Source organism: Adiantum capillus-veneris, chromosome 18 (assembly GCF_014529385.1).
Source record: "Adiantum capillus-veneris isolate H3 chromosome 18, ASM1452938v2, whole genome shotgun sequence".
Taxonomy (NCBI): domain Eukaryota; kingdom Viridiplantae; phylum Streptophyta; class Polypodiopsida; order Polypodiales; family Pteridaceae; genus Adiantum; species Adiantum capillus-veneris.
Window position 1 is genome coordinate 1,903,326 of NC_140948.1, and position 72,089 is coordinate 1,975,414.

The following is a 72,089-nucleotide window of genomic DNA, read 5'->3' on the forward strand; positions in this document are numbered from 1 at the left end:
GGTTTACGGTTCTTTTGGCTTTTTCGCGATTTTTTTGGTGTGCGATACACTACTTCCCGGCTTTGATTTTTGCTTTTCTGACGCTTTCTGGCTCGTTTTGGTATTTTCTATCTTTTTTTGGCACTTCCGGTGACTTTCTTTTTAAGTTTCTAAAATATTTGTGAAATTTTGAATTTTCTAAATTTGTTTAGAATTTTTAATGTTTTTCTGAAATTTTTTTGATTTTTTATAATTTTTGAGTGAATCTGTGAATTTTTTGTGAATTTTTCAATTCTTTTCGTGAATTTTAGAATCTTTTGTGATCTATTATGTTTTTTTTGGTGAATTTATGAATTTTTCGTGACCTTTTTTTAGTTTTTTACTATTTTTGTGATTTTTTTCTGTGAGTTTTGATTTTTTGGTAGAATTTTCTAAGAAGTTATTAAATTTTTATGAGGTTTTTAATTTTTTTGTGAATTTTCTTATGTTTTTCTATTTTTTGGTGAATCTTTTGATATATTTATTTTTTTATTTTTTTGTGATTTTTTAAACTCTTTTTTTAAATTTTTTTATATTGAATTTTGAATTTTTAAATTGTTTTTATATTTTTATTTCTATTTGATTTTTCTTTTTTGTGATTTTCTTTTGTAATTTTGCTTTGTTTACTTTGTTTTGTTTATTAAAAAAAACCACTTTCCTGCAGGCTGCCTGTTGACCAACACGTTTGAAGGCGGGGGGGCGGGGTTCGTCAGCGCACCGTACGGGCGTGGCAGCGTCAGCAGAATCAGCGCGTAGCAGAGAGATGAGAAAGACCTGCGATTGAGGGCGGGGTCTGCGGGCAGCAATGCGCACTGCGCGCATGTGGTTAAGAGGTTGGTCGCATGGCGCAATATCCTGCTCGTTAGCCGGTTGCCAGCGGTAAAAGTAGAGAGAGAGAAGGCGACGTTTTCCCTTTTTTTTGCTGGCTCGTGGCAGAGAGTATGAGTGTGTGTGTGGGTGTGGGGTAATAAGACAAAGGAGAGTAGGGGGGGGTTCGCACGCGAGGGCAGGGCGAGAGAGAGAGAGAGAATAGAGAGAGTAAGAAACTTAGAGATAGAGGGGGAGAGAGTGAGTGAGACAGGGTTTAGAGAGGAGAGAGAGTGAAAATTAGAGAGAGAGGAATAGAAACATACATTTTACATTTTTATTTTTATTTTTTTAAGGGCAAACTTAAAATTGTACCGGTTTTTAGGTCAAATTTGAAGCTTTTGCCGGTAAGTGCACTAAAACTTGTGCAAATTTCTCAGTTTTCTTCACGACAAGCTCAAAATCTAACTGGAATTTTATGATTTTGGCCGGTTAAAATACACTGGACCTCGATTTTTTTTTCTACATTGGTCATACACTGCAACGAGAGAGAGGGGAAGTGTGATGGGAAGAGAGAGAGAGAGTATGGGTGTGGGGTTGGTTCACACGGAGCGGGAAGAAGAAGAAGAGAAGTATTTTATGCGTCGCAAGGCACGATACCGAAGCTTGAAACCCCCGCATTTTATCTTTTTTGTTTTTTATTTTCAAATATCCAAAAAATGCCAAAACTAGGCCGAAAATTAGCTGAAAACTCCAAAAATCACCAAAAAAATCCCAAAATTTGTAAGAAAAATCCAAAAATTATCTGGAAAATTCCAAAAATCTTAGAAAATCATCGTTATTCACGTCGAACATTTCCAACACACAAAAACACACTGAAAATAGCAGATTTTATCTAAAATGCGATTAGCGACACAATCGTAAACTCGACCCCCCAGAAATAGCAAAACGCTCAAAACTCGACCAGGGAGGGCATGAATGAGAACAAAATGATTTCGTAAAAACGCACACACAAAATAGCTTGTAAAGATTGCAAAATCAATTATTTATGAAATTATCAAAAAAATAATGCAAAAATTATCCGAAAAATACCCAAATTTTTTTACAAATTCTCCACACATTGCGGATTAGTTAGCCAATTAAAATTGCACAAATCACATCAATTCAATTGCCAACAATTTTATCAAAAAAATCAAGACTAGGCAATTAAACCGGCAAAATTACTGACAAAATTAGGTAAAAAATTGACGCAATTAGAGTGTGTAAATCCCTGTTTTGAGCACAAAAATGAAGCATTTAATCATTACACACAGCATTTATGCAATCAAAACATTGAATTAACCATGCAAATTAAACACTTTTTTAGGCAGACACACACTAAAAAATTGGCAGCTTTTACCAATCTTTAGGTGCGCACACAAAAGGGTTAAACTTGTCGGATTTGCAATGTGACTTCACAAATCAATAGATAGGCATGAGCACAACACAAATCAACCATCACACTTGAAAAATAATAACGCGCACATTGATTTCTAGGTGCTCAAATACGGGCAAAATAGTGCACACACCTAAAATTAGGCATACACACACTCAATTACAATGCACACACACTTGATTTTAGTGCACACATGCTTGAAAATGACCATACAAACATGTAATTAACTCAATTAGGAACCCAATAAGCAACCTACAATCATCAATTAGCAATTGAAACTTGTCAAATCATATGCCACAAAATCTTAAAAACTTCGACATTACGACGGCGTGAAAACAAAAAATCGCAAAATTTTCAATCCACAACATCAACATAGCATTGCATCAACATAGCATATCATTACATTGCATCATGGTGTAATTTCTACACAATTCTACACATCCGTAGATTCCAGGGAGGTTGACAATACCACCTTCATTACCTTTACATTGAAGATCAATTGAATGGTCGAATGCTCCAATCCTTCATAGCACATTAGTAAGTTAGCAAAAGTCAATTAAATCAGCAAGGGGTTAGTGTGAAATTAGAGTGTGTAAACACACAATTGGCAAGATGATACGGTCACACATTAGGGAATTATGAACACAATGCTTCATGCACACACATCCAAAATCCACAAAAACATAAACACACGAGTGGATTTAGTAGTGAAATTAGTGAGGGAATGCATTCAATTATGCCACAATTACACTAGTGTAAGCCATCGTCCCCAACAACAGCGCCAAATGTTGGGGGTCCCATTGTTGCAATAGCTCCAATGACCAACAAAAAATTATCAATCCGGAGGGATGAGCTACCCGGCTAGGGCATGGAAACACTCACACAGTTAGTGAGCTAATCGTGGCAACACAAATGGTTAACTCAATGAGGTGAGCTTCTTGGCCTATGGAGGAGCTAAGCCGCAATGAAGGGCAATCTCCATATCCACTTCTCTTCACCTCCAATCAACCCAATCACACACACTATGATTGCAAGACGCACACAACACTAATCCTATCATGCAACACACTAATCGCAAGCACACACACATAGATCTATCGAGCACCACACTCCAATCAAACCTACATGCACACACAAGAAAAAGAGAGCAATCACACAAGATTAGAGAGTGATTAACCACTAATTAATTAAGATCTCATTAATCTAAGCATCATAGGCAATCATAAGAAGTAAGAGAGAGGCATAGTGAGAGAGAATGAATCATTGATTAGTGTTAATCAAGTCTCATGAGCAAGAAGAAGCTCAAGGACTCTATAGCCACACACCTCAAGAGCTCTCACCAAAGAGTGCTCTCAACAAATGACTTGAGAACGCTAGTTTCTTTTACACAGTGCGTTATATACCTAGGGTAAAAATATGCAATGTCCGGGCGCCCAAGGCCTTTAGGGCTCCACCACTTTTTGTATCTGCAGTGTAGGCACAATAGCTGACCTATTCTTCGCAACTTGAAACTCCCATTGAGCCCATAACACATTAAAATATTACAATGGCTTGAAATAGGTCGGGAATTTACACTACGTGACCATTTTGGAAAAACGTGAAAAATGTGTAACTCCAATCTTTACTGCTTCTTTGCATTCATCCTCGATGTGCATTCATACGTCTTCGGTCTTTAGCAACTTCTATTAACTGACGTTGAATCAATTAACAACCAATCCCACTGAGAGAGAGATATGTAACTACTTTGGACGGGTGGATCTTTCTTTACGAGTGTTTACTGTCTTTCCGATTATTGATAACTAAGAATTTGTTATTACATAGATTTTGATGCAAATTAGGTGCCTCTTTTTAGTCCTTACTAATGTATTTTGGTGGTTTTAGAGATCATTGGACGCTTGCAGTACTTTACAATTGTTAGGCATGTCCGCTATCATGCCTTCCAAATTTGCGGTCTATTAACCGTTACATCTCACCTTTGCAGAGGTATGTGTTTCAACATGTCTTTCTACTTTGATAGGTGTGCTCTCCTCATGAGGTAGTATGCTCTTCTTTTGTAGAGTTTTACAACAATTTTCTGCTTATGCAACAGATTCGGAACTTAGAAAAGAGGTATGCCATCTTGAAAATTGCCACATACAAACAATGGAGGTGTGCTTCTAGGGATTGTGATGTTTTCTTTTGTGTTTGTGTAAGAAATCTCTGCTTATGAATGTTGTTTAGATTCCAAAGCAATCAAACACAAAAGATTGTGGATTTTATGTTATGATGGTCATGAAGCTCTTGATTGAAGAAGGTTGTGGTCCCATAGCATCAAGAAATTGTGTAAGTAATGCATGCTAACATCTCTCTTATGTGTTATGCATGTCTAATGGAGATCTTTGTTATGGTCATGAACTAATCACAGTAACATTTGTTGTTCACCGTGAATTGGTTTACTCATGATGAGGTAGAGACATTGAATGTGGACCTCGGTCCTTTGGGTAATGAAGGAGTCATGGACAATCCCGGGGAGGTCACCTAATAAAAATGTAACATATCACGTGAGTTCAACAGAAGGGTATTTAAAGTTCTTGAAACTTACAGAAATATATATACAAAAGGGAATTATTTTTTCAAATTTGGAAAAAACTTACAGATTTTAAAAGAAAAGGGTCCATTATATTCCTAACAAAATTCACAGATAAGGGATTTTACAAACATGTCTTGAACGCACGTGATATGGTAGTTTTACACATAGTGAACCCCCCGAGTGGACAATGCAAAATAAATGTCACTTGGTTTCTTGTCCACAACCTTTGGTAGTTACATGAAGTCCTTCTGTTACAAGTTCTCTTCGTAATTTTGATATGCCTTCATAAGCCAACAATTATCCTTTTTGTAAACCTATGAATATGGCTTAATTTTTTGGTAGCCTCTCTTTAATTTTGTGACATGGTTATGAAGAATGTTTTAGATGACACTTTATTATTATATTGATCAAATTTATAGATATGAAGATCTTGCTGTCATGGTTTTAATGTTGTGGTTATGGAAAAGGTTCAGATTATCTAGTCATAATTTTGGTGAGTACTCATTGGATATGTAATGGTTATGGTTTGAATGTTTGGTTATGACTTTCATGAGCATTTGATGAAAATGTTACGATTTTATTATAGTAAGGGTGATTTGCTTATGATTTTGGTGAGTACTTGCTGGATATGTAGTGATTATGGTTTTGAATGTTTGGGTATGACTTTCATGAGCACTTGATGAAAATGCTACAATTTTTCTTATGGTCAGGGTGATTTGCTTATATTTTTGGTGAGTACTCGCTGGATATGTAATGGTTATGGTATTGAATGTTTGGTTATGACTTTCATGAGCACTTGATAAAAATGGTATGATTTTTGTTATGGTCAGGGTGATTTGCTTATGATTTTGATGAGTACTCGTTGGATATGTAATGTTCATGGTTTTGAATGTTTGGTTATGACTTTCATGAGCACTTGATGAAAATATTATGATTTTTGTTATGGCTAGGGTGATTTGCTTATGATTTTGGTGAGTACTCATTGGATATGTAATGGTTATGGTTTTGAATGTTTGGTTATGACTTTCATGAGTGCTTGATGAAAATGTTACGATTTTTGTTATGGTTAGGGTGATTCGCTTATAATTTTGGTGAGTACTCGTTGGATATGTAATGCTTATGGTTTTGAATGTTTGGTTGTGAATTTCATGAGCACTTGATGGAAATGTTACAATTTGGCTATGGTTATCGTGAGCACTTAATGGACTCATCATTTTGTTATGGTTAGGGTGATTTGCTTATGGTTTTGGTGAGTACTCATTGGATATGTAATGGTTATGGTTTTGAATGTTTGGTTATGACTTTCATGAGCACTTGATGGAAATGTTACAATTTGGTTTATGGTTATCGTGAGCACCTAATGGACTCATCATTTTGTTATGGTTAGGATGATTTTCTTATAATTTTAGTGGTTTCTCACTGGATATGCTATAGTCATGGCCTTTGATTTTTTGTGTGGCTATATGCTTCTGATTACGGTGAAGGTTTTTTTGGCCTCTCTTGTTATTTGTAAATTTGGGCTACGCATAAGTAGCTCTTTGGAATTTTGTAAATTTAGGTGTGAGAAGTAAATTCGGGCTGCACAAAAATTACTCTCTGGAATTTTGTAAATTCGGCTTGTTTTTTGTAAATTCGGGTTGCAACACTAAAAACCATGTGAAAAGACAATGCATCATATTCAACTTCACAAACCCATGTCATTCCAAACTGCCAATTACAAAAGTTTCAATTAAATAGTTGGACTTTGTGTAAACATCATCAAAACTCTCATTTAAGAGCTTGAATAGAGTAAGAGCTACCATCATATGTGGCTAGGGTGAAAGTGTGCTCACCATCAGTTGTTTCCACATGCTCACAAGAAGAAATTGTCGCATAAAAGCTTCACAAACTTGGATGGTCCGTCCAATAAGACGTTCTACATCCTTTACTCCACTATGACAATTTGTCAAAGGGAGTAAAGCATTATAAGTATGACAACAAAAGGTGGATGCATGACCCACTAATAGAGTTTTTGTACAACAATGCGAACAAAAAATGTGAGGACGTTCATCAAATCGGATGTGATGGCGGCCATGTTGATGCTTTCTTCAAAGATTCTGGTTTGACGAGCGGGCTTGTCGGGTTGAGTGAGTGGACCTCCCATATCCACCTTTTGCCTTCCATGACCAAGATGGGTTAGGGTGACATGCTCTTGGACTTAGCAGATACTTACTCTAGCTGGAAAGTGTATCTCCTTTGGACTCACCAATGATCTCATGGAGTCTCTTGTAACCTTCACTTGGTAGAGTATAAGCTCTACCTCTCTCATAGTTTTATTTGGAAGTTCTCGTTCTATTGATAGAAGTAGGTCTTTGAGCTCCTGTAGACTGTTCACTAAATCATCCTCTTGGTTGCATTGATTAGGCTCATCATCATGATGAGGCCCATCCATCATCTCATGTGACTTATCCACAATTGGGAGAATAGCATTCAAGTGAGGGTAATGTTGTGTGATAATCAATCTTACACCATATAGATGTTTGCATTCAGAGGACCAATCAGAATAGTCGCAATAATTTTCTTGTAAACTGACATTATACCCTTGGGTAGGTATACTTAAGCTCTATATTTTGAATTGTGTTAATAGTTCATTAACAAGTTGAAGGATAGAGAAGTCAAGTGCATATTGTTGCAAACTTTTCTCGCCCTCCTGTAGCTTTTTGGTGTGTTTTTGAGAGGAGCCTTGAACTCCAAATCGACCAGAGTCAGTTGCATACATAAATTACATAAACATGCAGCTATGAAAATCAAGCACTTACTAAGCAAGTCTATATACAAACCTATTTCTTGTTTTTGCATAAATAACTTCAACAGTGTCCCACCCATGCGGGCCCCACTCTTTGAATCGCCAACCAATGCATGAATCAAGTCCATTATGGAGCAATTTCTATGCGCCTCTAGTAGTAGAGTGTATTTGATGTACTACCACAAACGCTCTACCAAATTTGTGGTATCAATATCTCCATGGAGAAAAAGTCTTCCAAACTTTGGCCAACATGATCTCCATATTCTGTCATCATAGCTTATATATAATTCTCCTAAATGATTTTCTCATGTTAAACTGATAATTTAATATGGGGAAGTACCAGGGGAGAAAAAACTAGAATATTGGTTAAGCTGGCAGACCGGCCACATTAGGGATCCAAAGGAGAGAAAATAGGGATCCAAAAGGGGGCCATCTGCAAAAGAGCAATGTGCATAAATGTGCTTCAAAGACCTTAGGGTTTAGCCCTTTACGACTTCCAAAATGTTAAGGTTCCAAAATTCAAAGGTAAAGTCCAAATGGTCAAGCTTAGCAGAATTGGATGCTTATGTGAAGACCAGAAAGTCTTCACATGTCCCTAGATAGGAGTGGGCGAGCCTTTCTTGTAGGGGATGAGAGAGAAACACACACACACACACACACACTTGCAAGCTCCCTTTACACAAAGGGTATAGTGGACACATGTCAGCTCCCTAGCCCAGTTTCCCCCAAGGTGCATTCAAATCCTATTGGATGGCCATAGAGGTGGACCAATGAGAATTAGGCTAGAGTATATTTAGTTTAATTCATTAAAAAACACTTGATAAGAGAACCAATTAAAATTAATCTCTCTAGAAGACTATTGGACAATCTCCCAAGGGGTCCAATGAGCATTTAGCAGCCCAATGGCTTGCCTGATTCCTATTGGCTAGAAGACTAAGGAGTCCAATGAGATTCATTAGGAAAAGTTTGGACTCAAAAATGGGCCTTGTAAGAATTGTTGATGTGGCATAGCTTTCAAAAAGTGGGGATCGGTAAATTTTTTGCAAATAAGATCCAAACTTGTCGGAGGTTGGATATTTAGAATCTACTCTTCAAATGCTATCTATTGATATATAGCATGCATGTATCGGACATTGCCTTCATGTAGATCTAGAAAAAAGGTGATTTTAGATTACCGTAACGGTAACAAAACCTAGGTGATTGAAAAAAAATGGCATAACTTTCATAGAAGTCATCCAAACGTTTCGGACCTTGGCTCTTTAGAATCCATTTTTCAAGAACTTTCCAATGATAGGTCATATCATGGGGTTCTAAGAAATATTTAGAGGGGTCTACCAGGTTGCTTTCTTTTGTACAACTTTGATGATGTGGCACTCTTAAAAGGCCTAAAAATGAGTTCAAAATTTTCCTAATGTTAATTTCATTAATTAAATACCTAAATCTCTCACAAAAGGGAAAAGGGGGACACATGTCACAAGGATATTACTTATGCTTCTTAATTGTCATTGGATAAGCTTTATAGGGGCCAATGGGATGCCAGCAGGGGCAATTAGCAAGAGAGGTCGACCAAGAGAGAGAGGGGGATGATTTTTGCAAGGCATTATCATTTACACACTCACACAAGCTCATGTGTGAAGTAAAGAAGACTCTCTCTCCTTCTCAAGCTTCAATGGAAAGCTCATCATCTGCTCCACGCTTGTGACAAGGGAGGCCTACACCAACAACTCTTGTCTTTGTGATGTAAATCCAACCAAGATCCAAGCTCCAATGCATGATCATCTCCTCTACCATGCTAATTACTAAGCTATGCTAAGCTATTATGAGTGATTATGTGAGGAGACATACTTCTTTGTCGTAAGAATACTCCTTCTTCCTCTCGATCTATTCTCATACCCCACTAGCTCTCACCATCTTCAAAGGTGTGTGAGGTCTTGGGTCTGAGATCGTGAGGGAATTGATGTTGTGTTTTATAAGTGTGAGCTTGGTGCTTGAAGCTTCCAACTTCATTGCACCAGCAAATTATTGAAGGAACACAAAGTATTGTATTCTAAAACGTCTCCCTTGATGGGGGAAACCTATAATACAAGCCTTTTGGAGGGGGGACTGGCTCCATGTAAATCCGGTCCTCAATTGTTGTCAATAGCTTAATTTGTCTCTCCTTTTGAAGTATTTTTCATGCCTATCTAACTAGGTGTTATGCTTTTTGTTGCTCTCTCCATCCAAGCACTCTTGCTATGTTCATTAGGAAGCTATTATAATGAAATGCTCAGTATGCCTATGTTATTTTTCCGCTACACACAAGTTACTAGACCATTAAATGTTATGTTGGTATTAGAGCACAAGGTTTCTCTTTTCTTGCTCAAGAAGGGAGGTCCTCAAGCTAACTATAAATGGTTGGTATTATGAATTGCAATTGAGTAGTAGAATAGGGATATTTCAGCCTTGCAATACGCCTGCTTCGTGCAGGTAACGGGGCATCACCGTCGAGATCTATGGTCTTAATAGTGGAGTCCTACGGGTCTTGCCTATGGCTTAACCACTATGGAGCTATTAGAAGCTTGACATGAGCCGGTACTATTTTGGTGTTGAAAGACCCTCTCTTCTATTCCTTGCAATTAATGATATTCGAGCCACGGGTACAGGAGCTTGGGTGCTTTTCTTAAGGGGTTAAGAGGAGTAGCAACTAGGGCTTGAAGTGCCAAAGTAAACCTAAAAAATTTTACCACCTAAAAGTTTTTAGAATGGTTGACAATAGTAAAGAGAGTGAAATTAATGTTGATAGATTTGATTTTGCTAATGAGCAGGCTACTAATGATGCCTCTATGCTCGTTAATTACCTTGTTTCTAGGCTTTAACAAGCCATGGGTAATCCATCCCTCCAAAGTGAAGTGCAACGACAGCTACATGCTCATGAGATTCTCCAAACTCCCCACCAAGAAGAGAGAGTACCTAGGAAGCCTTCTTGTGAGACTTCCAAAAGAGGCCTCTTTCCAATAAGGGAAGAAGAAGAGGATCCGTATAAAGGGGTCAAAAATCTATTACTTGATGGCGCATCTCCTTCCCAAATGAGAGCTCAAGTTTCAATGGTAGAGCCCCCACCAAAAGAACGATAAAGAAGTAAGTCTCTTGCCACCTTGGCGGAGATGGCTCCATGAAGATGGCGGGAAAAGTTCTCTCCAACACCCCCTAAACAGAGAAGACCATCGCACACTTCTCCACACCATAATTCAAAGAGGGATGACAGAAAACAAGAGAAGAAAAAGGCAAGAAAGAGGTCACCCTCTTCTCCATCTTCTTCCTCTTATGAAGAAAGTGATGGTGCAGACAAGGAAGAAAGTGATGGTGCAGACAAGGAAGAACAAGGGAAGAAAAAGGTGAAAAAGAGGCCACCCTCTTCTCCATCCTTGGCAAATTCTTCCTCCTCTGAAGAAAGTGATGGTGCAACTTTTGAGCCACCAAAAAGAAGAGGCCATAGGAAATTCTATGCCACGTGGAAGAGGTTGTCCAAGCTCAAAAAGTTCAAAGAGTGAGGAAAGAACATTTCTTTCCTTACCTATGATGGTACCTTTGGTGCTAAGGACAAAGTCTTGGCCTTCATTCAACAATTATATCCGGCGTTTGGAGATGAGGACTTCACGGATTCCTCTAAGCTATGTCATGTAGCTATGCGCTTTCAAAAGTCCGCCAAACAATGGTGGTCTAGCATACGGACAAACGGTGAAGCTCCACGAACATGGAAAGCTTTAAGAGCTTCCATCATGAAGCAATTTTTGGCTACCGATGCCAAAGACAAAGTACTCACCGAATGGCGAATCTTGAATCTCTCTCCCTACAAATCTATTCACAAATATGTAGACAAGTTTTGGGACTTACATCTCAAAGCCACTGTCTTCAAAAAGATGGATTTTGGAGAGAAAAAACAAAAATTTTGTGCGGGTCTAACTGAAGATATGGGGGAGTATGTCAACTCCCAAAGGCCACACACCATATCTGCGGTCATACACCATACCATGGTGGCTTTACGAATAAATTTCCAATAAGGGGCTAAGAGAAATCTTAAGCCCACGGAGAACAAGGACCATAATAATGAGCCTAAGGGGAAGGACAATGTTCAAAAGTCTCCTAAAGGCAACGCCAACAACAACAAAGCTAAAGAGAAGGGAGTTTATAAAGGCAAGAATAAACTCTCTCCTAAAGAGCTTGAGTGTTATCGTAAAGATAACTGTTGTTTCAGGTGTGGGGAGCAAGGGCATCCCTATCGTGCTTTCCCCCAAAAGATTACACTAAATGAGCCTCCTAGAGCTACCTTAGTCAAAATCCAAGAAGAGGATGATCACCACAAAGGATCTCCTCTATGCCATGCTTGGGGAAAGGTAAGAGAACATGATTCTTTTATTCTCTTTGACCCTGGTTCTACTCACAATTCCATATCCACAGAGTTGGCCACCAAGCTAGGCATCCAAGCCTATGAGATGGGAGATGTCCTACCCGCCGATGGTTCTTTCAAGGGGCAATAAGCTTCAATCACTCCCTTAATTGGAATTGAGGCTCCATGTCCAAAGCTATGTGGACAAAGAGGACTTCTTTATCTCCCCTCTCAAGCACGAGGATGTACTCCTAGGGGCACCATGGTTTGATCACATGGCTGCCAATGTTAAATTCCCTGAAAGGAAAATCTACGTTAGGTTTAGGGAAAAATTTATGTACATAGATGCTAAGGAGTTGGGTAACACCATACCCATAGTACATACACAAGCTTTCAATAAGTCAATAGAGAACTCTATTTCCGTGTACATGATTTCTGTTAAAGATTCTCAAAATGAACCTAATGATTTAGCAAAAGAAAATATAAACAATCACAAAGAATTAGAGTTATCCAATTTTCTCAAGGGATTTCAAGATGTTTTTATTGACGACATCCCTTGTGAACTACCTCCTAAACGAGGCAATGATGACCATGCAATTGAACTTCTTCCAGGAAGTTCACCGCCTAATAAACCTCCTTATAGAGTTTCTCAAGATCAACAAGAGAAGATTATGTGGCAAGTACATGAGCTAGTTGAGAAGGGCATGGTTAGGCCTAGCTCATCTCCATTTTGCTCACCCGTGTTATTAGTGCAAAAGAAAGACGGCACATATCGTATGTGTGTCGACTATAGAGCACTAAATAGGGTCACTATCAAGAATAATTTTCTCGTTCCACTGGTAGAAGACCTATTTGAGAAGCTACAAGGGTCGACCTACTTCAGTAGGATTGACCTAAAAAGTGGCTACCATCAAATAAGGATAGTTGATCAAGACATTATAAAGATCGCATTTTGCACTACGTTTGGTCTTTACGAATACATTGTCATGCCTTTTGGCTTGATCAATGCACCAACCACATTTAACCGCTTGATGGAGAAGCTATTCAGGGCTCACCAAACCTTTACTGGAGTTTTCTTTGATGATATAATCATCTACTCTAATTCATTAGACAAACACAAGCAACATCTCCATGTAATATTTCAAGTCTTACGAGAGAACAAACTAATCGAAAGAAAAGTGAGTTTTTCTTACAAGAGATTCAATATTTAGGTCACATTATCTCTCAAGATGGCATCCAAATGGATCCATCAAAGCTAGAGGTAGTAAAAGGATGGCCTAATCCAAGGAATTTACATGAACTAAGAATCTTTATAGGTGTGCATACTATAGACGCTTCATAGAAAAGTTCTCACAAATTGTGGGACCATTACATGATCTAACAAAGTAAAATGTTAGGTATACATGGTCTGCCAAGGAGAACAATTCTTTTGAAAAGCTTAAAGAAAATCTTATTTCTCAACCTGTGCTTACACTGTCGGACCTGTCAAAGCCATTTGAGGTCCAATGTGATGCTTGTGGTGATTGCCTTGGAGCTGTTTTGCTCCAAGAAGGGCACGCCATAGCCTATGAAAGTCAAAGGCTTGACCCTTTTGAGAAAATTCTAGGCATATATAAAAGGGAACTCCTCACAGTACGACATGCCTTAGACTTGTGGAAGCACTATTTATTGGGGACTTCTTTCATTCTGCGGATGGGTCACCAAAGCCTTAAGTACTTCATGATGCAGACCAAGCTCTCTGACAAACAAATGAGGTGGGCAAATTTCCTTTCGCAATTTTATTTACATATTGCTCACATTGCTGGCAAGCATAATCAAGTAGCTGATGCACTCTCAAGACGGCCGAGAGTGAATGCGGTTTCCATAGCAACTCACAATGATCTATCTTTTATGATAGATGAGTACGCTATTGATCCCAATTTTAGAGATGTGATTTTAGCCCTCGTGCTATGGAAGAAGAGGAACCAATTACCTTACAATATGGTTATCTTCTCTATGGCAATAGAATTTGTGTTACTAGCTCACTACGTGAGAAAGTAATGTATGAATCCCATGCTCCGCCTTATGCGGGGCATAGAGGGATTCAGTCTACTTTAAAAGGGATAGAAACATATTTCTATTGGCCTACCATGAAAGCAAACATACAAGAGTATGTTTCTAAATGTGTGGTATGCCAAAAGACAAAGTTTGATAGAAAGAGGCAACTTGGATTGCTTCAACCTTTGCCAATCCCTAATTAACCATTGGAGAGAATATCCATGGATTGCCTAAGTCTATCAATGGGAATACAGGAATATGGACGATAGTAGATAGGCTCAGCAAACAAGCTCATTTTATACTTGTCAAAAATACTATCAAAGCCCATCAAATGGCAACCCTCTTCATATCACAAATCTTCAAGTACCATGGCTTGCTAATGTCCATAGTGTTGGATAGAGATCCTAGAATGACCAATAATTTTTGGAAGGGTCTCTTTGAGAATCTAGGGACAAAGCTCTCTTCGGCCTATCACCCGCAAACGGATGGCCAAAGTGAAATAGCTAACCTAACAATTCTTGATCTACTAAAAGTCTATGTAACGAAAGTAGATCAAAGGCGATGGGAGAAGTACTTACCCTTAGTGGAGTATGCCTACAATAACATTGTACATACCTCCATGGGAAAAGCACCTTTCGAGGTAATTGAGGGAAGATCCAAAAGTACCCTGCTACTTAAGGTACATAAGAAGATCTTCTCCGTTGTAGATGAGTATAGCCGAGATCTACAAGAATATTTCCAAAAGATAAAGGATGCTATCTCTATCTCACAGCAAAGGAAAAAGGCTGCTGCTGATAAGAACCGAAGAGCCCAAGCCTTTAAAGAAAATGATCGGTCTTGCTTAAATTTACCAAGGCTCGATTAAGGCACACGATAGGTAAGAATCCTAACGGACACCAAAAGTACTATGCTAAGTTAGCAAAAAGGTACTATGGTCCCTTCCAGATTCTTAGAGAAATCAATGAGATGGCCTATCAACTAAAGTTTGCCAGTCATTGGCTCATACACAATGCTTTTCATGTGAGCCTACTAAAGCCTTACAAAGTAGAGCCACCTCAAGAACCAACTATTAAAGACCCACAGGAGATCGAGGACAAGAAGAGGTGTTGCAGCCCGAGTCCATTCTCCGACATGAAGACAAAGTATTGAGAGGTAGTAAAATCATCCTACGGTATCTCATTAAGTTTAAGAACTATCCTTTTGAAGATGCTAGATGGATGCAAGGCATACAATTAAAGGAGAACCTAAACCTTGTCAATGCTTACAATTCTTTCCTAGAGTAAGAAAATGTAAAAATATTTAAAATGAACAAAGTTTTTGTCTTATAAGACTCTCTTTTCTTTATTGTGCACAAATCTTAAGTAGTATGCATGCTTAGGATCAAGTTTGCAGAGACGAAGTCTTCCAAACACCAAGTAGAGCTTGTCACTCTACTATGGAAGATTGATAGGACTAATGCACAGACATGCTTGCGACACCTTAGGCTCTCAAGCACCGAATGGATTAGTCATCTAGTATGGAACGATGTTGTAGGGTAAAATAATGATCCTCTATCCGCTAGAAAAAAAAGGGCTAATGACTAGGCTTTATCTTCTCTACCCCATAGTCCAGGACGACTATGATTTTAAGAGAGAGGTAATGTCATAATAACTAATATCCAGTTCTCTTAAATGATTTTCTCATGTTAAACTGATCATTTAATATGGGTACGTACCAGGGGGAAAAAAGCTAGAATATTGGTTAAGCTGGCAGACTGGCCACAATAGGGATCCAAAGGAGAGAAAATAGGGATCCAAAGGGGGGTCCATCTCCAAAAGAGAAATGTGTATAAATGTGCTTCAAAGACCTTAGCGTTTAGCCCATTAAGACTTCCAAAATGCTAAGGTTCCAAAATTCAAAGGTAAAGTCCAAATGGTCAAGCTTAGCAAAATTGGATGCTTATGTGAAGACCATAAAGTCTTCACATATCCCTACATAGGAGGCTGCGAGCCTTTCTTGTAGGAGATGAGAGAGAAACACACACACACACACACACACACACACTTGCAAGCTCCCTTTACACAAAGGGTATAGTGGACACATGTTAGCTCCCTAGCCCAGTTGCCCCCAAGGTGCATTCAAATCCTATTGGATGGCCATATAGGTGGACCAATGAGAATTAGGCTAGAGTACATTTAGTTTAATTCATTTAAAAATACTTGGTAAAAGAACCAATATAAATTAAGCTCTCTAGAAGACTATTGGACAATCTCCCAAGCGGTCCAATGAGCATTCAGCAGCCCAATGGCTTGCGTGATTCCTATTGGCCAGAAGACTAAGGGGTCCAATGAGAGTTCAATTACAGTAATTAAATACCTAAAGATCTCACAAAAGGAGAAAGGGGAACCCATGTCACAAGGCTATCACTTATGCTTCTTAATTGTCATTGGCTAAGCTTTACAGGGGCCAATGGGATGCCAGTAGGTGCTGTTAAGTATGGAGCCTGATTTACCCTTGTAATTTTCTGTGGTAAAAGCGCACATTTGTAAGGCCCCCATTATGAGGAGAAGCCATCGTGCGTGAAGGAAAATCACTCACCGGAAACCAAAATTTTCACGGACAAGAATCAGGGGCAACTTTAAAGGCCTCCGGGGCGGAGGCCCCCGAGACTTTTTTTTTCGTCGGAATATTCATTTTTGCCGGAATATTATGGCCGGACGGCGGTCGGAAAGTGGTCGGAAAACAACCGGTCAGTTGGCCGGTGGTCGGAAGTCAATGGCCGGTGGCCGAATTCAAAAGCGGACTTGTCTTCTCAAGGGCGGCCACACATGGGCGGATTGGAGGGTCCGATTTGGACTTATTCCCACAAGGGCGGCTACACATGGCTGTCTCTCATAAGAGAGAGCAGCCCTTTTGGCCTATAAAAGGACGCCATTTCTACACACATTTCATAGTGTGAAGTTGATGCAACAAGGTGAGTGTGAGGTGGTGAGAGTGAAGCAAGGCGGGAGCTCCATTAAGGGTATAATCCCTTTGTAAATTACTTCTTGTTTTGAAGTACTAAAGCCATTGAGTGGCTGCTTTCCCGTGGACGTAGCCCACATTGGGTGAACCACGTATATCGTGTGTACTCTCTCTCTCTCTCTCTCTCTACTCTATAATCTCGTGTATGTAAATCTGTCTCTCTCCATTAATTAATCTACTCAATTATCTATTTAGCTACGCCTTATTTCCTAACAACTGGTATCAGAGCAAGGTTTGCTCGTAGCTAAATTATCTCAAGGAAAGGATTCCTTGAATTGAGTGGGAGATATGGCGGAGGAAGGGAAGCTCAAGATTGAGAAGTTCAACGGTAAAAACTACCAACATTGGAAGATGCAGATTGAAGACTATCTCTACCAGAAGGACCTCTATTTGCCACTAGGCGGTCTTGCGAAGAAGCCCGCAACAATGGCAGATGAAGCATGGATTGTCCTTGATCGAAAGGCACTGGGAACAATCCGGTTAAGCTTGGCGTCAACGGTGGCCTTCAATGTTTCGGAGATGAAGACCACGGAGGACTTGATGAAGTCACTTGACGACTTCTACGAGAAACCATCAGCATCCAATAAGGTATTTCTTATGAAGCGCTTGTTCAATCTAAAGATGGCAGAGAATGGTTCAGTTGCAGAACACCTAAATGACTTTAACACAAACATAAGTCAACTTCGATCAGTGAAAATCAATTTCGATGACGAAGTGTGAGCTCTCCTTATACTATCATCTCTACCGGATAGTTGGGACAGCCTTGTGATGGCTGTAAGTAATTCTATCTCTGGAACAAATACTCTTAAGTTTGATGATGTTGTGGGTGTTCTCCTAAGCGAGGAAATGCGAAGGAGAAGCACAGGAGAATCATCAAGTGCTGCACTATCAGTGGAAACAAGAGGAAGGCCTAAGGAGAGGTTCAAAAACCAAAAGGGTCGTGATCGCTCAAGGCGGAGCAAGTCACGCACAAAGTCAGTTCTTGAATGTTGGAACTGCGGCAAGAAGGGCCACGTCAAGAAGGATTGCTGGTCCAAGAAGAAGAAGGAGACAGAGTCTCAAGACAACAAGCCAACATCGGAGGCCAATGTGGCAAGTAAAGTAGAGCAAGATGCTCTAATTCTCTCATTAGACAATGTGTCTAATTCCTGGATAGTAGATTCCGGGGCTTCATTCCATGCGACACCACACAAGCAACATTTCCAAGACTACACTAAAGGTAATTTTGGGTATGTATACTTGGGAGATGATGAAGCTTGTGAGATTGTCGGCAAGGGTACAGTTTCTGTCAAAACTGCTAACGGAAATGAATGGAAGCTTAAAGATGTTAGGCATGTTCCTTCTCTTCGCAAAAATTTGATCTCTACAGGACAATTGGACGATGAAGGTCACAACATTGCATTTGGAAACAAACGGTGGAAGATCTCAAAGGGATCTTTGGTGGTTGCCAAGGGTGAAAAAGTCGGTACACTTTACTTGTGTACTGTTAGCACGCAACCTTCAGCTTGTGCAGCAACTACAGAAGTTGACAGTGCGGTGTAGCACTACCGACTTGGGCATATGAGTGCCAAAGGAATGCAAATCCTTCAAACAAAGAAGCTTCTACCAGGTTTGAAAGAAGTGGACTTAGAGTTCTGTGAAGATTGTGTTTATGGTAAACAAAAGAGGGTAAAATTTCAAAAATCAGGAAATGAAAGAAAGAATAAAAAACTTGAGTTGGTTCATTCTGATGTTTGGGGTCCTGCAAGTACACCATCACTTGGTGGCTCATTGTACTATGTAACATTCATAGACGATGCGACTAGAAAAACATGGGTTTATGTCATGAAGAATAAATCCGATGTATTTTTCATATTTCAAAGGTGGAAAGCCTTTGTGGAGAATGAAACAGGTACCAAGGTTAAATGCCTCAGATCCGACAATGGAGGTGAATATTGCAGCCAAGCTTTTGAAAGATTTTGTGCTAGCAATGGCATTCGGAGGCAAAGGACAACCCCAAGGACACCTCAACAAAATGGGATTTCGGAAAGGATGAACAGGACAATCATGGAACGAGCACGAAGCATGCGGCTACATGCAGGCCTACCGCTTGAACTTTGGGCAGAAGCTGTAAGTACGTCTGTGTACTTAATCAATCGGTCACCCTCAACGGCATTGGATGGGGGAGTTCCAGAAGAGGCATGGACAGGTAAACCGGTGAATTATGCATTTCTCAAAGTGTTTGGGTGTGAGGCTTTCATGCACATAGATAGAAGCCTAAGATCAAAGTTAGATGCAAAGTCCAAAAAGTGTTTCTTCATTGGCTATGGAGAAGGAGACTTTGGGTATCGCCTATGGAATCCTGAAGATGGTAAAATCTTAAGGAGTAGGGATGTAATTTTTAACGAACAAAATATGTACAAAGATTACTTGGAAAGAAAACAAACAAAAGAAACAGGTGATGAGTACATGGAGCTTGAGGACGGTGAAGACTCAAGGACTGCAAACGGTGACAATGTGCAACAACGTCAACCAAATGAGGAGCCTCAACCTATTCCCCGAAGATCTACAAGAGCAAGTAGACCTCCAGAAAGGTTTGTTCCTTCCTTCAACCATCTCTTGATCTCAGATTCTGGAGAGCCGGAATCATATGAAGAAGCTATGCAACATGAATCCAAAGAAGAATGGACGAAGAGCATGCAAGTGGAGATGGACTCACTACATCACAACCAAACATGGGAGTTGGTTGAGTTGCCTAAAGGTAAGCGGGCACTTCAAAACAAATGGGTGTACAAGATAAAGGAAGAAGAAGGTGGGAAGAAAAGGTACAAGTCTAGGCTTGTGGTAAAAGGTTTTTCTCAAAAGAAAGGTATTGACTTCAATGAAATATTTTCTCCTGTTGTAAAAATGAACTCAATTAGGCTTGTCTTAAGCCTTGTGGCTGCTCATGATCTAAATCTCGAGCAAATGGATGTAAATACGGCATTCCCTCACGGTGACTTTGAGGAGGAAATCTACATGCTTCAACCAAAGGGGTATGAAGTAAAAGGTAAGGAGAAAATGGTTTGCAGATTAAAGAAGAGCTTGTATGGTTTAAAGCAAGCATCAAGACAATGGTACTTGAAGTTTGATCGATGGATGTTGGATCATGGATTCACAAGATGCAACTCGGATCACTGCGTCTACACGAAGAATTTGGGAGATGGGAAATTCATCATCCTAATGTTGTATGTTGATGACATGTTGATTGCAAGTGCTAACATGCAGGACATCAAAAACCTAAAAGAGGAGCTGTCCAAATCTTTTTCAATGAAAGATTTAGGTGCTGCAAAGAGGATACTTGGTATGAAAATATCAAGGGACAGGACGAAGAAAACAATAAAGCTATCTCAAGAAGATTACATCAAGAAGGTACTAGAAAGGTTTGCAATGCAAAATGCAAAACCAGTTTCTACACCTTTGGCTGGTCATTTTAAACTAACGAAGGATATGTGTCCAAAGACACAAGAGGAGATAGCCTATATGTCTAAAGTTCCATATGCTGCAGCGGTAGGTTCTCTAATGTATGCTATGGTCTGGACAAGGCCAGACATTGCACATGCAGTGGGAGTTGTGAGTAGGTTCATGGACAACCCAGGTAAAGAGCATTGGCAAGCTGTGAAGTGGATACTTAGGTATCTAAAAGGGACAACAACAAATGCTTTGTATTTTGGAGGAACTGATATTTTTCTAGAAGGGTATGCTGATGCAGATATGTCAGGTGACAAAGATACTCGAAGGAGCACTACTGGCTATGTGTTCACGGTTGGAGGCACAGCAGTAAGCTGGGCTTCAAAGCTGTAGAAAGTGGTTTCACTTTCTACCACGGAAGCAGAGTATGTAGCAATGACGGAGGCAAGCAAAGAAATTCTGTGGCTTCACAGATTCTTAGAAGAGCTTGGATTCAAACAAGACAATTGTGTCTTGTACAGTGATAGCCAAAGCGCTATCCATCTTGCGAAGAACTCAGCCTTTCATTCAAGGACAAAGCACATTGAGGTGAGATATCACTTCATACGCACTCTTTTGGAAGAGGGACAACTAAAGCTAGGAAAGGTGCATACAAGTGAAAATCCTGCAGACATGTTTACAAAGGTGGTCAACAAGGAGAAGTTGATCTTTTGCTCATCTTCAATCGACATTCAAGGATAAGAAGCCAGAATGGAAAGCAGTCACAGGTTTGGTTTGGAGATCAGTCTCCAAGTGGCAGATTGTTAAGTATGGAGCCTGATTTACCCTTGTAATTTTCTGTGGTAAAAGCGCACATTTGTAAGGCCCCCATTATGAGGAGAAGCCATCGTGCGTGAAGGAAAATCACTCACCGGAAACCAAAATTTTCACGGACAAAAATAAGGGGCAACTTTAAAGGCCTCGGGGGCGGAGGCCCCCGAGACTTTTTTTTTCGCCGGAATATTATGGCCGGACGGCGGTCGGAAAGTGGTCGGAAAACAACCAGTCAGTTGGCCGGTGGTCGGAAGTCAATGGCCGGTGGCCGGTGGCCGAATTCAAAAGCGGACTTGTCTTCTCAAGGGCGGCCACACATGGGCGGATTGGAGGGTCCGATTTGGACTTATTCCCACAAGGGCGGCTACACATGGCTGTCTCTCATAAGAGAGAGCAGCCCTTTTGGCCTATAAAAGGACGCCATTTCTACACACATTTCATAGTGTGAAGTTGATGCAACAAGGTGAGTGTGAGGTGGTGAGAGTGAAGCAAGGCGGGAGCTCCATTAAGGGTATAATCTCTTTGTAAATTACTTCTTGTTTTGAAGTACTAAAGCCATTGAGTGGCTGCTTTCCCGTGGACGTAGCCCACATTGGGTGAACCACGTATATCGTGTGTACTCTCTCTCTCTCTCTCTCTCTACTCTATAATCTCGTGTATGTAAATCTGTCTCTCTCCATTAATTAATCTACTCAGTTATCTATTTAGCTACGCCTTATTTCCTAACAGGTGCAATTAGCAAGAAGGGTCGACCAAGAGAGAGAGGGGGACTGATTTTTGGAAGGAATTATCAATTACACTCTCACACAAGCTCATGTGTGAAGGAAAGAAGACTCTCTCTCCTTCTCAAGATTTAATGGAAAGCTCATCATCTACTCCAAGATTATGAGAAGGGAGGCCTACACCAACAACTCTTGGTTTTGTGACACAAATCCAACCAAGATTCAAGCTCCAATGCATGCTCATCTCCTCTACCATGCTAATTACTAAGCTATGCTAAGCTATTATGAGTGATTATGTGAGGAGACATACTTCTTTCTCGTAAGAATACTCCTTCTTCCTCTCGATCTACTCTCATGCCCTTCTAGCTCTCACCATCTTCGAAGGTGTGTGAGGTATTGGGTCTGAGACCGTGAGGGAATTGATGTTTTGTTTTATAAGTGTGATCTTGTTGCTTGAAGATTCTATCTTCATTGCACCAGCAAGTTATTGAAGTAACACAAAGTATTGTATTGTAAAATGTCTCCCTTGATGGGGGAAACCTATAATACAAAAAAGCCTTTTGTAAATCCGTTCCTCAACTGTTGTCATTAGCTTACTTTCTCTCTCTTTTTGACGTATTGTTCATGCCTATCTAACTAGGTGTTATGTTTTTTGTTACTCTCTCCATCCAAGAACTCTTGCTATGCTCATTAGGAAGCTATTCTAATGAAATGCTCACTATGTCTATGTTATTTTTCTGCTACACACAAGTTACTAGATTATTAAATGTTACATATACAAAATCTCCCACACCACCCATTGGTGACATAGCGCACCACATTGGGATACACTACATATCGAAGAAGTAGTTGTTGAAATCTACTATCAAGGTCAACCTTACTTGGGCATTGCATGATATTTGACATTTCCATGTAGATTTTGCTTCTAATCTCTTTTGGAAGCTAAAGTGAGAACCAAGACAATGTAGATAACTTGAAGACATTATCATAGATCACAAGAACCATGATGCTTACCTGAGGAAGGAGGTTATCTACCCATGCTTTCTTAGCATGGAACCAACATAGAATAATGTGACATGAAATTTGGCGATGCTCTCCTACATTTGTTGTCTCCCAACAATGTGGATCTTCATTGACCACCTTAAGAAATGCCTCTAATTCTTGTTGTGACTTGTCAATGCCCAAAGCGGTGGGTCGGATGTCTGCCATTCTTGAAAGTACTATCTGTAGAGTTACCTCCAAGGCAAGGAAATCATGATGAGCCCCTGCATCTTGGGTGCACAACATAAACCAAATAGGGATCCCTTTTCCAAGTTGATTTGGTAGCACTGCTCCAAAAAGGGAAGGCCCATATACATTTGTTTTAAAAGTGCTATATATTTCCCATGAGTTGTTTTGAGAAAAACACTTGGCCATTTGTAACATCCAATCATCTTGAAAAATCAAGATGAATGTCTTATCCTTTGGATCTCTTGCTGTTGGATTGTAAGGTTGAAAATAAACAACCTACAAGCAGAACATTTACCAATGTTTGGAATATAGAACCTACAATAATGCAATTGGGAATAAAGGATAACTTGTCACCTTATGTTGCTCTTGCAACACTCTAACCTCTGTATATCCAAATCATCACTGGGGATTCTTCCTAAAAACAAATGTCATTTGTGAGGACTCTACACAAAATTAAAAATATGCAAATTTAGCATGAAAAAGAATACCTTCCATGCATTTCTGGAATGATAGTAGTTGGACTTCCCTCGGGATCATGAAGAAGTGATAAATAGTGCGATCAAGCATGGAAGCCCGCTCCATTTGATATTTTTCTTTTGAAAGTGACATTTGTGTAGCATGACGGGAACTACCAACATCAAGTAAATCCTCTTTGTAACACTTTGCAACAGCTGGATGGACATGAAGGTGGTAGAGGTCAATCCGACTACCTGGAGTATGGCCATCATGAATGGGGAAAATATGTATTTCAACCTTGTCACCTTCATTGGGAAATTGAACTTGAATTTTGAATAAGAAACCACACCTCTTCAATGTCCTTGGCCTTCTTATCTTTCCAACATGCTTTGTCTTTCCACCCCTATGACATTTTTATTCAATTGTAACACTTGAAAGGAGATGTTTCCTTGAAGATCGCACCATAGCCAACCTTACTTTGTGCTCAATCATAAGATGATCTAATTTCATGTACAAATTATCCCATGTTGTATGTATTTCATATGATGGAGCCTTGTTGAGATCAAAGGTACCCTGAGTGGCCGCATTGGTCTTCCTTTGGCGGCCACATACACATGATATGACATATTCTTTGATGAAGGACAACGGAATTCCACCAATGTGGCCACATTGGTCTTCCTTTGGTAGCCACATCCACATGATATGACATATTCTCTGATGAAGGACAACGGAATTCCACCAATACACCAAGGTATTGATTGTGGATGTGAGATCTCTATGATGGGGTAAGCCTTCCATACAATGTGCTTCTTTCACAATAGTTTTCCAATCCTGAACACAAGGAATCCTAAGCAAAGGATCTAATTTGAGACAAATAAAAAGTTCTCTATTGCATCCTCCTCTCACACACAACATGTGATTCATTCTTCGTCACTTTTTGAGGTCAAGAAATCCTCCAGGATCGCAAGATTTAGTGTATCCAAGGATGGGGATATGTCCTCTTTCAAGGTTTTAATCATCAACGCATATGCATCTTTAGTGAATGCGAAATACCTTGAAGATATATGTGCAACCATTTTGACCAATGTTTCACCATCCACATTGCAAAGGTAGTGGTCATACTCCATGGGCCTAGCTTCATGCACCCTGGCTTCATCTTCACTTGAGCTGCTAGAACAGCTCTTCTCACCTTCAAAGTCATTGTTGTCCTCACTTTTAATGTACCGTTCCATTGTGTTGTGAGTGAGAGAGAGGTTGAAAGAGACAGGAAATAGGTGAAATAAAGAAAAAAGAGGAAGAGAATCACATTGAAAATTAGCATATGCTCATAATCCGTCGACCTGAATTTACATATTTTCCCGAATTTTCAAATGTGATCCAAATTTACCAACATCGTCCTTTCAACCAATTGATATATAACGTGTGGCATGGTAGGCTTTTTATCATCATATTTTAAACAACACCCTTAAAAGACACTTGCACTTTTATAGACACAGTTATCCTACTCCAGTTCCCAAAACTGATCTCGCGTCACTCACATTTATTGGCGCCGCCCCCACCCGAATTTACTACTTTTCTTGAATTTACCAATTTTCCCGAGTTTAAAAAATGCCGTCGCGCTCTAATCTACGACCCTCATTTGTAGATGTGACTCTCGACCCTCCTCCCCCATTGATCCCATTTGAACCTGCCCATGCAAGATATTGAGGAGGGGAGGGTAAGGAACAAGATGCGAAGGTGGGAATATGTACTTCTCCCCTACTTGAACAGAGTGAAAATAATCAATGCATTTATGCTCCCTTACATAGCCTTCAACCGTCTGTTGCTTAAGTTGTCCAAACGTAACTCGAAGGAATTCTTGAATCTGGTAAACAGATTTTTATGGAAAAACAACATCAAAGACTTGATGCCCTGGCAATGGACTAGATGGGAATTCGTGGGCAAGACCAGTAGAGCACTCATGCGGAGGCACATTGTGCCAAGTTTTTGGTAACAATCATGAATCAAGACCAAGTGTGGGCTATCATGACAAATGACATAATGGGTGATACTAAACTGTACTCTCAAGGTGGCCAATGGGATGGGCTTGAGATACACGACAAATTGCTTGCGCTGAGTTGGTTTGTCCTGAGGTTTGGGGGCACTACAAGTGAGTTTATTCAAAGACGCAGCAGAGCAACCAAGGCCTTGGAATGGGGAGAAATATCAAGGTATTTTCACAACTCTATAACTCACTAGTCCCCATGGCTACCTAAAGCGGGAAGCATCCTCTTGAACCTATTCAAGAGAGAAATTACCTGAAAGATTAATAACAAAGGAATACATCAACTTGACCAATTTTGGGACAGTAGTAGCAAAAAGTGAAAAGGAGTAGACCAACTGTCTATCCAGTTTCACCTCAGTAGGACTGAAAGTTTACTGGTCAGTAGAGCCTTAGAACGGCTCGATAGATTTTGTTTGCCTGCTTGCAAGTCCAAGTTCAAGTGGAAAGCATGGCGGTGGCCCAAGGATATACATTTTCTTAAACTTCAAACCAAGGACATGTACTACACCATGATGGTGTCGATGGATTGGTTTTCCCCTCTGAACAAGCAGTGGGGTAAGCATTGGGGGCGGGATTAAGATGGGTGTCGATAGCGAAGAACGTTTGGTGCCCCCAATGGCCACATGGGATGAAGGTCTTTTTATGGAAGGTACTTTGAGGAGCCTTACCAATTGATGTGAAAATTATAGCTAGAGGTATTGGTCCAGATAGATGCTCACAATGCAGAGTGGCTAGTGAGGACCTACCTCACTTATTCAAGGAGTGCCCAACGAACTGGCAAGCAAGATTTGTAAATGAATTCAAAAAACTTGGAAGATAGGTTTTTAATAAGAACGATCTCTTCATGGGAGGGATGGTGTTGAAAAGCCAAATGTTGCTAGCTTGTACGTAATACTTTAAGCACGTATGGAAGGCTAGAAACGGTCAGGTTTTCAAGAATGCCTTGGGAATAGCTAACTTCACAGAGATTCTATAAGAAAGTAGGGAGGCAATTGTCATCTCTACGAAATGGAAGAACTCTAAAGAGTAGAAAGGCAGTTGGAGCCATGATGACTTACATGTTTGAGTGGGTGGATTCTCCCTTATGTCAAGGGTTGCTCCCAAGGCAAGCAACCTTTCTTTGTTTTGAAATCCCTATGAGTAGTGTGGGGTGGCTCCCCTCTTCGCCGATGTATTAAAAATGTATCTGAGACACTCCATGGCTCAATACGAACATGACTTCAATTTGTAAATTTTTGTGATTATTCCAATATAATACACACCATTGTGAGTTATGACAAAAAAAACACCGTTTTTTTTTTTTTGAGGAAAGCAGGTCTTTTAATGGCGTAGCAACAATAAAGAAATCTATCCAATGTTTTTTTTTTAAGGAAAGCGGGTCTTTTAATGGCGTAGCAACAATAGAGAACTCTATCCAACGTTTTTTTTTTCCCCTTTTTAGCAATGTTCACAATATGTGAGCTAATTTAAGTTAAAAACCCTCACTTATTCAAGGAGTGCCCAACGAACTGGCAAGCAAGATTTGTAAATGAATTCAAAAAACTTGGAAGATAGGTTTTTAATAAGAACGATCTCTTCATGGGAGGGATGGTGTTGAAAAGCCAAATGTTGCTAGCTTGTACGTAATACTTTAAGCACGTATGGAAGGCTAGAAACGGTCAGGTTTTCAAGAATGCCTTGGGAATAGCTAACTTCACAGAGATTCTATAAGAAAGTAGGGAGGCAATTGTCATCTCTACGAAATGGAAGAACTCTAAAGAGTAGAAAGGCAGTTGGAGCCATGATGACTTACATGTTTGAGTGGGTGGATTCTCCCTTATGTCAAGGGTTGCTCCCAAGGCAAGCAACCTTTCTTTGTTTTGAAATCCCTATGAGTAGTGTGGGGTGGCTCCCCTCTTCGCCGATGTATTAAAAATGTATCTGAGACACTCCATGGCTCAATACGAACATGACTTCAATTTGTAAATTTTTGTGATTATTCCAATATAATACACACCATTGTGAGTTATGACAAAAAAAACACCGTTTTTTTTTTTTTGAGGAAAGCAGGTCTTTTAATGGCGTAGCAACAATAAAGAAATCTATCCAATGTTTTTTTTTTTAGGAAAGCGGGTCTTTTAATGGCGTAGCAACAATAGAGAACTCTATCCAACGTTTTTTTTTCCCCTTTTTAGCAATGTTCACAATATGTGAGCTAATTTAAGTTAAAAACCCTCACTTATTCAAGGAGTGCCCAACGAACTGGCAAGCAAGATTTGTAAATGAATTCAAAAAACTTGGAAGATAGGTTTTTAATAAGAACGATCTCTTCATGGGAGGGATGGTGTTGAAAAGCCAAATGTTGCTAGCTTGTACGTAATACTTTAAGCACGTATGGAAGGCTAGAAACGGTCAGGTTTTCAAGAATGCCTTGGGAATAGCTAACTTCACAGAGATTCTATAAGAAAGTAGGGAGGCAATTGTCATCTCTACGAAATGGAAGAACTCTAAAGAGTAGAAAGGCAGTTGGAGCCATGATGACTTACATGTTTGAGTGGGTGGATTCTCCCTTATGTCAAGGGTTGCTCCCAAGGCAAGCAACCTTTCTTTGTTTTGAAATCCCTATGAGTAGTGTGGGGTGGCTCCCCTCTTCGCCGATGTATTAAAAATGTATCTGAGACACTCCATGGCTCAATACGAACATGACTTCAATTTGTAAATTTTTGTGATTATTCCAATATAATACACACCATTGTGAGTTATGACAAAAAAAACACCGTTTTTTTTTTTTGAGGAAAGAAGGTCTTTTAATGGCGTAGCAACAATAAAGAAATCTATCCAATGTTTTTTTTTTTAGGAAAGCGGGTCTTTTAATGGCGTAGCAACAATAGAGAACTCTATCCAACGTTTTTTTTTCCCCCTTTTTAGCAATGTTCACAATATGTGAGCTAATTTAAGTTAAAAACAAACCACAATACAGACTCTTATACATAGATGAATGAAAAATACTACTTCTCTAATATATCTCCTCGTGGCTTCAGAAAAATTAAATGGTATTCGTAATGGTTTCAAAAAAATTAAAAGGTATTCTTAATTCAAAGTTTCCCTCAACAACAACAAAAAGGATTCACTAAGTCTATAGTACATAGCAACAAGCAACGATAAGGTACGTAGATTTGCAAGAGTATCAATTGAGAAGGGCGGATACAACATCTCAGTTGGATACAACAGCGCATGCACGAGAGAGAGAGAGAGAGAGAGAGAGAGAGAGAGAGAGAGAGAGAGGACACTTTGAAGAGAAGAAAATGCTAAAGAGAAGATAAAGGTTAAAAAAAACACAAATATACCAATGCGAAGTTCACTACCTGTTTATATGGACACAAAAAGTCTTTTGACTTTCCACTTTCATATGTCTTTTGACTTTCCGTCCTCATCTATCTTTTGACTTTTTGCCTTCATCTGTCTTTCATTTCCTAAACTCGTCCTTCACTTAAGCACTTAATATGTTTTGAAAGAATTTTTTTTTTTCCGAAGATTGGGGGAGACCTAGTACCTACTACTCGGTCACTTTCTAATACATGGAACCTGTGAAGATCCTATTTCAAATTGGCCTCCTTCTGACCTCGAATGCAACACTCGATCGACAGCCCGCCTTATCCTACTAACCTCCACCCTACTCTATTTTCCCTGCCCTTGCATAGTCCACCTCGCTCCTGCCTTGCAACACACTAACGAACGGCCCTGATCGGGATGTTTTACACTCATAAAAACGAGACAGAGAGACAAAGAGTCTGCAACTACGTCGTCGCTTGCAGGAAAACCAAAGAAAGAGAGAGACTGATTCTCTGGTCTGCACAAGTACAAAGAGAGTGAGAGGTCCTGGCCTAAAGCAGAGAGAGAGAGAGAGAGAGAGAGAGAGACTCCGGGTCTGTAGGTCTTTGCCGTCGCTTTGCAGACAAACCAAAGGAAGAGACAGACTCAGGGCTTGTAGCATACAGAGAGAGAGAGAGAGAGAGAGAGAGAGAGAGAGAGGGTGGGGAGGAGACTACGCCATCGCAAGCACGTCTACACTTGGAGTCTCATGTTTGCCGTAGCACCGCCCGGGCCTCGCGTTTCAACCAAAATAGATAAAGGGGTATTTTGGGAATTTCCAGTAATCAGAGGGGTATTTTTGCCATCTGTCAACGCCAAAATATACTCCTTCTTTTGCCCTTTGCTTTTCCAAGCGAGTATCGTGGTTGATTCCCCTTAATCAGACATGCGTACAGACTTATTTGGCTTTAGGGAAAAATAAATGCAATGAAACTCAAAAGGTAACGAAAGTTTAAGGAATGAAGCATAAATGGCTCCACAACCTCTATATATATATATAAAGATTGAGTGTCTTTTGACTTTCCAATAGCTCAAGGCTTATGGCTTTTCATGTCCTATATCAACACCCTTCACTTTTATATGGTGTTTTATTTTTTTGGGAAAATTACCAAAATACTCCTCTTACTTGTGAAAATCTCCAAAATACCCCAGTATTTTGTCATAAATTCCCAAAAGCCCTTCAAATTTTCCTCTTTTCTTTTGGGCAAAACTCGCAATATGTGAGTGCATTGTATTATCATCACAAAAAAAAAACATTATCACAGACCATGCTCAACCGAGCCATGGCCGCTACCATAACCATCATCACTCAAAAAAATACCATGGCAGACAGGGGAGCCACCCTTGACAAAAGACCGTACATCAGCTGAATGGGGAGCCATCCTCCACAGAAGCATGCCATAAAGCCGAACAAGAAAGGGGCGGGGCCCATAGTCTCCATCACCCACGAGGTCCTCCAAGGTGCCACCATAGTAGATCTACTGTCACTAGACACAACCATGCCTCAAAGAAGCCAAGAACGGAGAAGAAAAAGACATGGAGGAGCTACTCAAACACCACGGAGCACACCGTCCAGGAATCGAGGGCTGTTGGGAGGAGGAGTACCACCAACACTCACACACCAGCAGAGCGGCACCCAAACCACATCAAACGAGAGAAATCTGTCACTGTTGAGATATACCCACTCCAAATCAGAAACACCCCGGAGCGAGCAACAATGGCCAGGTTTCGAATCAAGCATTCGGGCAAGTGATGCCCCCCATAACTACACACTGCAGACGAGTTGCTTTTCTCAGAGCCGGAGACAGATCGCCGTCCAGATCCCATGTGCAAAAATAGGGCTATGTTGAGAGGAGAACTGAGCTGAGACAAGAAATCAAGGCAGCCGAGCAGCCCACCCCTCAGGGCCACCCCTGCCCACCGGCACCCTGCCACAAATCGTGGCTTGCTCGTGCAGTATGCAGGTCAACTGCTCCATTTTGTCACGATCACCAGAGCCCCGAGACAACCCGCCTAACGAGCCCCCGAACTCTGCATGAGAATGACCAAGCCACCACAACAAACCCTACACACAGTGAGTTCCCTCCAAATTTTCCAAAAGTCTTAAAATACCTCGGATTGTGAGACTAAATTTCTCCAAAGATAGAAAAATTTGTAGCTTTTATAAGAAGACTGCTTGTCTATCAATACAAGACTCTTTAGAGGTTGACATGCAAGCCCTTTTCAAGGAATCAACTGCAGAAAAGACTGTGGTACAGATAAGGAATAACAAAGTCACAAGTGTAGGGGAGGGAAAAGAGGCCATGATTTGCGACAAAGAGGACACCGATGTGCAAGCTAACGTGGTGGAGATGAAAAGAGTCACACCAATTATCCATGAATGTCTATCCAATGAAAATGCTTTAGTCTCCCCAGCTTCTACTCCGAAGCTTTTCACAATGTTAACAAAATCGACACTGCAAATCCAAGGGCTGAAAAGGGCCAAGAGGGTCAAGATAGTGGCAAGAGAATCCAGGTCAATGGGGATGACTGGTGCCTTAGAAGGGAAAGTCACCTCTCCACTCCCCATTCTACCAAAAGGGGGGACTAGTGGCTTTTCAACCCACAACCCCTTTGAAGTACCCCTTGAAAAGAAATTCTTGGACTCTAAAGAACCTATGGATTCCCCAAGGGTCAGAATTGCTATGTCTGACCTGGAGGCAGATGTTGAGGAATTTGTCTCTCTCTCCCCATGAACCCCACACTTTAAATGATTTCCTGGAATGTGAAGGGCATAAAAACGAAAGAGAAGCAAGAAAATATTTGGCAGTGCATGAAGAGGAGAAAAGATGTTAAATGTTGGTGTTTGTAGGAACACCATCTTGATGACCAAAACCTCCCAGAACTCTTGACAAAACTCGGCCGTGATCCCATCCCAACCTAGTGACTTTTCTTTGCTGAGCTTTTTGAGAGCCCTCGAGCATTTGTCCAGGGTGGCAAAAAACATCTTAGTCCTAGCTTCGCTGATTAATGGAGAGGGAGAGTCCTCCTTTCCAATGATTTGGCTGAGATGATCAAGCATCACTTTTCTCATCTGATAAGGACCGTTAATCTGCATTCCTTGGTTGTCGATCAAGGAAGAAATGGTACCCTGACGTTTTCTTACCTTGATCAATTTGAGTAGTGCGCTTTTGTTAGCTTCCTCCGTCTTAATGAGCCTCTCTTTGGCTTGAAGCCTAAGGAGGTTAGTTTCCTCCATTCCCCTCTTGTGCAATGCCTGCTTGATCTTCAACCATTCATTGTGATCTTGGTCGGAGGCCTTGCCTTGCATTTTCTTGAGGCCTAACTCCATTCCCTTCTTGTGCAATGCCTGCTTGATCTTCAACCATTCATTGTGATCTTGGTCGGAGGCCTTGCCTTGCATTTTCTTGAGGCCTAACTCCTCAAATCTAGATTTGTAGATTGATATCACGTGGTTGTTAGATAGACTTTTGAGCATAGGCCCTTTTCATTGCAGTTTGTATCTTTTACTAAATCTTTTCCATACATCGGTCCTTTCCAAGGTGATGTCTTGATTCATCTCTTCTGCAACCTTGAACACTAGAGCCTTGAAGTGAGCGTCTCTGAATAACTTTAGGTAGGTGATGAGTAATTTATTGGTACCCTGTGGCTGATGTATATCCTCTTTAGAAAATATCAAGGTTCCAAGGAGGGAAAAGTGGTTAGAGAAATTTTCATTCACAAGGACCTGCATCCGCAATGAAGAAGGCACCCAATCCCCACTATGAGAGAAATAGATCCTGTCGAGTCTGGAGGCCGAATGAGAGGATTGAAGACAGTTGTAAGTGAATCCAACATCGTCCTTCCAAGGGCAAGTTTTCCAGGCATCAACAAGAGCCCATTTGTCCTCCAAGGAAAACCATTTCTTACGCTCACTCCCAACAAGAATATTTGAAGGGCCATGTCTATCTTGCCTGAAGCAAACCATGTTAAATTCTCCAACCAGGTAAAAATCACCCTCTATTTGCAACATAGAGAGATCACCTCCATGGTAACATCCTGCAAAGTTGGCATCATTACATGTTGACAATATTGAGCAAAATGCTATGTGCCTTAATACACACCATAACAGCCTTTCCTTACGGGTGTTTAGAAACAACTTTCGGCTCAAGATCCCTGTGGACTGCTGTCATCACTCCACTAAAACCATCAGGAGTGGTACCGTTAAAAAAAAGCAATTCACCAAGAATTTTTTTTTCTTGGAGTTGCAAACCCAAAATGGAAAACAATTGCTTGTCAAGATGTTTACTGATGATTCAATTCTCTTTCTCCAAGCGGAGGGAAATAATGTTAGACAAGCTTTGGAGATTGTCCAAGTTTTTGCCGTAGAGTCAGGATCTCAATGCAACATAGAAAAATCAAGGCTTATCTCATTGACGGAGGAGGATAATTTTGATTCTTCGCGGTGTTTTGGGGAGGTAGTGAAGAGAGGTAACATCTTTTATCACTTGGGTATGACTATTGGGGAAGGAATTACTCATAAGGATGCCTTTGATTGGGTTCAAGGAAAAATCAAAAAGAAAATTAAATGGTGGCAGTTCATCTTGATCCCCTTCCATTGTAGAGCCATGATAATTAACACCTTCTTCATTCCATATATATCCTTCACGTCACCTTTCTTGCAATCATCCCAAATAATGAAACTCCTCCTTGTTACCAATCAAAGAGTTTTGTGGAGAAACAAGCTTTCTGCTAGCAAACCTTGGCAGTGGGAAAAATGGGTGGCAATTGCTAAACCAAAAGCTTAGGAAGGCCTTGGAATCCTTGACCCTATCACTCATGATATTGCTTTATGTGCCAGATTGTTTTACACCCTTGCCAACTTTGAAGAGAGCTGGGCAATGATGGCAACGGAAATGGTAATGGAAGCCCCTATGAGGTCTAAAGAAGGTTCATGGTCCAACCTCGACATACATAACAGGCTTCCCCCCCCGCCTATCGGAGTTAGCCCAAATAGGAGGTTTTACTAGGAAATTTATCAAAAAATATTGTAAATCAACGGTTACACTCAATTGGAAGGAAGAGGTAAGATATAGGAAAGGCCCTACCCGACACTGGTCTCCATGGGGACCCATTGTGGAAGCCTTGGGTCTTAATAACCACTTGATAGAAATAGCTAGGAATCTTAACAACAAGGGCTTTGTCAACCTGGATTCTCTTTAGGATTACCAGAAAGGAGATTGGAGCTCATTTGAGTAGCTAAAGCTCTGTAACAATATATTGCTTCAAGAGGAAAACCTCATCCTCCCCCTGCTCCCCACCATTGGATTGGAAAGCTTGGAAATGGCCTGGAGAAAGTCTATTTTTCTCACCCAAGATGAAACCAATTTATGAAAAGCTTTGCTCTTCAGCGGATTGGATTGATCGCCTCAATAGGGTCTGGTTCAAGAAATGGGTTGCTTAGCAACATTTAGAAGGACAAATGAGACGAGAAGAAAAAAAAATTCTTTGGAGAATTCTCTTCGGTTTCGTCCCCACCAGCGGGGACAAGGCTAAAGCAAGAGGTCTAGCCAAAGGAATCTGTGTCAGATGCAAGCACGCGAACGAATGCCTCATGCACATATTCTGGAGTTGTCTGGTAATCAGAGCTTTTAGGGGCTCTATTTGCAAGTGGATATTCACACATCTAGGAACTCCCTTCTTTAGAAAAAACTTGGCTATGGGGTCTAGACACATCGACAATGTGGATCTTCTGACGGACATCTGCATTGTAGGAGCTACGATGTTGAGTGCAATGTGGAATTCTAGAAATGAACTTCTGTTTCAAAAGAAGGGGAATCCTTTGGACCCCAATGTTGTTCTAGAATTGTGTCAGTGGAAGATATTGTGTAATAGAAAAGAAAAAAAGCTTAAGCTTCGGATGAGAATGTAGTCGAGCTCTCGCAACCCCCCTTTCATGTATTATTTTCTTGAGAACCCTGGCAAAGGATATGCTAGGGCGGATTCTAACTTGCTTATCTTTATGCAATTCAAGCTCAACTAAGCATTTTTTTAATAAAAGATGCTAAACCTAGAATTTGAATTGGTTATGTAAGCTTCGGAGATGAATAGCTTCATTATTTTTTTAGCCATAATTGCCTTTTTTTGTGAGGTAATTTGTGACAAATTACTTGATAAGCACTCAAAAATGAATAAAGATTATAAAATCTTGAAGAATCCAACCAAAATAGATATAAGGGTATTTTGGGAATTTTTGAAATTTGAGGGGTATTTTGGAAATTTTTGCAAATTAGAGGAATATTTTGGTCATTTTTCCTTTATTTTTTTAAAAATAGTGGTGACTGTAAATAGGTTGCACCATCTTTTGAGGTGGTTAATCAACAAGAATCTATTTTAGATACCACCTTGGGATTGAAAATGGAAAATCAAAGGGTTGCCAAGTGGCTAATGAGGGAAGCGACATATGAAGCGGTCTATGAGGGAAGCGAGAGAAGGCATTATTGCCAAATGGCGCACTAGCGTGGTGCTAGCAAGGAGGTCTTTTTTATGGTGTTGGCAAGGAGGTCCTTTTCTTAAAAAGAATCCTACTGCGTTTTTTTTGAAAGAATGCATTACCTCTAAGAGCCCCCCCCCCCCCCCCCCATCTTCCCCTTCAAAAAAAAGGAACAAAAAACTATACTACATACAATCTGTCGTCTACGTCTTTGTGTCCCTCCCCCATCCTCGAAAATAGAGTTTCCATTAGTGGACTTAAAAAGCATGCTAACTCTAGGCTTTATACATCTATGCTCTTCAGCATCTGACTAACATCTTCACCAAGTCCTAAGATGCATGTCTGGGTAAAATGACAGAGACAAAATTCACAAAGTGTACTTCACACAGGCTGCAAAAATGTGGTTCTTCTTTTTTTTTCAATGCTCATTTGAGCTTGACTTGTACTAACGCAAAATAGTACATATATACCTTGGCATATCCTTTGCACAGGGGCAATCAACATTTACAAAAGAGACACTTCAATGGGCACAAAGCCTTATAAGGGGTTTAAGACCATTGACCCAAAATGTATCCTTAATCCAAATTCCAAATTTCTTGCTTCTACGCTATGTTTGCATCAAGAACATCTTCTTCTTCTTGGCAAGTCACTTCCTTTTGCTTGACAGAAGTCATCCGCAAGTGTCGAGCACTAGCTTTGCATGCAGCACTCTGTTCTTCTTTGGAAACATTGTTCATTCCCAGAAACCCAAATGGCTTTCAAAACTACATCTCTAACAATACAAATTTTTGTCCTTAAGACTGCATCGTCTAAGTGCATGGAGTCGAGCACTAGGTCTCGTCTAAAGAAAGGGGTGCCTACCTAGAAAAACACCTATCTATAGACCCTTCCAATGAAGATCTTAATTGTCGGGCATCCCCAAATGAGGTGGGATGCAGTCTTAGTATGCTGGTGGCATCTGATGTAGGTTCGATCTCCAAGACCCCTCATCTGAGCCTTGTCCCTAGTCGATAGAAAACCAAAAAGTATTTTCCATAGTAATTTTTTTTGCTCATCGTCACATTCAGCGTGCAACATGCTCTCCAGCACATGGCACCATTTGATCCTGCTCTATGTTTTGAACCCAATTTTGTTGAGACGCCCAACTTACTGCTCAGAGAAGGCCAACTTCTCATAAATATTCTTTGTGGAGGGAGAAAGAAACGGCTTTCCCTCTGGCCACCTACATGCCTTCCATTCGACTGTCGTCAAACATGGAGGAAGAAAGGTATGGGAAAGGAGATCCAAGAGTCTACCAACTAGGACCTCTTCCTGAAGGGGTAGTCTATTGACAAATTTCAATTGTTCAAGAGACTACCATCCTCCATCATGATGGGTCCCAGAGAGGCCAAGGTGCAAAAACCTTTGTTGTTGAGCCGTCTTGCAATTTTGGTCCAAAGGCTATCCCGAGGAAAACCTTGCAAAATTAGGCCCAAGGAGACCCATGTAGTAGAGCTGAGTTTTCCAATATCTAGTCTCTTCACCCCAGATGAATGTGGAGGCGGCTTTGCAACATTTACTTATGAATTTATTATTGAAATCTCCCATTGCAAAATGCACCCCTTTGGAAGGAGAACATCTGTTTTGTAGAGTAAGATTCAACCACTTGCCTCCTGTAGATGTCAGAGTTGTATCATCACCATTTCCCTAGCCACATATAGACCCAGCTCTTATTAGATTCGACCAAAGTACTAAAAAATTTCACAGATAGGCCCTCACTGTGAATGACAGGGTCTAGAATGCCCAAACTTCCCCTATAATTTCCCCGAGATGGCCAAGCATCATCTCAGCCATTTGGCCCGGGTTGGTCGAGCGACCTAAAACCTGAGAAAATATTTAAATGGTTAGGACACAATTTTTGCTAAGTGTTGCACTCTATAATGTGATGGGTGAAATGTTTTTTTCATTCTTGTTAGAAGGCTAATGCAACGGTCAATGAGCTAAAAACTAATGCCTCAATGTTTGAAGACACCAAAGTGTAAATCAACAATCCTCATGCACTTAGAAACTTTTCAAACAAAATAAAAAAAAGAAACGTTACACTCTATATAATGTGATGAGTGAAATGTTTTTTTCATTCTTGTTAGAAGGCTAATGCAACGGTCAATGAGCTAAAAACTAATGCCTCAATGTTTGAAGACACCAAAGTGTAAATCAACAATCCTCATGCACTTAGAAACTTTTCAAACAAAATAAAAAAAAGAAACGTTACATTGTTTATCTAAATGGGATATTTTTGCAATTTGTACTACATATAGTATTAAGAAAAAGTAAACATTTGCATGCCAAGAAAAGTGAGTCTCACATGTCTTCATTTCAAATGTTAACACCGTGTCATGTGCGTCAATTGCCATGGTTAAGATGCTTTCAAAAAGAGGATTCTAAGGCCTTGGAAAGTTTTCAAAATCAATACCAAGGACTATATATTCCATTAGGAGAGCTTAGGAAGTAAGAATACAACAAATGACATAGCATTATCAAGTGGTGAGGGCTCCTCTAGAGAAGTGGAAAAATAACCTCCTTTGAAGCTACTAGTAGTGACACGTGTTGGTATGAGATACTACAAGAAGCAACTTCATAAGGGTTTAATTTTATAAGCGGAAACTCTGCAGGTGGTGTTACAAGAAGCAACACTATAGGGAAGAAAAAGCTCCCCCATAGCTACGTGTACCACCATGTGCCAGCACATAGTGCTACGAGAAGCAACTATGCAATGGCTTAATGGGAAGAGCTTAGGAAGTAAGATTATTCACGATGACATAGCATTTTCAAGGGGGGAGGGATCCTTTAGAGAACTAAGAAAACAAATCATCTTTCAAAGATGTATGTAGAATCTCGTGTCAACATGTGATGTTACAAGTAACCAATATCAAGCCCTTGCAAAGGGAGAATTAAGCCCTTACCACCATGCCTTGTCTCATGGTGATACATGGATCTACATAGGAGTTTGTTTTGCTCAATTCTGATCTAGTCCAAAAGGGCCAAATATCTTGGAAGACAAAAGTACACCCTTTTTCAGAGATGCTTGTAGTATTGTGTGTCGGCACATGGTGCAATATGAAGCTTTGCAGGGGCTTTATTATGTTGGGGTAAAGGCAGGTGCCCATTGCTTCACCTTATTGATTGAACATATACAAGCAATAAGGAGTCCTCTCTCTTCACTTTTGAGAGGTCTCCCACCCACTCCCCATGTCATCACTCCTCTTCCCCTTTTATACACCGTGCATGCAAGCATCACGCACTCACAAATTAGTCCCTCTGAAGATTCCTACATCACCATGTGACGACATGTGGTGATATAGCACCATGGGCAAACATGTGGTGCTACAAGAATCTCCACAAATTGCTTAAATGAGCCCCTTTGAAGCTTCATATAGCCTTAAGTGGTGACATGTGGTGCTATAGGCAACTCTACAAAGTGCTTAAATTAATCCCTTTAAAGCTTCCTATAGCACCACATGATGACACATGGTACTACATGCAGATCCATAAAAGTGTTTAAATTAGACCTTATGAAACTTCCTATGGCACCACGTGCTGACACATGGTGCTACAAGCAACTTTCCAAAAGACTTAAATCCCCTTTGAATATTCTTAAAATATCATGTGCCAACACATGGTGCTACAAGCATCTCGACAAAGAGCTTAAATTAGCCTCTTTGAAATTTCCTTTAGCACCACGTGTCGACACGTGGTGCTACAAGCAACTCCACAAAAGTGCTTAAATGAGCCTCTATGAAACTTTCTTTAGCACCACGTCTCAACACATGGTGCTACAAGTAGGTCCACAAAGCTCATAGATTAGCCTCTTTGAAGATTCCTATAGCATCACATGTAGACACATGGTGCTACATGTAGCTCAATAAAGCGCTTAAATTTGACATTATGAAGCTTCCTATAGCACTATGCACCAACACATGGTGCTATAGGAAGCTCCACAAAGCTATTAAATTAGCTTCTTTGAAACTTCCTTCAGCACCATGTGTCAAGAAGCTCCACAAAGTGCCTTAATTAGTCTCTTTAAAACTTCCTTGAGCACCACATGTCAACACGTGATGCTACAAACAACTCAATAAATCCCTTAAATTAGCCTTTTTGAAATTTATTTTAGCACCACATGTCAACATGTGGTGCTATAGGAAGCTCCATAAATCTCTTAAATTAGCCTATTTGAAGCTTCCTATAGCACCACGTGCGGACACATGGTGCTACAAGCAGATCCATAAAGGGCTTAAATTATCCCTTATGAAGCTTCCAATAGCACCACATGCCAAAACGTGGTGCTACAAGCAACTTCATAAATGGATTAAAGCCCCTTTGAATTTTCCTATAGCACCACATGCCGTTTATCTGCCTCCTTTTTGGGGGGGGGAAGTGAATCCTTTTACCGCTCTTACACACCCACCATTCTTGCACACATGGCGTACACCTATTCGTCAAAATGTTAACCACCTCCATAAACTCATGGCAAATAATGAGGCCCTCCTACACCCCATCCTCTTCCTAATGACCTCTTTGAAGCTTCTCATAACACCATGTACTGACATGTGGTGCTACCAAGTAGCTCCATAAATTGCTTAAATTAGCCCTTATGAAGCTTCCAATAGCACCATGTGCCAACACATGGTGCTATAAGAAACTCTACAATTGGCTTAAAGTCTCTTTGAGTATTCCTATAGCACCACTTACCGACACGTGATGGTACAAGCAGCTCCGAAAATGCTTAAATTAGCTTCTTTAAAACTTCCTTTAGCACCATGTGTTGACACGTGGTGCTACAGACATCTCTACAAAGCACTAAAATTAACCTCTTCAAGCTCCTAGAGTATCATGTGCCAACACGTGCTGCTATAGGCAACTTCATAAAGCGCTTAAATTATCACTTATGAAGCTTCCAATAACACCACGTGCTGACATGTTGGCGCATCCAAAAGCTGTCGATGCCAGAAAGCGTGAAAATCAGTATCAAAGGTGCTTACAGATGTGTGTTGAGATGTCAAAGCATATGTGAGGATCCAGTGCCGATGGAGAAGTTCGTAATGTGTATATGGATTAAGGTGGAGATTCGATGCTTCAAAGAGGTTTTTCTATGTGAAAAGCATCTTGGGACATGAATATAAAGTGGAGGGCATGTGGTTATCGATAAAAAAGAAAGCCCCAGCTTTTCTGCATGAGGAAAGCAGAAAAGTCCTATTCTGTAAAAAATTTACAAAATGTGTTTTTTCAAAAAATGGCCATGGATGCTTGCAAGAAAACGCTATTTCTGGTCGTTCGTGGGTCTCACACACATAGGCTATTTCTGCACCATTTGAAAGATATTTAGCTTTTGTAAATTGCTACTTTTTAGGCTGCAGAAAGGACATAGAGGGTGACAGAGCTCTGAGGGAGCGTTTTGGTGTATGCTCCACCACAACCAATCACTTGTTGGAAGCTTCGATTGATCATCTCCGATTGCATCGTCTCTGGTGTTGTCTCCCCCATCCCTCCTTTTTTCTTCTCTTGTGCAAAGGTGTTGGTGTGTGTAGGCTGTGTGTGAGCCCCCCAAACCAGTTTGTGTGTGTGCAAAGAGGGATAAAGAGAGAGGTGTTTTGTGTGAGGTTGAGAATCAAAAATCAATTGTGATGCTTGAGATGCAATAAGCTTTGCTTTTGGTGGAAGATTGTGGGCTTCGGTGTGCACAGCTGAGTGTTTGCAGTAGAGTTTTATTCTTCACTGTGTGTTTCTTCGAGTGGATCGGGGTGTTGTGATTCCATCTGAGCTATAGAGAGGCGTGTGTGTTTTGTCGGGTGTGTTTCCCTTTCCCCGCTTCCATCTTTTGGTGCCCCCATTGAGGAGCATCTGATTGCTCCTATTTGAAGGTAAAGTTATGGTTTTGGAGCTGATGAGGTGCAGATTTTGAAGAGTAGGTGCAATGAAAGATGGCTTGGACGGGTTTTCCTGTTTTTACTGAGATTGAAGATGCGGAAACCTGGTTGCATGATTATGGTTTATTTGTGTTGGAAAGAAGATTATCAAGAGAAGAAGGCGCGGTTCAAGTTTTTCCACTCTTGGTTTGTGGAAAAGCAAAAAGATGGTACGATGGATTGCGAGATGAAGAAAAGGTGGATTGGATAGCTTTAGAAGAAGCTTTTTTACATCAATATGTGCCGAATGTGCAAGTGCATGAAGTGAAGAGAAGGTTGGATCGTCTAAAGCAAAGGATAGACAGTGGTTTTCAAGTGTTTGTGTGGGAGTTCAAAGAAGCCCTTTGGAGACATGTGATGGAATTATTTGAAATTAAGAGAATTGTTGGATTGCCTGCATGAGGATGTTTGAGACAAGGTTGAAACCGATGGGCCAATGACGTATGCGGAAGCGGTAAATTTGGTAAGAGGTTGGACAAAGAAGACCTTGAAGAAGCAACATGCGATGCAGGGTTGGTTAAGTGCGGTGGTGCCTAGGCCAGTTGAAGTGGTTGAAGTGAATCCAAGACTGGTGCAAACAGACATGCCGATGCAAGAGGAACCGAGAGTTTTATGGCTGCAAAGAGGTGGAATAATTTTGATGCCAAGGATGCCAGTTAGGGAAGCTCTAGTTATGAAAGAAGTACAAGCGGTTCCAGATCGAGTCGAAGAAGCACGTGCAAACTTAGGTATGGTTGGTCAAGCTCCATTGGAAAGTGCTAGGGATCAAAGAGTGTAGTTTGCAGACGATGTTGAAGCGGTAAAGGTAGAGGAAATACCAAATTAATCTTGAGACGGAAGAAAAAGTGGAAAAAGAGGATAGTAGTTCCATAGACTCTGACACGACATGGGAAACCGATTCTTCCCAATCAAGGTATGAGGAATTTGATGTTTTGCATGTAGATAAAGCTGTGAAAGTTGGGCTTGAGGATCAGGAGGAAGTGCAAGCCAGTGTGCTTGATGAAGTCCAAATGGAGGAATCCAAGCCTACAAAGGTAGACATGCGGGTAAAGATGTTATGCGGTGCCATGTTGATGGCTGTTCTTGTTAAGGTTGCTATGGAGTGTACCACAGTAGTGCAACATGCACGGAATTATGCCATGAAAGGTAAAGCAAGCTTTGATCTGGGAGAAGACCAAGGCAGTGTGGTAGGGGATGATTATCTATATTCTTTGGCCGAGGATGAAGTGGAAGAGCAGGTAGATGTAGTTGACAAAGTGGTAGTTCTGATTGATCTTGAAGGGCCAATCAATGATGAAGGGCTTGATGACACTAGAATTGAGTTCAAAGAGGAGATGCAAGAGAGCATGGAGTCAATGGTGGCTCCAATGCAGCGGTGTGCTCTATGGAAGATGAAGAAGATTCACAAGATGTGTCTAATCTTTCTAAGGAGGTATACAACTCATGGTTGAGAAGTTTGCTAGTAAGTGTAACAGTGCACTGTGTTATCCATCGTATATGGGGCTCCCTTGAGAGGATCTTGCTTTACATGGTTGGGAGAGAGGGTCAAAAGTGTTGGTTGGTACAGGTGATGTGGTTGCAGAATCAGGTTCATTGGTTGGTTCATGTAATATTTTTACAGAGCCATACATGTTGATGAGGTAGGGTGTGTTCCAAGAGGTGCTAAAGTGCTATGGGATTTTGTGTGCATGTATGGCTACATGCTTGGGTAAAGCACTACTGGAGGTTGATGGCGACAGATGAAAGTGAGCAAAGCCATATATTTGATCCAGGCGGGAACTATGTGATGCAGGAGGCGGGGCAACCCACTTGAGGTTTTTTCAGTAGAGCAGGCAATATGTAGGGCCATGTATATATGGTAGTTGTTTTTGGTTTGCTAATTGCTAGTTTTTGCAGTTGGTAGAAGATTAAAGCAATTTTTTTGGTTGAACATGATGTTCAACAAGGGGGTTGGACAATGATGGTGCAACCAAAAGGTGTCGATGCCAGAAAGCATGAAAAGTAGTATCAAAGGTGCTTACAGATGTGTGTCGAGATGTCAAAGCATATGTGAAGATCCAATGTCGATGAAGAAGTTTGTGATGTGTATGACTTATGTGGCTATATGGACTAAGGTGGAGATTCGATGCTTCAAAGAGGTTTTCCTATGTGAAAAGCATCTTGGGACATCAATATAAAGTGGAGGAGTGGAGGGCATGTGGTCAATAAAAAAAGAAAGTGGATGTGCGACCCAGCTTTTTGACATGAGGAAAGCCAAAAAGTACTATTCTGTTAAAATTTTGCAAAATGCGTTTTTTATTCAAAAATGGCCTTAGATAATTAAAGGAAAATGCTATTTCGGATGTTTTTGCATCCCACGCACATAGGCTATTTCTGCACCGTTTGAAAGATATTTGGGTTTTTGTAAATTGTTGCTTTTCAACTTGCAGAAAGGGCAGAGAAGGTGACAGAGCTCTGAGGGAGACTTCTGGTGTATGCTCCACCACAACCAATCACTTGTTGGAAAAGAAGGAAGCTTTGATTGCATCATCTTCGATTGCATCGTCGCTGGTGTTGTCTCCCCCATCCCTCCTTCTTTTCTCTTCTCTTGTGCAAAGGTGTTGGTGTGTGTAGGCTGTGTGTGAGCCCCCAAAACCAGTTTGTGTGTGTGCAAAGAGGGAGAAAGAGAGAGGTGTTTTCTATGAGCTTGAGAATCAAAAATCGATTGTGATGGTTGAGATGCAATAAGCTTTGCTTTTGGTGTGGGATTGTGGACTTGGGTGTGCACAACCGAGTGTTTGCAGTAGAGTTTTATTGTTTGATGTGTTTCTTTGAGTGGATTGGAATGTTGTGATTCCATCTGAGCTATAGAGAGACGTGTGTGTGTGTGTGTGTGTGTGTGTGTGTTGTCAAGGTGTTTCCCTTTCCCCCCTTCCAATGTGGTGCTACAAGCAACTTTGCAAATGGCTAAAATCCCCTTTGGATATTCCTATAGCACCATGTGCCAACACGTGGTGCTACAGGCAGCTCCACAAAGTACTTAAAGTAGCCTCTTTGAAACTCCCTTTAGCACCACACATGTTGACACGTGGTGCTACATACAACTCCACAAAGCACTTAAATTAGTCTCTTTGAAACTTCCTTTAGCGTAACGTGTCAACACGTGGTGCTACAAGCAGCTCCACAAAGCGCTTAAATTAGCCTCTTTGAAACTTTCTTTAGCACCACGTGTGGACACGTGGTGCTATAGAAAACTCCGCAAAGCACTTAAATTAGCCTCTTTTAGACTTTCTTTAGCACCTCGTGTCAACATGTGGGGCTACATGCAACTCCACAAAGCACTTAAATTAGCCTCTTTGAAACTTACTGTAGCACCACTTGTCGACACGTGGTGCTACAAGCAGCTCCACAAAGCGCTTAAATTAGCCTCTTTGAAACTTTCTTTAGCACCACATGTCGACATGTGGTGCTCCAGACAACTCCACAAAACGCTTAATTTAGCCTCTTTGAAACTTTTATTTAGCAACTCATGTCAACACGTGGTGCTACATGCAACTTCACAAAGCGCTTAGATTAGCCTCTTTGAAACTTCCTATAGCACCACCTGTTGATACGTGGTGCTACAAGTAGCTCCACAAAGCGCTTAAACTAGCCTTTTTGAAAATTCCTTTAGCACCACATGTCACCACATGGTGCTACAAGAAACTCCACAAAGCGCTTAAAGTAGCCTCTTTGAAACTTTCTTTAGCACCACGTGTCGACACGTGGTGCTACATACAACTCCACAAAGCGCTTAATTAATCTCTTTGAAACTTCTTTTAGCACCACGTGTCAAAGCGTGGTGCTACAAGTAGATCCACAAAGCCCTTAAACTAGCCTCTTTGAAACTTTCTTTAGCACCAGGTGTCGACATGTGGTGCTATACACAACTCCACAAAGCACTTAAATTAACCTCTTTGAAACTTTATTTAGAACCATGTGTCGACACGTGGTGTTAGAAGGGTCTCCACGAAGCTCTGAAGTTAGCCTCTTTGAAGCTCCCTATAACACCACATATCTACACATGGTGCTCCATGCAGCTATACAAGGATTAAATTAGCCCCTATGAAGACTCATATAGCACTACGTACGGATATGTGGTGCTATAGACAGCTCCACAAACATATTAAATTAGCCTCTTTGAAACTTGTTTTAATACCACGTGTTGACACGTGGTAAATTAGCCTCTTTGAAACTTCCTTTAGCACTAGGTATTGACATGTGGTACTAGAAGCAGCTCCACAAAGCTCCTAAAATAGCCTCTTTGAAGCTTCCTAGAGCATTAGGTGTCGACATGTGATGCTACAAGAAGCTCCAAAAGTGCTTAAATTAGCTCATATGAATCTTCCAATAGCATCATGTATCAACACGTGGCACTATAAGCAACTCCGCAAATGGCTCCGTTTCAACCCTATAATCAAACAAAGACATTTGTTTATGTTTTAGAGAGAGAGAGAGAGAGAGAGAGAGAGAGAGAGAGAGAGAGTATGCGGATCCTGGTTCCCTAGAATGCATACATGAAGGTTGCAGATAGGGCATGTGGAGCCTAGTATTTATCAGCATGTAGGACACAACCGCCCTGCAATAGGCTATTGTTGAAGTGGTTGTTGGCATAGTCGAGGTGGATTCACTATTTTGTGTACTCATTAGGAAGAGGATGGGGTCGAGGAGGGCCTCTTTATTTGCCATGATATTATGTAGGTGATTTTGACAAATAGAAACATGCCATGTGTGCAAGAATGGTGGGTGTGTAAGAGTGGTCAAAGGATGCACTTCCCCCCCAAAAAAAGAGGTGGACAACTTTATGTTTGTTGGCCTTCCTTAACTCCTACACATGATCTCCAATTTGAGCGGAGATTATAGATCTGTATTCTACACGCCAAGCTCTTTCCATAGATATGTTACATGGTATGGTTTTTCCTGCTAGATTTTGAATTTTATTTTGGGGGGAAACTTTGAATCCAAATAAACTAGCGGTTTTTCCTGTTTGAAATCAAATGTTGTCCTTGGATTACTTTCTTAATACTAAAGATTTGACTCCCTTAAACTGCCAAATAAAGCGGTCCTCCTAGACCCCATTCTCTCCCTAATGCCTTCTAGATGTAACAACTTCATGCTAAAACGACAATATTTTTATTGAGTGCATCAAGATTCAACTTCACTTTTAAGCTTAAAAATGCCCTAAAAATGGCTCTTTTCATAATTGTACTAGCCATGGCGTTGATTGTATTTTTGGCAATAGTTGAATTTGTCTCATTATATAGCTACATTATGGCTTCCATGTTTTTCCCACTTATATGAGTTTTCCGCCATCAGATCTTGGCATGTTGCTTGTGGGTGAATGACTCACAAGGAGCACACTTGGAAGTTTTTTTGTAGAATAAAGATCCACCATGTTTTGTATTCTTTGTAGTCTTCAAGTCAAGTTCTCTACAAAGATGAGACATATTGTAGTACTTTTCATTCTTATGTAAACGAGAACCACAAACATTTTGTGCAAGAGCTTTAGAGAGATAAGCAAAGAGAGAAAATAGAACAAAAGAAAACATGCAACATAAATGGAAAAATAGAGAGAGAGAGAGAGAGAGAGAGAGAGAGAGAGAGAGAGAGAGATTGTATTAATGTCATCAAAGATCAAACATGACCTATGAGATCAAAGAAGCATTTCTTATGCTCTATTGAGATTATGAATGGGCACTTTGATGCTTCAGGACCGTGGATGTATTGAGAGAAAAAAAGCTTAAATACGACCAAATATGGACATGTGATACTTAAGGACCATGGATGTATTGAGAGTCTATGGGGTGGTTGTGAGAGAAAGGAATATGGAGGAAGATCCAAGCTCAAAATGTGAAGGAGAAAATCTTGAATATGTTTAAATGTGATCCTCACTCTAAAATTTGTAAGGAGCATAGTGAGCATATGTGTGTGCGTGGGCGTGGGCGTAAGTGTGTGTGTGTGTGGAAGTGTTAAGGAATGTGAGAGAAGACTAGGGTGACTTGTGAGAGAAAGTGCGCGATTGGGTCCACACAAAAAGAACCTATTTCATCGGTGAAAGCTCCAAAGATTATTACAAATTTTGAGGTGATTATTTAGCTTGTGAGCTAAATTTTGTATCATGATCACTTCCTCAAATTCAGAGTGGAGGTAGATGCCAAAAATCCTACTAAATTGGCCGTTTTTTCTCCTACAAAAGTCTTCAGTGATCCCCCTTTTGTTGAATTTGCATAATCCTCCAAGAGTGAGCCCCTCCTTCCATGAAAGAATGACCTAATAGATTCTTGAGGGTTTGAAAATATGCATGGATTAGGATTATTGACAAATATGATATATGGATATGGAAGGAAAAACCAGGTTAGTATACAAACAATTCATGGAATGTAGAATAGTGTCTTCTATATCTAAATATAAAATGGTAAAAAGAAATATATGAAAATATAAGGAATCAAATGAGGGGACCCTCATTTGTTCTTTTATTATTTAGGACTATTTTACAAGAAGTAAGTAAGAATGCATGTAGGAAAATGGTAATTTAGTAAAAGGGAATGACTAAGTGAAAGGTATTTTTGTGATTTTTTCTATGAGTGGGTTCACACCAAGATTTGGAAATGTGTAGGGATGCGTTGTAGCACGACCTAATCATAACCCACACAAAATTATCAAATCCGTGGATCCGGCAACCCGGCTAGGGCATGGAAGCACGAGCCTAAGACGAATGGAATAGAGGATTCAAGAGATCACCTCTACATTGCAAGTAGATATTAGCCATGGCAAGACTAACTCTAAACCTACTCTAATCTCTAATCAATTAATCTCCTACACACATCAAGCCCAACGAAGTCCGACTTGCCATAGACTAGAAACTCCAAACACACTAATGATAAACACACACTAATTACTACACGTCAATTAAGGCACTTCATCAATAGCTTACACACACGAGGTGAATGGTGCTAGAGCTCCATAGAAACTATCTACACACACAAGCAAAGAATAGGGCACACACACAAATTAAAAGATCAGGACCCAACTTAATCACCCTAATTTATGATACTAAATATCACAAATCAATTGCTCGTAGAGAGATAAGAGTGGTTACTAGCAAGAAGTACATACATCTCTCAAATTTAGAATAATGAAAGTGTAATACTACTTCATGACAAGATGAAATGTAGAGAATAAGAGACTAATGAGAAAATAAGAATTAGATTAATCAAGAAGAGATTACACTAATTACAATGATTAGCACTAGCCTCTCAAGCATAGGCATTAAGCTCAAGGCTAGGCCAAAGAGTGAACACTCTAGAGAGAGGGAGCTCTCAAAAGTGGATCCTCAAGAGTGGATACTCAAGAATGATTAGCACTAGCCTCTCAAGCATAGGCATTAAGCTCAAGGCTAGGCCAAAGAGTGAACACTCTAGAGAGAGGGAGCTCTCAAAAGTGGATCCTCAAGAGTGGATACTCAAGAATGGAGCCTCTTTGCCTAAAGGCTTCCTTTTAAGGGATTTCACCACAATCCCTTCTACTATGGGTTTAAGCTTGAGCCCTCAAACTACCAAATAAAACTTTGGAACTCCAAGTGAGCCCAAGACTTATACAGAGTGAGTGGAAATATTGTGACATCCACAACATATCTCCCACTCGATGCATATTTAGGGTAGCGTGTGTTAGCCAATGCTAACATTTCCCCCTTCCTAATTTGGCGCACGTCCTCGTGTGCTGGTGAAGCAAGACACGGTGACATGGTAAAAGGCAAGTCCATGGAAAAAATGTTGAGCTGCAAAACATAAGAACAAGTAATGAGCATCAAAGTCCACCAAGAATGAATAAAACATGTAGCACAAGTGAATAATAATGCAAAGTGATTTTTTTCTTCTAAAAGATGGGTCAATCATAGTCAAAAACTAGACAACATAAAGCAAAAAAACACCTAAACTATTGTGAAGATTAAACCACTTGAAATTTCAGTTTCATGCATGAAACACAAGCAATCAATTATGAACCTAGGCTAATGCAAGTTCATAAACCTACTAGCCTAAAAACTATGTGAACAATCTTAACAAATCATTCAAGCCTATCATGTCTACGAGCTATAAAAAAGCTCCTAATCTATTAGTACATTGTCAAAGCTTTATGAAGCTCGTGGAAGTTTTGGTCTTGTCATGCATTGAAAAAAAGTAAAGCACAATCACAAGGCTACCACCCCAAGGCAAGTCTAGGTGTGACTCTCGACTTCTTGAACCCTCAAGAAGGCATTCCAAAAGCCTACTAGCCTACCAAGGCAACGGCTAACCCCTATCAGCCTTGGGCATTGGTTTAGGGCCTTGACCAAGCGATCCAAGGTGATTCCCCTCGCCTGCCAAGTGCCAATAAGGCGCTAGGCCTCACAAAGACACAACATAACATATAGATTTTGATTTTCGTGTGTCTACTAGCATTTTTGCTACTTTTTCTTGACACTTTTTTGCTTCATTGATTCGTTTTTAAGCACATTTTTATTGCTTCCAACATGAGATGTTAACGGCAATTGGACTAAAAGACTAAAGCCTAATCATAGCCCTAGGTCCTGTTAAAAATGAATGGACTATCAAGACTATCACTAAGAGTCTAGGACTAATGAGAAATGAATCTACATTAACCTAAGGTCAATGCCAGTTACCTATGATTAGCACACATAAAACATAATTTTTTGATGAGTAAATTTTCACAAAGCAAAGTGTTGAAACTTTATTATGCCTAGCTTTTGAACATGAAAAAGCTATAGCTTAGAAGCAAAAATTACTTAAGCCAAGCATAGAGAATGAAGAGATAAAAAGAGAAAAATCATGGAAGGATTACACCTATTCATGCTCTTTGTGCATCCTTGAGAAAGAATCCCCTTTGTAGAGAAGTCTCTTGATCTTTTTATTTGCAAAAGAAGCTGATTTGAAGGTAAGTGTAAACACAAGCTCCAAAACCTTTTATTGAAAGCCAAAAACACACAAAAAACATTAATGAAAAGCTAAAAGGGTCTTGCATACCCGAATTTGCCAAAGGGAAAAAACCCAAGGGAAAAAAATGCCTTTGGTTATGCACATGATGCTCTAAAGTAGCACATTTATGCATACATATCAACCATGAGAGATAAAATGAGCTTCTACATAAGCAAATTTTTCAATTTTTACAATCTCTTATGCATGATTCAAAGTCGATTAATTTCTAGCTCAATGAAATATGGAAGAAACAAGCCAAGAGCTGAAAATAATGCAACTTTGAATGAATTTGAAGCGGCTCTCGATACATTTTTAAGCTTTTCAAAAAGTTGGCTAACAACTAGCTCTCAAAATTTTACATTTTTAAGTGCAATCTATGAGCTAGAGATGACTGCAACTTGATGAAATGAAAGTGAATGGCTCTTAATAGCCAAAATTTGCAATTTAAAGTTTCGAAAAAGTTGGGTAAATACTAGCTCAAAAGAAAACATGTGCATTTTAGACCAAGGTATGAGCTAGCATACAACTTTAAATCCAAAGAATTGGAATGGCTCTAACTAGCCATATTTTGCAATATATTGCAATGATGACCCCTTGTTGGATCATTTGGAAGTCACACTCTTTCCACACCCCTTCAAAACAACTCAAATATTAGTGCTTTTAAGCATTTGAACATCCAATACAAGCATTAAAAGCATGATCATCCACAACCCCAAAATTCTCGTGCTCTTTTTTGGCCATCAAACAAGCTTAATTTTTAGTGCTATACAATGATTTAGCATTCAATTCAAGCACTAAAAGGTACAAGCAATGTTCAAGAAAAACATATCCCAACCATACATCAACTCATAAATCAATGTGACTCTCATGCCTGCATGCATATCACAAACAGGAATTTTCCTTTTTTGTGCATCGATGTTTTCAATCAAAGGTGGCACTAATCCAATGCATAAGGCAAAAAAGTGTGCAATGAAATTTTTATTTATATATATTTTTTAATGCATAGGAGTGCTCACACAACAAAAGCACACACTAGATGCCTACATCCTAGCTCTCATATGGAATACATAGCAAAGAATAAGAGAGCAAAAGATTTAAGCGATTTGACCACTTTGTCGATTGGTCAAATGATGCTCGATCACCATAAGTCAAGACTCTGTCTCAAAAGACACAATCACAAGTGCTATGAGAGATATAAACTCAAAATTATCAAGAACCATCACAATGAATGTGCATAAAATTGATTTTCTAGGTTCTTTCGGAGTAGTTTTAGCATACAATGCATGGAAAGAGATGCCTTAAAGTTTCGAAGTATGTTTCTAAGTCTACACTAAACATGCCATTCAATGAATTCAATTATGATACACCATACTCCACACTTTCAAGCATATCTCATTTTAAAATCAATGCGTGTTTTTTTTTCTTTTTTCTTTTTTTAAAATTGTACATTTCGAATCTCTGAAGTGACAGTTTTGACTTTCCATCTAGATCACAATATTTGTTTTTGATTTGGTTTGTCGAATGATCTACGGCTTTGTTTCTTGACAGGGTATAAAGGTGAAAACCACCACTATATAAGCCCCCTTTTTCTCTTAATTTGATTATTTGTCTTAAATAGGTTTCCTGATGGTAGCATCGTGCAGAGAAAGGAATTGCGAGTAGGGAATCAGACAAAGGCATGCGCGACTTGTGAGTGGGGGGTTGAGGCTACTCCATCCTGGTTATGGTCTCAGCAGAGCGGAAGATGTCGAGCGACAAGCTGTAGAAAAGGGTTGACTTCAGCGTGAGTTTTGTTGGTTTGTGGTGAGTGCGACTTGTGGGCATGGCGGGGTATGAGAGGGAGGGGTCTACAGTTGCCTGTGTGTGTGTGTGTGTGAATTTTCTTTTAGCACCGCTAAGCAACTGCAGTATGCGAGCCAACGGGGCTCGAGGCCCGGGGTTTTTTAAGAGTGTGTGTGTGTGTTTTTTGGCGAGGTGGGCCTGCAACACTTGCAACTCTGCTTGCAGTTTGACCAAGAAGCAGAAATGGGTGTGAGTTGTGTGTGTGGGTGTGTGTGTGTGATGGACAACTGGTGCATGCTCGGACTTGGAGTGTGGAGATTGGGTAAGAAGGTGGTGGCCAATGCGGGGTATATGGGGCCCGGGTAAGTCTGCGTGCAAGTTTCCCTACAGCAGAACCACAAGTGTTGAATGAGAGACTACTGGCGAGCGTGTACCTCAAGCGGGGCATGTGGTGGGACCATCGAGCCACATCAGGCATGGATGTGCACCAATATCACAGCAAGTGGTGTGTGTGTCCAACTTTGAAAGCGGCAGAGTAGCCAAGTCAATAGGGTGTGTGTGGTGAGCCCAAAAGCAGCAAGGTGTCCAACAGACTGCTGGGATTGAAGGGTTCGAGGATGGCGGGCCACGGGTGTATAGAGAGAGGCTGAGAGCACCTGTTGCACGAACTTAGTGTGTGTGTGTTGTGGGGTTACAAAAACGCCAAGATAGGTAGTGAATAGCGGCCATTATTTGTGTGGGTGGTGTCTTTCAAAAATGCCAAAGGAACCCAAATCGGCTGCATGTGTGGGTCTCCTTTTATTTTTACTTTTTTTTTGAAAAATTAGAAGGCCTTCTCGCAAATGCCACAATTCCGGCTCTTTTAAAGCAAGTGTATTTCTCTTAATACTTCACCACATTGATCCCCTATGCTCATGATCCTATGAGGACTAACACATACTAACACAAGCTTCCCCCTACCCTCAAATTGAACTCCCAATGCCACTTCAAATTAATTTTGTGTGCAAAATCACCTCGATCATAACATACGTCTTTTAATCAATTAAGTGTCATCTCACCTCAAATTTGTTTGAATAGTCTTGCAAACACTCAAAGTTAGGTTCAAATCCTTAACTGATATAAAAAATTTGGTCACAATCTCATAAAAACATTTCGGTCTTGATTGAGTGTTTATAATCTTTTCAAGTCATTTGGTATGATACAAGTAAAAAATTTGATCCATTAATGATCAAAGTGGGTAAACCATAGGAAATTGATGCATCCTATACTCTATGAGGCATAGCATATGCACAACATAGTGCACCAATTCTCTCATTGGCAAAATCCTTCCCAATTTTCATCATTGCAATCTTAAATTGCTCATGTCTAATGGCCCTCATCATCCAAATTCAATTGAATTTGTCATTATGGTTTGCATGGCTATATGATCGTGATTATGGAAACTTGTAAATACCGCCTCGGCATACATGATAATGGTCAAAAAATCATTTTCAATTGGGTACCAATTGAATCATTCCAAGTCAAACAATTACATACACATCACTTTTAGGTCTAACAATCATCATAATTGATAATTGCTACCAATTATTCATCCCCAATTTGGACATTGAATGCCATTGAGTAGGCACACACACCCAAATTTAGACCAAAAATTTTATGCAATTAATCCATCAATTACACATTGAAATTCTCAAATTGCAAACTTTATATGAACTTTTCACAATCAAAAATCATTTAGGTGCCCTAATTGACCATCAATCATAGTAAATCAAGTGGTCTTGAATAGGCACACACACTCAATCTTTGCCCAATTTTTTGGCATTTTAGGCTTATCCAATGATTAAATTAGCCTAGCATACACATTATTTTACATGATTACATACTCATAAATCATCAATTCCATCACTTTTTATGCATGCACACATTCAAGATTAGGTGCACACACTCTTGAAAAATTTGACAGTTTTTTTCCCTCTTTGGTGCATGCACACACATGATTTTTCTTGGGAATTAAGCATTATATTGAAACAAACATCATTCATTAGTCAAAATTGACCATAAATTTCATCCCAAAACAATCAAATTAGATGCAAAGTGTAGGTCAATTTGTGTTACATACCTAATTTTAGCAATAAATTAGCAACACATTGGAATTAGATTAACCACTCAAAAATTGGATGGAGTAGGTCAATGCACTTACAATTGATTACATCCAAGCTAATCCTTGCTCTAGGCGACGATTCCCTCATGCACACACATGTGTGGCTCTTCCAAATTAGCCCAAAAATTGACCATTTAAGGCCAAAAATCATACACTTAAATCATCAAATTAGGCATGGAATAGCACGATTAACTTGATAAAAGTGTTCATTCCACCTCTTGCAAGGGGATTTAACATACTTTACACTTCAAATGTTAGTGGTTAGGTTAGCAAGGTTAGTCAAAATCAGTAAAAATTAGCATGAAATTAGTAAAAATTAGCATGGAAAGAAGCGAAATTAGTAAGAGTTAGCATGAAATTAGTGAAATTGGGGATGGAATTGGGGGTTTGGGTATTCATAACTCAACATTGGCATCAATTTCTTACACAACATCATCAAATCAAAACAAAAAATTGAGTTACACAAACTCAAAAACCAACAAAATTAGTAGTGAAATTACTCTATTCTAGACATCCTAAACTCACTAGCTTAGGTTATCGATCCCCGACAACCGCGCCAAATGTAGGGATGTGTTATAGCATGACCTAATCGCAACCTACATAAAATTATCAAATACGTGGATCCGGAAACCCGGCTAGGGCATGGAAGCACGAGCCTAAGATGAATGGAATAGAGGATTCAAGAGATCACCTCTCCATTGTTAGTAGAGATTAGCCATGGCAAGACTAACTCTAAACCTACTCTAATCACTAATCAATTGATCTCCTACACACATCAAGCCCACCAAAGTTCGACTTTCCATAGACTAGAAACTCCAAACACACTAATTACCACACGTCAATTAATTAAGTCACTTCATCAATAGCTTACACACAGGAGGTGAATGGTGCTAGAGCTCCATAAAACCTATTTACACACATAAGCAAAAAATAGGGCATACACACAAATTAGAAGATTAAGACCCAACTTAATCACCCTAATTTATGATGCTAAATATCACAAATCAATTGCTCGTAGAGAGATAAGAGTGGTTACTAGCAAGAAGTACATACATCTCTCAAATCTAGAATAATGAAAGTGTAATACTACTTCATGACAAGATGAAATGTAGAGAAGAAGAGACTAATGACAAAATAAGAATTAGAGTAATCAAGAAGAGCTTACACTAATTACAATGCTTAGCACTAGCCTCTCAAGCATAGACATTAAGCTCAAGGCTAGGCCAAAGAGTGAAAACTCTAGAGAGAGGGAGCTCTCAAAAGTGGATCCTCAAGAGTGGATACTCAAGAATGAAGCCCCCTTGCCTAAAGGCTTCCTTTTAAGGGATTTCACCACAATCCCTTCTACTATGGGTTTAAGATTGAGCCCTCAAACTACCAAATATAACTTTGGAACTCCAAGTGAGCCCAAGACTTATACAAAGTGAGTGGAAATATTGTGACATCCATAGCATATCTCCCGCTCGATGCATATTTGGTGTAGCCCGTGTTAGCCGCTGCTAACAAAATGCTTGCATGAAAATATTTATTTACATAATTAAGAGCATGAAAAATGGTAAGAAAAATTGTGATAATGGTGATTCAATATACATAGCATACTTAGGCAAACAACACACCCCTAGATAAAAGTATTCAAATAAATACCAAAATAATTATAATAAAGACCCTTATATTTAGGCTCTGTATACAATGAAATATTTACACACAAATGGGCCATATGTTTCTATTTGTTTTTTTGACTCAACTAACCGAATGACTAGCTAGTAGAGGGTTTTAAGGAGATATGGAGAAAGTCCCCTAACTCACACACGCCTGTATACAATGAAAGTGTGAGGATAGCCACAAAATTTGAGTGATTTTGATAGGGTGAGGTAGCTCACTATGGAAATTTTGAATAGCCAAAAAATGGCTATCACTATATATAGCATAAGTGTGGGCTCTCTATATAGCTCCAACATCTTCTCCAAAGAGTGAATCCACAAAAAAGGAAGATGTTCAAACTCCTACGATGCAAATCTTTGACTTGATGGTCGAACAGGTGATTAGAAGGATAAACCAAGTCTATATACAAAACTTGAATGTATGGCAGCCTCAATTGAGGAGATGTAATACTTGTGGAGGGGATCATCCCACTCCACGGTGTAACACAATTAATTTAAGCCGCAACATGTGCTAGGGAAAAAATTACCTATTCTGAATTAGGGTAGAGTAGTAGTTAGCTACACTCAACCAACCCGTGAAAAACTAGTACTCCATGGATGTGAATACGCTCATGTTTATAGCCAATCAAGAGAATGACTGAAAGAACATTCTTACCAGGCAAGAACAACCATTGGTTGGATCACCAGCTATGCAAAAAGAAGTTCCATGCTATGAATATGGAGGTGATCATTGGGAACGAGATTGTCCAAACAATGGTCCACAAATAGAAACATTTGTATTATATGGCGGTTGTGGGAGAGACCATCTCCAACATTGTGCTAAGAATTGAGACTACAATTGTTTTGTTGTCTAAAAAATGGTCCACAAATAGAAACATTTGTATTCTTTGACGGTCTTAGGAGAGACCGTCTACTCCAACATTGTGCTAAGAATTGAGACTATAAGGGGAAAGCAGTAATGAACATTGTAGGAGTGATGCCTTCTTCAAGCGGATCTGAGGTAGATCCCACAATTTCTTTAAAGGTAATGACTTGAGCTCAAGCTCAAGAAGCTGCCAAAAATACAGTCGATGAGGAGGAACCCACATTGCCACCTCAAATAGAGATCGAGAACATATTGGTGAGAGCAGGAAGAAAATCATGGAAAGCCAAAAGGGACAAAATGAAAACAAAGAGGTTGAAGGAGAAAGATTCTTTAAACATTGAACCAACCAAACCAAAGAATTGCTAAGACAAGAGCAAGAAATCAAGAAAAATGCAAAGGACCTAAAGAGTCGAAGACTGACTCAGGTGTCTTAGCCTTGGTGGACAAAGTCTTTGAACCTTTAGATGAAATTTTGAAGGTCAATGAAGCTAGGCTAAAACCCAATCAAACCCAAGAGCATATATGGTTGACATATCCTCATCCAAGGTATGAAAAAGGGAGGTTTCAAATGTGCAAGGTGCTCATCTAGACAGCCCAAGCTCTTTTGGAACGACATGTTCCAGCTACTCCAAAAATGGAAGTGCTAGTTTGTAAAAGAATCCAAGAAATGGAGAACCAAGGTGTTGCAAAGAGAGATTAGGAAGAGCCAAAAGTTGAGGCACCTTTAGATATGAGGGATGTAGCCAATACCACAGATGCGATGGGCTCACAAGCAGTGATGCCTATTGCGGAGGTAGAAGAACCGTCGCGACAATCCTTATGGGAATCGATTAGAAACAAAAAAGATGGTAGTGCTACTTTACAGTCAGCAACTATCCATGAGATAAACATGGATCATGAATTTTTCCAAGGAGATATACGATCTCTATATGGGGATGTCTAGTCTGAATCATCTGAAGAGAGCAAACCACACTCTCTAAGACTTTTCCATCTTTCATAGGAGAACTCAAAACAAAATCCGAGGTTACAGTGGTACCTTCTCAGTGGAAAGTCACACCAAAGGTGATGGATACCAAAAGCTTACACAAAGTGATGTCATCCTAGACTGCATCTATGGGGCCAAATGAGCAAAAACCTAGAAAAGATAGGGTTGAAAATACCTTCACATGACCAACTTGCATTTGAAAACATGGGTGAAACTTTGCCTAAGAAACCACAAGCAAAACCAGTACTAGTAATAGGCTGGGTGACTATTGCAAAGGCGAGGAAGGAAACACCACCTTACCACTTGAGTACAAAGGAGTAAAGACAATTGCGATATTAAATAGTGGGGTATGAATTGCCATTGCAACCAAGGGATGTGGGAAAAATGGGGAAAGTTTGCTCTTTGGAATACTTGGATGAAACTACACTTAGCAAATGGATACATGGAGAGACTGATAGGAATGTTAGAACAAATCATTGTACCCTTGTGTGGCATTGAGTATGAGCACACCTTTTCCATAATGAATTTTGACAAGAGCAGCAACTTTGATGTCATTTTGGGTAGACTATTCATGTGTCAGCTCAAAATGATACAAGACTAGGGCTATGACTATATCTACTTGAGACACAAAGAGGTCACTACAAAAATCAGTGTCAAAGATCATAGTTTTAGAGAGGTAGAGCAAACCCTCGGGGAAGAATTAAACTCCACAACTAAACAGAAAAAGGAGGTTCTTGCTTGGTCGCAAAGAAAAGCACACATTTAAATGTGCGAGGCATCAGAATGCGGGATTCTTAGAAAGGAAGATTACATCCTACAATGTTCAATAGAAGATGAAGCTTACATTAAGGAACCATTTCTAGAGGATTTGTTTGAACCCTTTGGATGGGATCAAATACTGGCGACTCTAGATGTCTGCGTAAACGAGGTAACCATTACAAGATTTTGTAACAAAAATGACTATGACATAACTCCCTTATTTACAATAAAGGCGTTGAACGAAGCTACTAAAGTTTATGAGTATTAAAGCAGGAAAGGTGAGACAGATTGAAACGTATAGGAACATCATGCCAAAGTGCAAATGAAGGAAGTAGAGCAACCATGCGAATATGTCATCATTGACATACCTAAAGACTTGACAAAAGTTGTTTCAAAGAAGCCGACTCAAGATAAAGTGAAAATGAAAGTAGATGAAGGAGAAAATTATCCAAGTTCAAAGTCAAATGTTCAAAAAACACAAGATCAAGAGAAAAACAAGGATACGACAAAAGATTGAGGGTCTCCAATAGTGATCAAATTCAGCATGTGCAATGAAACATGTATTGAAATCATGTGTTCATCTACCATAGATCCTTATGCCACAAAGAATTTAATGTCTTATGGCACATGGATATTGATGGAAAAGCCACAAATCACCGAGCTAGAGGAGATAGTGTACACAAGCTCCAAAATGCCGATTCTTAGCTTTGAAGGGAGAGAAGCTGTACTCAAGTTGAGTACCGAGGAGTATAAGGATACTTTCTGCATAATTGACTTTCATCATATCAAAGAGATTCTAATCCTGACAGAAAGCTAGAGGAGCATCTTCTTTCAACCACAAGGGAAATCTTTAGCAACAACACCATCAAAAGCCCAAAAATCACCTCAAGTCAATGCAAAAAAGAGCAACTAAGCATATCAAAAAAACGTAAAGCTAAGGTAAACTCTAAAGTATATCAACCTCGCAAGACAACTTAACCTTCGTTGAGCCTCCACCAACTTCCATCGTAGCCTCTACATCAAGAGCCAATATCGGTGCAATGGAGACCAAAGCAAAATGTTTATCAACCAAAGTTTCCATCACAAAAAATCATCCAAAAGAAGCCAAAGATAATAAATCAATTGTTGATATCCAAAGAGCATATCAAAGTCAATGACGTTTGGTTACATGAAGCACAAGTTTAGCCTCAACAACAAAAAGTTACCGGGTGGGTAGCATCAAATGAGTCAATCACTGCTCAGGGCTACATCCACGGAGACACAAATGTTTGGGCCAAAAAGCCTAAAGTAATAGTCTAGACCTACTCACCTCAATGAAACAGTTCTACAAAGAACAAGACACACTATAAACGCAAGACAAACAACTCAATTAGGAGAAAGAAAAATGACAAGAGACAAAAGCAAAGATCAAAGCACCAAGCAATGCAATAAGTTTGGGTACCAAAGTCAGATGCTACTCAAGTTACCCAAGAAATACATGTAAAGCGGCGGATGATTCTAGTCAAGCTACTTGAAGCACAAGGATTTTATGAAGGTAACACTTAAATATGGTTACCAAAAGTTGTATCTCAACTTGGAACAACAAAGATCAGTCAGGGAATACAGGGCTCCATCCAAAGGCACAACATCACGACCAAAATCCAACAGAAGAAAATCACAATTGAGGGTCATTCAACGTTTAGACGGATACCTCGTTTTCAACTACAAAAGAAAGGCTTCTATAGCAGAACAATCAAATATGGATACCAAAGCGTGGTGTCCATCAAGACATCAAGCTGAAGGCGCAAATACAAAAGATGGTCACACACAGACCAAAGACAAGGTGGGTTCCAAAATTATTCGTAAAGACTCAAACACAAAGAACCCACACACAGATTCAACCACTTCTCATGGGAGATAAAGTGAAGGATCTATCAATCCCTACAAGAGCTAAAGGATTTGTTTCACAAAGCAGTGTGAACATATGACAAGCAAGTCAAAAGGAGCCAAAGTATGCCAGCCTAATCAACAAAATGGTGGCATCCATAGACCAACACAATGAAAGAGGCCTAAATTTCCAAGACTTATGGAATTGGGTTTCTATCCTTGAATAGGTACATCCAAGTCACCATTAAAAATACATGGCATAATAGTTAGAGTCGGGCGGGCAGCTAAGACACTAAATGAGCGAGGTGTTAGTCCCAAAAGCTTCAAGTAATATTCTCTATGGTCTAAACGTCTTAGCTAGTCTAGGTACTGCTAAAGCTGGAAGAGGTGAGCATAATTACCTTGTGACGCTCATTCTAGTATAGGTGAGCATAAGAATCAAAGTCTATGTAAATTACGTGTGGTAAAGTGAAGGAGGATGTCCAAAAGGCACACATGCACTAAGCATAGTGAGGTATAAGTGGAGAAGCTTCTACATCAAAAACCCTTCTTGGAAACGTGGAAGCTATTGAGACATCCTTTGACTCTCACATGTGCTACATTTGTTCCATGAAGCACACAACACATCCCTCTTTTGCACTGCATGATTTTGTTTGACAAATTTCTCCTATGTATATGAGTGTCCCATAATTGGCATTGTATTAGGAACTCTTTCTTTGTAATTTCTCCCAAGCACTCACCTTGCATAACAGGTACTTCAAGTCCAACTATCAAGTCCAATAAGAGCTTATACCAAAGGCACTTTTTTCCCATCGGGTTTTTTCCCTTTGGTCATCCAAGTTCCAGACCCTAATCTAGAGACATCCATCACCATCCTCTTGTACAATTTTCTTCTCAATGAGCAATAAGAAAATGGCTACCCAAATATCTCACCAACAACTTGGAGCAACAACTCTAAATCACATCGTGCTTATCAAGAGCATCTTTTATCTTCAAGGACGACAACAAAGCTCCATAAAAAAATGGCAAGCTAAATAATGGCCTACAACCACCAGCAATGAAAAATTTAGTAAGTGAGCTATCCACAACAACCATATATAGCTCACACAGTGCTTCAACATTGGCTACCAATTGTAGATGACTAAAATTGCTATGGACCTTGCAAGCAAACCCATCATAAAGTCCACGCAACAAAGATCAATTCTACAAACTGTAGCACATCAAAATACATCTTTACGACGACCAAGACTGGCAACAAAGAGGAAAATGCAAACCAAGAAAAAAAGTTGCCTCAACAATCAAAACTCAAATGGCATATTAACAACATGGTAGATATGAATCACTCAAGGAAATGGGGAGTTAACAACATGGCATATATGAATCACTCAAGGAAATGGGGAGTGTCATCAATGACAAAGCACTTCCCAAACAAAAGAGGACATTGAAGACAAAGCTAAAGACAACCCTATGACAAGATTGCACATGGTTGTGTTAAAGGATGACAAGAGCTAGGAAGGGGGGAATGTTAGCGGATTGACCAAACGGGCACCCACTTGGCCAGACACGTAGCTGGACACCACATTTGTACTCTATTAGTTTTTCAAGCTAGTGTAGTGATACTCTGTGTAAATCTTGATTTGAAAGTAGCAGGTCAATTCGCGGAGTTGTAATTATGTCATGACATTTGTGAAAGTCCATGTGAACCGGCCCTTGGCCTATGAAAAGCAGCTTACATGAATTGCTATAAACCCAAAAGAATTTGGTCAAAAAGCAGATGCCCAAAAGCTATCAGCACAAAAGCAAAAATCCATACAGGTCTTCCATGTTAGCAATCAACAAAAAATAAAAAAATTCGTATAGGTCTACCACATCAACATGTTAGTGTAAAATCCAAAAATCCGTACAACTCTGTCATCGCAAAATCTGAGCATCCAAACTATTGTCACGTCATCAACTCACCATGCAATTGAGTGTGTCTGTGTGGTCTTGCTTTACTTTAATGTCTTTGGATCACTTGTGCCCCATTAGGATGGGGTCCCATAAGTTGGCGGGAACTTCTCTTTAAAAATAGGCATCTCAACAAGACATTGCAAGCTGGTAAAACTTCTTATGTTGCTTTTGCTTCTTTACCTAGGGTTTAGGCCCCTCCAGAGAGATGTGAATGTTGGTTCCATTCTTCAGTGATTTAACACATCAGCAATTTGTGACATGGGTCACTCCAAGCAAGGCGCTGGTATGCCTTTAAATATGCATAGAGGGCTCATTCTTTGGAACTCTTCCCGATGAAGGTGTAGAGCAAGAGTACCGGCACTGTACCTTGTTCAAGTGAAGGATCCCTAATTCCGAGCAATATTTTTTGAGAAATCTCTAAACCGAGCAAAAGAGCAAGCTATAGTAACAAAAAAGCAAGGAGTCTCTTAATTTTTAGCACACAAACCAAGGGAGCGGGTAGATGTGTTATTTTTCACATGATCTCAATATTTTTTGTTGTAGCTAATAGAAACAAAACAAGGCTAGATCCACACTAACAGAAACAAAACGGTTTTGACAAATCCTCTTATAAAAAAGAGCTCCTCGTTCTTTTGGTTTCTCTTTTTTTTTCAACATCATAACATTCTATTGGATTGACACAACTAGGTTTGGTATGGGTGCAAGATTGTTGCCTCTATTAATAGGGTGAGTAATTTTGTCACAAGAAGCCATCACTCCTCCCCCTAGTTTCCCACATTGTGAAGTATGGCAGCATGTTTGGGAAAGGTCTACCTCAGCTTAACCTTGAGCTAATTGAAAATCAAGATTACTGGGCTACAAACATTTGAAAAGGGAATAAAAATCGATAAAATATATAAAAAGTAGCTCAAAAATCCTACAAATTTGTAAATTTTTACTTGACATACTTCTGGTTTTCATGTTTACAAGGAGGAAGCTCAATGGTTTAGGCAAAAGAGAATAATTGACTTTCTTGAACATGACCCTTTCAAATAAAATCGCATGGACACATACCAATAATAGTGTTTTCAGATGTTGTCCCAGCTAGGGCTTGCCAAAAACACACTTTTGTAATTGAAGAAATTAAGGGCATACTAAAAACTAATCAACTGTTATGTCAAAATTTGAAGCATTTCCTAGTTTTCTTATTCTTCAAACCATGCTCAAAATCTAGCCAAAATGTAGTAATTCCAACTCGTAGGTGTCTACTTTTAACTTGAACTTTCCTTCAATTTGGAGGTTGATCAAGGGCTCGAGATGCACAACTTGACCATGCGTGTAGAGTAGGTAAAAAATCTTTGATTTGCATCAAGCTTTCATTTGATGCCTTTGTCATATTTGCAGGAGTAGGTCATTTGTAGGCTGGTTTTTGCAAAGAGAGGGGACCATCACAGTGATTGTGGGGCACCCCCCTTATTTGTTGTGATGTATCCATGCATATAGTGATTTCCCATCTGCTAACACTAGCAAGAGACACCATTTGCTAGGAGAGCTCAAAAACTTTTCTCGGTGTTTGGTAAAATGTTGTTCAAGCAATATAAAGAAATGCCAAAATGGGCACCAACGTTTGGGGCCAGTTCTCTCTCGAAGTTGAACTCCACCGTTCCCCTTCTCGTGTGTCATGCTCTCTCTCTCTCTCTCTCTCTCTCTCTCTCTCTCTCTCTCTCTCTCTCTCTTTCAGTTCAATGTTATTTGAAGTGCTAAAAGCATTCAGTCTGTTCTTTTCTGTTGGCACATGGTGCCAATCTTGTGATAGGTGTATTAGAGGTCTAGAGTGTGCTTTTCTGAAAGCATTTTGGTCCTACCAAAGAGTAGAGAGAGCAAATCGGTGCCTCCAAGCATCGGACTTATTAGCCACCCCCACACTTACTTCATTGCACCATCGGGTGCGCTCCCATCTTCATTACTCGGTCTTACAGGGAAAAATCCATAAGGAACCCAAGACATGGCGTTCATGGATTCCGAAGAATACTTGCACTTTCTCCTTGACGAGCTTCACGACATTCTTTCGTGACATCCTCAGCAAAGTCTCCCGATGCTGCAAAGTACGAGATCTTCCAATCAAAAACCTTCCCAACAGTCTATTATAATCGAGGGAGTCTTCAAAAATATGGTGCAGCCATCTACACCATATGATTGAGTGCAACCATCTTTGCCACCACCGTTGCGTCGACCTCCCCCACCACCACCATGAAAATGCTACAATGGTTGGAACCCATATGGATACCCTTAATAACCGTACACGGAATACACGCCTAACCAGCCAAAAGATTTCAAGGATGGCGGCATGACAATCAAATTTTTCACTTTTTTTGGGGTGAAAGATCGAAAGAATCATTGTAGCTCCTACAAAAATTCAACAACATCTATACTTTAGGAAACTATATAGAAGAATCCAAGATTTCTTAAATGGATAATGCGATGCAGTGGTGGAGTTCAATCGCGACACAACCGCATGCTCCAAGGACTTGGCAATCTTCAAGACAACCTTCGCAGAAGTCTGGATTTTGGCATAGTGGGGAAACTTGTGGCTGCAAACTGATGAAGGGAAAGCTAGAGTTTACCACAGAAGAACCTCCGGCCACTAACCACAACTCTCGGCAGCAACAAAAAAAATCTCAAGAGTCTCGTGAAAGTGAACCGCAAAGGCCTCATTTGACACCTTAACAACGAGACACCTTATCACAATAAGGCTGATGCTTTGGATGCTTTCGAACATGGTATAATCATTCTAGTTGTCCCCATTGCATTGATCAACCAGCACAGCTGATATTCGCACTGATAGTCGATAGAACCCCAGTGCCATCTCCAGCTAAGAGAGCTAGACCAACTATTGGACTAGTACCTGATATCTATGGCATACGCCTTCAAAGTACCAATGATTTGTATTGAGCTATTTATAGACGTTGTAGCAACGACCTAATCGAAACCCACAGAAAATTATCAGTTCGAGGATCGGTAACCTGGCTAGGGCATGGAAGCGCGAGCATTGCATGAATAGATAAGAGGATTCATGAGTATGATTATCCAATGCAAGAAGAGATTATCCATGGCAATACTGACTCTAATCATACTCTAATCACTAATCAATCAACTCCTACACACATTAAGCCCATCGAAGTCTGACTTACCATAGACTAGAAACCCAAACCACACTAATGATAAGCACACACTAATTGCATTGGTGTTGGCCTCTCCAATCACCACATGCCAATCAAGGCACTTTATCAATAACTACACACACGAGGTGAATGGTGCTAGAGTTTCATAAAACCTATCCACACACAAGCAAACAATAGGGCACACACACTAATTACAAGATTAAGAACCAATTTAATCAACTTAATTCGTGATGCTAAATATCACAATTTGAATGCTCATAGAAGGATAAGAGTGGTTAATAGCAAGAATTCATCACACAAACTCAAATCTAGAATAATGAGAGAGGTGAAACTACTTCATGAAATAATGGAGTAGAGAAGAAGTAGACTAATGAGAAAGTAGAGATTAAGAATAGCTCACTTTAATTACAATGGATTAGCACTAGCCTCTTAAGCATGGACATTAAGCTCAAGGCTAAGCCATACATAGAGTGAACACTCAAGAGAGATAGAGATCTCTCAAAAGTGGATCCTCAGGAGTGGATACTCGAGAATGAAGCCTCCTTGCATAAAGGCTTTCACCACAATCCCTTCTACTATGGGTTTAAGTTTGAGTCCTCTAACTACCATATATAAATTTCAAACTCCCAATGAGCCCAAGACTTATACATAATGAGTTGGAAATATTATGCACAACCATATCATATCTCCCGCTTGATGCATAACCGGTGTAGCATGTGTTAGCCGCTGCTAACATTCCCCCCTTCTTAATTTGGCGCACGTCCTCGTGTGCCGGTGAAGCAAAACACGGTGACATGATAGAAAGCAAGTCCATGGAAGAAATGTTGAGCTTCAAAACATAAGAACAAGTAATGAACATCAAAGGCCAACAAGGATAAAAACATGAAGTACAATGAACAATCATGCAAAGTGATTTTTTTGCTTCTAAAAGATGGGTGAATCATAATAAAAAACTAGACAACATAAAGCAGAAAAGACACCTATACTATTGTGAAGATTAAACCACTTGAAATTTCAGTTTTATGCATGAAACACAAGCAATCAATTATGACCCTAAGCTAATGCAAGTTCATAAACCTACTAGCCTAAAAACTATGTGACCAACATTAATAAATCATTCAAGTCTATCATGTCTACAGGCTATAAAAAAGCTCATAATCTATTAGTACATTGTCAAAGCTTGTTGAAGCTCATGGAAGTTTTGTTTTTGTCATTCATTGAAAAAATTAAAGCACAATACAAGGCTACCACCCCAAGGAAAATCTAGGTGCGTCTCTCGGCTCCTTGAACCCTCAAGAAGGTGTTCCAAGAATCTACTAGCCCACCAAGGTGACGGCTAACCCCTATCAGCCCATGGCATCGATTTACGGCCTTGACCAAGTGAGCCAAGGTGACTTCCCTTGCCTGTCAAGTGATAATAAGGCGCTAGGCCTCACATAGACACAACATAACATATAAATTTTCTTTTCATGTGTCTAGGAGAATTTTTGCTACTTTTTCTTGACACTTTTTTGCTTCATTGATTCATTTTTTAGCACTTTTTTATTTCTTCCAATATAAGATGCTAATGGCAATTGGACTAAGGGACTAAAGCCTAATCATATTCCTATGTCATGGTAAAATTGAATGGAGTATTAAGACTATCACTAAGAGTTTAGGACTAATGAGAAATGATCCTACATTAACCTAAGGTCAAGGCCAATTACCTATAATTAGCACACATAAAACCTAATTTTTTGATGAGTTAATTTTCACAAAGTAAAGTGTTGAAACTTTAGGATGCCTAGCTTTTGAACATGAAAGAACCAAAGCTTAGAAGCAAAAATTACTTAAGCCAAGCATAGAGAACGGAGAGATGAAAAAGAGAAAAATCATGGATGGATTACACCTATTTATGATCTTTTGATCATCCTTGAGCAAGTATCCCCTTTGTAGAGAAGTCTCTTGATCCTTTTATTCACAATCCAAGCTTCTTGAAGCTAAGTGTAAACACAAGCTCCAAAAGCCTATTATTGAAAGCCAAAAACACTAAAAAAAAACATTAATGAAAACCTAAAGCTAGGGTCTTTAACACCCAAATTTGCCAAAGGGAAAAAACCATAGGAAAAAAAGTTCCTTTGGTTATGCACATGGTGCTCTTTGATAGAAAATTTCTGCAGACACATAAAAAATGAGAGATAAAATGCTTCTACATAAGCACATTTTGCAGTTTTTACAATCTCTCATGCATGATTCAAAGTTGATTAGTTTCTAGCTCAATGAAATATGGAATTAAAAACAAGCCAAGAGCTGAAAATAATGCAACTTTGATGAAATGAAGTGGCTCTTGAAAGCCAAATTTTACAATTTAAAAGCTCCAAACAAGTTGGCTAAACACTAGCTCAATTGAAATTTTACAATTTTAGAGCAATCGGCGAGCTAGAGATGACTGCAACTTTTTGATGGAATGAAAGTGAATGGCTCAAAATAGCCAAGTTTTGTACTTGAAATCTCTCAAAAGAGTTGGGTAAACACTAGCTCAAAATGAAAATGTTTTCACTTTAGACCAAGCTATGAGCTAGAATGTATACAACTTTTGATCCAAAAAAATGGAACGGCTCCTCATGGATACACATAAGTAATGGCTCAATTTTCAATTTGACATTGGGATAGCTTAAACCCGATTGGACTTATACTCTTTGATCAGACAAGGTATGCATGCACAATCAATGCCCATATTTATTTATTGAAGAATACCCATCTCATCAGGTGGCAATCATTGCAAAACCTATTGCTCATATCCAATATCCCTTATCATCCAAACCCAATTGGCTTGTCACTTTGTTTTGTGAGACCATACTCATTTAATTATGGAATTTTGCATTTTCACTTAATCAATCATCTAGAAAAACATCATGATGTTAGCTCGCATAAATCATTTTCAATTGAGTACCAATTGAATCATCACAAATCACTTAATCATACATAAACCAATTTTTTAGGTCTTTTAATCATCATAATTGGCAATCAAGGCTAATCATTCATCTTCAATTTGGACATCTAATGCCATTGAGTAGGCACACACATCAACTATTTGACCAAATTAATCATCATAATTGGTAAAAATATCAGTTATTCATTCAAGCACCGGATTGCACATGCCATTAATTGACACACACACCTAAATTTAGGCCGAAATTGTATGAAAAAATTACATCAATTCCACATTGAAATTCTCAAACAAACTCAATCAAGCATAATTGAATGCATGCATGGTCAATTTCTAAAAAATTAGCACTATTTTGACCCAATCAAGCAATGCACACACTCAAAAATTAAGCACAAAAGTTCAAATTTGGCTCAATTGGCAAAACATTTAGACTTATATCTAATGATTTCACACACTTTTCATGCACATTTCACAATCAAAAATCATTTAGGCGCTCTAATTGACCATCAATCATAGAAAATCAAGTGGTCTTGGATAGGCACGCACACTCAATTTTGCCCATTTTTTTGGCATTCAAGCTTATCTAGTGATTGAATTAGCCTAATGGACACATCATTTACATGATTGCATACTCATGTATCTTTAATTTTAACAATTTCTATGCGTGCACACACTCAAGATTAGGTGCACACACACTTGAATTTTTGGACAGTTTTTTTCCTCTTTGGTGCTATTACACACGCAATGATTTTTATGCACACACATGAATTCTTGATGAGAATTAAGAATTATCTTGATACACACAAAGTTCATTGGTCAAAATTTGACCATCAATTTCATTCCAAGTGAATCAAATTAAGTGCAAAGTGTAGGTCAATTGATTTACACACCTAATTTTAGCAAATAATTAGCAACATTGAACCACATTAATCAATCAAGAATTGACATGAGAAAGTGATTGTACTTACATCATATCACACTCCAAGCTATTTCCTTTCTCCACGCAAAAACACATTATTGCACACACAAGTGTGTGCACCATCAAATTGGCTCCAAAATTGACCATTGTAAGTCAAAAATCAAACACTCAAATCATCAAATTAGGCATAAATTAGCACAATTAATGTGAGGGACATACCTAGACTCGACCCTACTCACCTCCCTCAGTCCTCCGGACCGTTCCAGGGAATGACGTAGATCTATCTACAGGTATCCCTCCCACTTGGGACCGACACTCAGACAAGACTCCAACCTATCTCGAATGCCAACCCAAGGGGGTACATCCCTTCATTCAATGATTCTATCCGCTTCTCATAATCAACATGTCTTTGACAGCTTTCCGCACCCAAAATCGTGGTCCTTAGTCTTGATTCTCTTGATCTTTAACTTGAGGATCTTCTCTTGCTTTCTTGTTCTCCCTTGGTTCATGGCGATAACCCCTTTTTCCTGACAAGCAGGCACGGCAGTTATCACTTTCCCTAAGAAGAGGGAAATTGCAATCCTACATGGTCTCACTCGTCTCCGATTACCCATTTTTATTCCACAGAGTCCTAACATTTAACATAAAATTTTTAAATCAACATCCGGCCATCTGACCCTCCGGATCCACCCACCCACCAAACCATTTCATGAAAATCCCTTCCTGAGGTAGTACTTAACTACTACAAAATCATGAAGACAGTAGTCTATCAGACATCATCAAACAACAAGCAGCATGAAATCTGTTGCATACCCTCGTTCAGGGAAATTCATCTGGTTGTTCCCACCAGATCTTTATTTAGAAACTTTTTAATTCATTTCCTTTCCTTTATCTGCTATTATTAACTTGTATCTAGTTTCCTAACTAATCATGCAACACATTTAGTTTCAACCAATTCATCATACCTCCCCATTCAAGCCAAGATAATCGATTACAAGCCATCAAAATGGCAGCACCTTTACATTATTTCCCAGAATTAAGTGTTTGGGAAAGGCTCATCAAGTAATTTAATCATTCCTTCCTAAGCATTTTATTTCTAGAGGTATAGCACCATCTGGTGATAGATGCACATGATAGCCCCTATATTCCTAGCCTTTCCAGTTCCTTTTTAAGCAACCGTGTCGAACAAATTTCCTTAATTTAATTCACATCATCCTCCCTAAGTATAACCTTCTCATCCAACCATTGGCATCAGGCCATACCCGGATTATGGCCGATTTCCAATAAGATACAGCGGGTACTTCACCCGGCCGGGCAAAAATAAAACAAACCCATTCATCCCTTATCCCTTGGGCATGAATGACCTAGGTATTACAACTTGCTGGTTACAGTGCCCTAGCCGAAAAGGGCCAATCTCCGACAAGTTCCCCAAGAGAATCCTCTCAATGGGCCGGCCTTTCAATCAAATTGACCCCAAGAAGATCCATCTTGGTTCCCGGTCATTTCCAAACAATCTTCAAAACTCCTAGTTAAATCTATGTTTTGCAATGGGCTATCCCTATCACCTCTTGAGATTCCTTTTTAACTCCTAGTTGGTAATTTCCAGGTTCATTCATTTATCAACCTTAATTGCTACTTTCATTAATTATCTACCAGCCAAGTTTATTTAGAAAATACAAGCGAGTTTTTGCCATAGGCATGTGATGGTTAATGTCTCTTCGGAAATGTCAACTTTTAAAGTTCAATCCCCGTTTTATCGATTCCCAGGTTTTTACAATCCTTTGCCATCCATGGGGCATCTCCATGGAAGCTTGTAGAGTTTTCGGTTCAAACAACACGGAGATCGATTCCGCGAAGTTATCCCCTATCTCCCCCATCTCGTATTTGCAAACAAACTTGAAATTGAAAACTTTAGAAATACTCTTCAAACCAAAAATTGAACTACTTCTATTGAGCTTCGACAACTACTCTTTTCTTATGGTACCTAGCTTTCCATTTTAGGAAGCTAGAAGGTCATCCTATAATTTATGAGTTTTCGAGCTTTCCATTAAAGCTTAAACATAAAATACAAGGTAGTCACTAAAGCTTACACCTAAGTGCAAAGTTACCATTAATGCTTAGCTTAAGAGTGCAAATCTATCTTTGAAACTTAACTTAATGATGTATAGATACTCCTAGCACTTAACCTATTTACGAGGTTTCCATTAAAGCTTAAACCAAAAAATGCAAGGTAGTCACTAAAGCTTACACCTAAGTGCAAAGCTACCATTAAAGCTTAGCTTACAAGAGCAAATCTACCTTTGAAGCTTAACTTTATGATGCGTAGATACTCTTATCACTTAACCCTAATTGAAAGGTTTCCATTAAAGCTTAAAAGCTAAAAATGCAAGGTAATCACTAAAGTTTACATCTAAGTGCAAAGTTACCATTAAAGCTTAGCTTACAAGTTCAAATCTACCTTTGAAGCTTAACTTTATGATGCGTAGATACTGTTATCACTTAACCCTAATTGCAAGGTTTCCATTAAAGCTTGAAACCTAAAAATACAAGGTAATCACTAAAGCTTACATCTAAGTGCAAAG